At 43.9% G+C, this 72,089-nt stretch overlaps 1 protein-coding gene across 1 annotated transcript; it reads left to right on the forward strand.

The window, feature by feature from the left end:
• The first annotated feature begins 1,442 nt into the window (after positions 1-1,442).
• LOC147419335 (uncharacterized) lies at positions 1,443-39,612 on the forward strand. The gene is made up of 3 exons (XM_086506055.1): positions 1,443-1,829; positions 38,574-38,803; positions 38,996-39,612. Exons 1-3 carry the CDS (start codon positions 1,451-1,453, stop codon positions 39,272-39,274), a joined length of 888 nt encoding a protein of 295 aa, XP_086362181.1. The 5' UTR covers positions 1,443-1,450; the 3' UTR covers positions 39,275-39,612.
• Positions 39,613-72,089: the final 32,477 nt, after the last annotated feature.

Genomic DNA, 72,089 nt, shown 5'->3' on the forward strand with positions numbered 1-72,089 from the left:
TATGTGTGTGTGCGTTTTTTGTTTATGCTTGTGCTCTCTCTCTCTCTCTCTCTCTCTCTCTCTCTCTCTCAAAAACACAATGTGTGTGTGTTTGTGTGAGAGAGAGAGAGGGAGAGAGAAAGAGGGGAAGGGAACATGAGAGTGAGGAGAGGGAAGGAGCATACCTGGCTCTCCTTCCTCTCCTCGTGTGTGTGTGTGTGTGTGTGTGTGTGTGTGTGTGTGTGTGGAGAAGAAAGAGAGAGAGAGAGGGAGAGCGCGCGTTACCTTGCTTGCTTGAGCGTGCGTCGAAAACTCAGATCTCAGCGCCGAAAACTCAGATCTCAGATCTGAGATTTGAGTTTCGGACGCTCTCAGTTATTTTTTAAAGCCCTAACGGCGTCGCTATATGCGTCGCTATAGGCGTTGCTATGAGCGTCGTTATGTTACAAGTAACATAGCGACGCCTATAGCAACGCCGTGGTTTTTCATGTTTGAGCGTCGCACTACGAGCGTCGCTACTATTAAGTACCTCTTGTAATGTATGATGGATGGATACTACCATGATAGGGCCTCTATGAACTGTGTTAGCCATGCCTCCTCTACCATCTAGGAAAATGCTACCATTAGTGAGATGACAGGGGAGGAAGAGTCCAAAGCTTCCCACATCAAAAGTCACACCCCATCCACCACTACTGACAAGCACTCTACTCCAAAAGTTGAGGAGTCATTGGCACAAATGGCAGACACTGGCCAAGCTTTGCTTGACCACCTAAAAGATAACTCCACGCGACAAGAGGTTCTTGAAAAGAAGCACTTTGAATGCCCAGAGGACACAACTTGCTTTGATACCAATTGTTGGAATTAGGGCTGTAGGGATGCATACACAACTTGGAAGAAGATGAAAAAGCTCAAAACACATAACAGAAAGTGTATTGCTTAGTGCGCAAATAGAAAGATAAGTTAGCCCTAGAGTGATGGGTGTATATACAATGCACACGAAAAAAGATCTCCTAGGGAGGGAAAAAGTGCCATGGCGGTCCTAAGTGTGTTCACACACATCACTACCACATATATGGTGACATTTACTTCTGAATTGGTGTCCCTTCTTTTAAGATTCCCTTGAGCTATAGGTTCCACTACTCTTGCGAGTTTCACATTTATTTTCAATCGGAGGAATTGTATAAGCTCCTCCGTAATACATGTAATGCTGGTAAAACAGACATATTTTTTTCAACTAGTTTTCAAGATAGCACCCATGCACCCACACCCGCATGCTACATGGTTGAATCATAGTGGACACTCTTAGAGCTCCTTGCCTTAACCACTAGACCAACTCCGTAATACATGTAATACTGGTAAAAAAGGCAGTATTAACATCGCTACTAAAGTTAGTTCGTGTGCTAATCAGCGATTCTACTTTTGATTTCTGCATTGAAGGCTGGTTTTCAAACTGCTATTTTTAATTAGCTGGATGATGAAGCCGACACTAACTAACTATTGTATAGGGCGAACAGTTCAAATACCGTCCAGGATGACGACGAGGGCAGCTGATGAAGAGCTGCAGGACCTGCAGCATAAGGTGGTTCTCGTAACGGGGGCATCATCTGGGCTAGGGCGGGATTTTTGTCTTGCGCTAGCTCAACGTGGCTGTCGCGTAATTGCGTCTGCGCGGAGAACCGATCGCCTTCATGCCCTTCTTGACGACATCACCCCCCTCCAACCTCCTCTTCAACATGTCCTTCTCCCGCTTGATGTCAGTGCCAGTGAACCGGAAATTGATGCAGCTGCGGAGAAAGCATGGCAAGCCTTTGGAAGAATCGACGTTCTTATCAACAATGCTGGCTTTAGAGGTATCAAGATAACGTTAGCAATGGAGTTTTTCGATATGTGCCAGAAGTTTCCATCACCCATATTTATGTATGGTATAAGGCAAGAGGGCGTGTTTCTGCATATTTCAAGATTGTCTATATATCATCCATTGCCCAACTTTTTTCATAGGAAAAAGTGCAGGCTGTATATTCATGGCAATCATCCACAACCAATCTCATATGGCTAACTTAAGTATACATGCATAAAAAGGTCTTTGTGCTAGGACTTTGCCATGGCCACATCAGCAAGCCATCCATACATAGGACTGCCACGTTGGCGGTTGGTCTCATACTTCCTGTTAAAGAAGAGTAATCGTCCTGATTACATACCTCAATATCGAACTCAAGGAAGCATATGAGTAGACATTGACTTCATGCAATCCTGATCAGGTGTTTCAGGTGAGTGGAAGGGTTTAAGGGTTTTAACTCAGATCTAGTACTTCACACAAACACAAGTCTACTTTACTTCCCTCGAAAGAGAAATTGAATTGAACACAATGAGAGAGAGAGGCAGAGAGAGGAGAGATGACACCGCATGTTGGGTCCCAACCACCCTCAAGGGCCCCCTTGCTCTGTTGCCAAAGCAAGTACTCCCTTTGATTACTTGCGCAACTGCTGATACAATGGATGAATGCTGATGCTTCATGTGGATGAACTGTAAAACTCTAGAGCTGATTCGATGCAAAATGCTATGCTGATCTGGTGCAAAAACGCTGGGCTGATCTAATGCAAAACGCTCGGTTGAACTGATGCAAAAACACTGGGCTGATCTGATGCAAAACACTGGGCTGAACTGATGCAAAAACGTGTGTAGGCAATGGAAACACTAGGTCTTGAGGTGGCGTGGGCATTGGATGCCCGTGTGGGTACTGGGTTCTGATCTGATGTTGGAATGGTGAGCCAAGGGCTGTCTTATATAGGATCTAATGCAAAACGCTGGTTTGAATTGATGCAAAAACGCTGGGCTGATCTGATGCAAAACACTAGGCTGAACTGATGCAAAAACCTGTGTAGGCAATGGAAACACTAGGTCTTGAGGTGGTGTGGGCACTAGATGATGCCCGTGTGGGTACCGAGTTCTGATATGATGTTGGAATGGTGAGCCAAGGGCTGTCTTATATAGGATTTTAGCCATTTGCCCTACCTGTTGCTATTTTAGCTTTATTTGAAAGAAATATAATTCTGAATGAATTATTGGATTTATAAGTGAGAGGGTTTTCTCGATGGAGACATCGGAGTTAAGATGCTTCTAGTGCGTCATTCATACGAATGACGGGAGCACTGTGAACGGGAATATGTGTAGGCCACCAAGAACGGATACTTCTGATGTGTCACATTGGGTGGGTGACAGAGAGCATTGAGAAGGAATAATTCGACCATCCAAAACGAACATCTCTGATGCGTCATGGGATGGGTGACATAGAGCATGGCAAAGAAGTTGTTTCATAAGTCTGGTGAGAAAGGACTAAGCGATGGGTATTTCTGATCTGTCACATGGTGGGTAACGGGAGCATTGGAAAGGGAATATCCCATTGTCAGAAGGGATTCCAAACTCAGTAGAGTTGTGCACAAGAGATGAGACAAGCACTTGAATAAAGATGTGTTCAGAGTAAGCAGAGGAAATGCAGTTGCTTTTGAAAAAGCGAGTTGCTTTTCGAGAATGTAGATGCTTTCCTATAAAGGAGTCTATGTTAGCATTACATCTGCGAAGAGGCTGCATCGATAGACGCCTGGGTTGTGATTGTGTAAGAGGTTCTATTGAGTTTTGAGTAGGTTTAGATCATTTTTAAAAGTGCCCGGCCGCCCACTTAATAAATGGGCAGCCATTGATAAAAAAGGGCAGCAAAAATAGGGCGCGGTTTTTCCTCTTTGCAAGAAGTCAACATGACATGGGATTCTTTGAGAAGGTGGCATGAGCGATATGCTCAGGAACCTAGAGAATCCGAGAAGCGGAATGCTCGAGATCCTTCAGAACGCAGAAGTGAGCCAAATTCTTTTGTTTCCATTCAACGAGGTCTAAGAAAACTTTCCCTATCATCCATAGTTCCACCTCACTCCTCTTTCAGAATACCCATGAACATCCAGTCGAGACCCATAGCCAAGAAATCCCGCCATTTCGCGAAGGATATAAAGTTCTCTAGACTTGAGAACACTCGAGTCAAGTTTGATACTTTTGATGAAAGTGGAGATGTCCCAAAAGCTACCTCTTTCATTCAACAGTTTGAAGTTTCCTTTTGTCACAAACTGCTAACGTATCAAGCCATTGAAGACCTAGAGGGCCAGGACTCCCAGAGTCTACAACTTGCAGACATTTGCCGAGGGGCCTAAACCCTAGCAGAAGCAACAAAAGCAGAAGGGTTTACCAACTTACAGATTCTTGCCGAGTGTCCCAAATTTAAAGATGGGTTAGTAGTAAAAATCCTAACCCTCAATAACTTGTAGAAACTTTGCCAAGGGGCCTAAAATTATTGAAATAAAGTAGGTCACACACACACGAACTCAATAACTTGCATAAAAATTGATGACGTGGCATGCTGAATGTTCTTCGAGATCTAGGGAGAGGGTCGACTTCACAGAGTCTCAATAGAGGCTCAACAGGTTGCAAAGTGCTGTTTTTAGAGGATACGAGTAGTTGGCATCTTGGGAGGACCCGAGTCACAGATCCTTACCCAGCAGACCTTGAGGCAGGTCACTGGAGGCTTTGGGCTTGGGAGAGCTACCCTTTGACACAAGTGTAGTGGGACCCTGGAGAGTGGTTTTTGAGAGACCCCTTCTCTTAAACCGACCACCCTGGGATCCCTTTCTTTCAGTACACTGTTCGACTGGGGCGACACATACTGGCAGCACGGAGAGAGGCTCGTTCCGCGTCAGCACTTCATTGGTAGGAGGAGGGTCTCACAGCTGAGTTCTTGTCAGGATTTTGGGAGAGTCACTTTGTTCCAGTGGCTAGTTGCACAGAGCTACAACAATGGGGAACTGCCTGGTACATAGTGGCCTCTCGACAGCCTGTGCAGCTTGCGACCATCCTTTGGAGAGTCAGCGTCACTGTCTGTGGGACTGCCTCATGGCACAAAAAGTTTGGTTTCAGGTTCTTCGACTGATGCTAGCTCTTTCCATAGTGCGACATTACACTTGGGGTGCTGCTGCTTAGTCCACCCTCACGGGCCTGGCACTATAGTTTGAGCTATCATCCACCAGCAGGATGATAGTGTCAAGGGGGTCGACCTACACTCCAGCTTGCTACAGAGCTTACCTCCCAGGAGTGGTGCAGAGAGAGAGGGGTGTTGGGAGCTCGTCTGTGGCCTGACACTTTGGTTCATTTGGCGGGCCCGTTGCTTCCGCATCTTCGAGGCTCGCTCTGTCCCACTGGCGGAGACTGTTTGTGACTTTTGGTTGGAGTTGATCCATACTCTCAGGGGTCAGTTCGAGAGACTTCAGGGAAGCTCCGATCGCATGCAGGAGCACAGAGAGGCTTTCCTGCGACTCTGGCGCCCAGGGCCCTTCTTCACCATGGTCCAGGGTGCACCCAGATGGCACTACCATCCATTTGTGTGGCTCTTCCCTCCTCCCATCTTGTGATTTAGGCCCCATTGTACATATTTTGTTTTCTTAATGGGAGAGTCTCCCCTTGTTTTGATGTAGCCCTCTCTAGTAGAGGTGGTTGTAGTCCTATGGGCAGTTTTAGTAACTAATGGAAGGATCTCTCTCTCTCTCGAAAAAAAAATGTAATCAGGGGTCTCTCTCTGGCATGATTCTAGCACGTGGAGAAGCAGAGAAGAGCCCCTCAATTTGTACCTTTGTGAATTAATAATAAAGAAATATCGAAAGGGGCGTCAGTCTTTGGGGGCGGATCTCCACCACTACATGCCGGAAGTGATTACAGTGTCAATGCTCGAATCTGGTCTTTCATAGTCCTCAAGAGTACACCATCAGTCATCAGACACATTTGATTGATGAAGGACGGGAAGTTGATTTGGGGTAGGCTTTCTTCACTATATAATCGAGTTTCTCCAATGAAGCAGATAGCCTTAGAGGTGTAGTTGAGGACCGTGGATGTGAAGAACTCATCCATGAGGGATCATATCAACAAGATGCAGGAGCTTCAATAGGAGATACTTCATATGGGAAAGCATATAAGTTTAGAGGACATTGTCACAAACTGCTGACTTGTCAAGCCACTGAAGACCTGAGCCAACTTGTAGATCCCGGCCGAGTGGCCTAAACCCTAGAAACAGAAGAAGAAGAAGTTATTACTAACTTACTGATCCTAGCCGAGTGGCCGAAGTAGAAAAAGTCTTCCCAACTTATAGGACCCCGTCCGATGGGGCCTAAAATAATAAAATAAGATAGCGCGCGCGTACACACACACACACAAGTTCTCTTGCGCATATAAATGATGACGCGACTGTTGTACGGATGATTGCAAATTGTGCTAATTGGCTGATGGCGTGGCAGCTGTAAGGACTCTCGCGTTTTGCGCTGGTGGGTGACGTGGCAGGCTGCACATGATTCTTGAATTTATGTTGCAGCTTTTGGGAGACCAGATGCTTTTAGGATCAGATGTTGTATTGCTTTTCATGGGCAAGGGCCGTTAATTACTCTGGCATGCTCCCGTGTGGAGATGCAGAGCAAAGAATACCGACGTTGTATTGAGTTGAAGCAATACAAAGAAATACCGAAAGGGGCACCATGGTTTGGGGCCAGTGCTCTTTGGGGATGGAACTCCGTCACTTTGTGTCTCGTGTGTCGTGCATCTCTTTTAGTTTAGTTCTTTTGAAGTGCTTTAAGTTTGTTCTGCCTGTTCATTTCCACTGGCACGTGGTGCCACTCCCGTTATAGGGGTATCAGAGCTCTAGTTGTGTGCTAGTCTGAAAGCATACTGATCCTTCCAAAAAGCAGACAAAGCAAGATGGCGATTTCAGATTTCACAAGAAATTTTTCTTGCTTTTTTGGGAGAGAAAGATCCAAGGAAAGCTTTACAATTTCTGCAGCAGTTTGACAACATCTATGCCATGAGGAATTACTTAGAAGAATCAAAGATTTACCGAGCCACCAATTTTCTTAGAGGTAGTGCCATGCAGTGGTGGATGTCTTTAGCTACCAAGCTGCACACTTCAAGGACTTGCAAGCTTTTAAGAAATTTTTTTGCCTGAAGTTACATGCCATTGATATCTTCCTTTGGAGTGCAACTTCTGGCAGAGTGGGGCAAGATGGAACTAAACGTAAAATACTGTACGCATTCGGTACGTAAGGTACGCAGTCCTATATGGATTGAGGTTTAAGGTACGTAAAAATACGCACTATTGGTAAAAAACCCGAAAAAAATAGGAATTTTAGAAGAGAAGCCTACAAATATGTAAACTATCACTCTATATGGCTAAATGAAAAGGCCTACCTGCATTAAACATCAATCAAGTGACCTACCCTGGTCCATGTGTCACAAACTACTGACGTGTCAAGCCACTGAAGAACAAAGCCAACTTGCAGATCCCGATCGAGGTGTAACAAACTGCTGACATGTCAAAGCCCTGAAGAAGGGGGCCAACTTGCAGATGTCGATCGAGGTGCCTAAACCCTAAGAAGAACAAGTAACAGAAGAAGAAGTCCTACCTACTTATGGAGACCCCGTCCGATGGGGCCCCAAGTGACATAAAGATTAAAATAAGGCAGGACTTGCAACTGATGACGTGGCAGTTTTCGAAAATTGCGCTGACATGATGACGTGGCGGTTGTACGGATTTCTGTAAATTACGCTGGCAGCCTTTGGCATTGCTTTTTGGACCATAAGCTTTTGAGTTTGAAGGCTTTTCATGTAAACTGCTTTTCAGGCCAAGGGCCTTTAAATATGAGGTTAGGGCTCATTCTCTAGCATGCTTCGTGGAGAAGGTGCAGAGTCTGGAGTACCGGCTTGTACTGTGTTGATGCAATATAAAGAAATACCGAAAGGGGCGCCAAGGTTTGGGGCCAATACTCTCTGGGGTGGAATTCCGTCACTCCGTGTCGCGTGTCGTCTCTCTCTCTCTCTCTCTCTCTCTCTCTCTCTCTCTCTCAATTCAGTTGTTATTGAAATGCTAAAAGTCTGTTCAGTCTGTTCTTTTCTATTGGCACGTGGTGCTCATCTTGTGACAGTGGTATCAGAGCATCAGGCGTGTGCTTTTCTGAAAGCATACCGGTCCTAAAAAAGAGCAGACACAGCTATTGGAATTTTATTTGAGGTATCTCCGGCCTCCGACCCCAGACTTATTAGCCTCTCCCACCCTTACTTCATCGCGCATCGGACGCGCTCGCGTCTTCACCGCTCATGTCTTACAGGGCATATGCCATTAAGGTCACTTGCAAGAGAAGGATCCAAGATTTGTTTCGAGCTGTTGTTTTTCTTAGAGACAGTGCCATGCAGATGTTGATGTCTACAGCTACCAAGCTGCACACTTCCAAGGACTTGGCAAGCTTTCAAGAAAACTTTTGCCCGAAGTTATATGGTTTCTGACATCTTCCTTCGGAGTGCAACTTCTGGCAGAGGGGTATATCCTGAAATGCTTGCCATGGAGACCCTAGCAGATTATATCTTGAAATTTCTCGACATCTCTCAGTAGATGTCTCTTCTTGAATTGATAACCTTGGAGGTTCGGTGCGATGGCTATGTCTTGGAACTACCATCGCCGCCAGAGGAACACTGTCTGTCAAGAGCTGATGGACCATGCTGTGGTTGTCTACAACCTTATGGAAGGAACCTAACCCTAATTCTTGATGATGGAAAGTCAGTCGACTTTTCGAGCTCGATTGATGTCGAGATTGCTTTTTAAGTTTGAAATCTGTTTGAGAACTTGTTTGGTGATCGATCACTGTTTGGAATTTGTTTGAAATGGATGGTATCTGTTTTCAACGTGTCTTGGTGTGTATTGTTTGAACCTCGGAACGACGCAGGCCGATGCCTGGGGAGCGTTTCGTTGTATGTTTGAAAACCTACGAACGACGCAAGCCGATGCCTGGGGAGCGTTTGGTTGTATGCTTGAACCTCCAAGCGACGCAGACTGCGGTCTGGGGAGCGTTTGGTTGTACAGTCCTTTGAGCTCATGGCCCGGACCTTTTTAGGTTATTTGCGGGGGGAGTGACGAGGTAGTCGTTGAGTAGCTTCATACCGCAGACCGTTTGTCTCAGGGGAGTGCTCAGTGTTACCATATACATGTGGTAGTGATGTGTGTGAACACACTAGCACCGCCGGGGCATTTTTTCCCTCTTTAGGAGGTTTTTTCCCCCGAGCATTGTATATACATCCATCACTCTAGGGCTATCTATCTTTCCATTGCATACTAAGCAACACACTCTCTATTGTGTGCTTTGAGCTTCCTTCGTCTTCTCCAAGCTGTGTGCGTTTCTCTGCAACCCTAATTCCAACAATTGGTATCAGAGCAGGTTGCGTCCTCCCGGGCTTAGTCGCCAGTTGCTCCAGCACACGCCTGCTCACGTTCTCCAATTTCAGTGAGCTTTGGCAAGCGTTCGCAGGTCAGCTCAGATTTTTGATTCGGGCTCATTTCGGCCTCCGTTTCCACTACCGGCAGGTCTGCACAGGCAATTTCGTCATTTTGTGCAAAATTTCTGTCAGTGCCGTTTTCTGCATAACAGGTGTCTTACAGTCTTCTACGGTTCGTGCTATATAACACGTGTTGTTCCCGCTCCGTTTCTCCTATTTTCGGGCAGTTTTCACATCAGGTGCATCATTTACCATGGCTTACAACAACAACACAAACGTGTTCAAGATGTTTGCTGCTGAGGACAGGTTGGATGGGGACAATTACCCCATGTGGGCTTATATGATGCAACACGTTCTTGTGTCAAAGGGCGTTTGGAATATTGTGCAGGTCCTGGTTCTGAGGATGTAGGCGATGTTGAGGATGTTGCAGGTCTTGCTGCAAGGATTGCTGCTATTAGAGTTGTTTTGCCTATGGCAAAACAAGCTCGTTGGGATGTAAAGGATGCGCAGGCTCATGCATTGATTGCGTTGCCTATGAAGCGCACCATTGTTCCTCACATCCGTTCAGCAAAATCTGCAAAACAGGCTTGGGATATTTTGGCTGGTCTTTATGCAAGTCGCAATGAGGCTAAAATTGCTTTGCTGCGTAAAGAGTTGGTTGAAGATTATGCATGAGGAAGATGATATGGACACTTTTCTTGCTAGTGTCAAGGATATCAATGAGCAACTTATTTCTGCAGGTGAAGTCATTTCAGACAGTTCCCTTGTACAGACTGTTCTTGATGCCTTACCAGATTCCTACCAGACTTTTGCTAGTACTTGGAGTCTTATGACCGAAGGAAATCCAAAAGTTGTCAAGTTTGATGCATTATGCACATTGCTGTTGCAAGAGTCACTTTCCAGAAAAAACAGAACTAGACAGCGTGCAGTTGAACAGGCTTTTATTGCTTCTCAAAGAAAGGGTGGTAACAGCAATGCAACCACTTCTTATGGTTCTGCTGCGAGTGGCAAAACTTCTATTCCTAATGCTTCTGCTGGCAGCACTTCGTCCGGCAATTCTGGTGATAAGGGCAAAAAGAAGAAGCGTTGCCTTTATTGTAAAGCTAATGATCACTTGATCAAGTCGTGTCCTAAGTTGAAGGCCAAAGAGGCTAAGAAGAAAGAGGGTGGTTCCACTGCAAATGCTGGTTCCACTACAAATGCAGCCATTGTTGAGTCTTCTGTGAAAGGAGACTGTGATGCTGATGTTGATGCAGAATGGGGCTTTTAACGCAGAGTGCACTTACAATCCTGCTTTCCATGATGCATGCTTGTCAGTTGTTGCAGATTCACATGTGTGGTATTTCGACAGTGGTACTACAAAGCACATTACCTCACATCGTGAATTGTTTACCTCTCTCGAGTCTGTCGCTCATGGGAATTCAGTCACTTGTGCCAACAATGCCTCTTATTCGGTTCAGGGAGTTGGAAAGATTGTGCTTACTGCTGCAAATGGTAGTTCTTTCACGCTTGTTGATGCACTTTATGTACCTGGGATCAAGAAGAATCTCTTGTCTGTATCCGCACTTGCTAGACTTGGACTTGTAGTCAAATTTGTGGATGACAGATGTACAGTTCATGATCTCAGTTTTGGTGATGAAAGTGTTGCATCTGGCCTTTTGTGCCGTGGGCTGTATAAGCTCACTTTGTATGACAAGTGTGGACAAAATTTTGCAAATGCTGTTGCAGATTCAAGGGCTATTTCAGATGAAAAACTTTGGCATGCACGTTTTGGTCATCTGAATTTTGCCAGTTTGCTGCGTTTGCAGAAATCTGTTATGGTTGCTTCTTTGCCGCCCCTTGAAGCACCTGTCAAACATGTTGTGAAGGCTGTATTTTGGGTAAGATGCAGCGTTCTAAGTTTCCAAAGGATGGTTCGGTTCGGGCCCACATGCAGGTTGCAGCTTGTGCATAGTGATGTTTGTGGGCCCATGCAAACTCCGTCCTTGGGCAATTACCTTTACTTCGTGACTTTCATTGATGATTACTCCAGTCATGCATGGGTATTTCTGCTTAAAGCGAAGTCCGAAGTTTTATGTGCTTCAAACAATTTCTGGCTATGGCTGAAAATGTCTCAAAATGTACTATGGGCACCCTCCGTTCCGATCGAGGGGGGGAGTATATGTCTCATGAATTTAATGCATTTCTGGCTAGTCGTGGGATGAAACACCAATGTACAGTGCCTTATACACCTCAGCAAAATGGTGTTGCTGAGAGGAAAAACAGGTCACTGACGGAAATGGCACGATGTATGGTCAAAAGTCAAGCTTTGCCGCATTCTTTTTGGCTTGAGGCCATCATCTGTGCCACTTATGTACTTAACAGGTGTCCTACGAAAGCTTTGCAGTCTATTACTCCATATGAAGCATGGCATGATAGAAAGCCTTCTATTGAGCACATGCGTGTTTTTGGCTGTTTGGCATATGCTTTGGTGCCACAAACACAGCGCAGAAAATTGGATGATAAGGCTGTCAAATGTATTTTTGTTGGTTATAGTGCTGAAAGCAAAGGTTATAGGTTATATCATCCGCAAACAAAGCGTATTTTGGTTTCACGGGATGTTGTGTTTGTGGAAGATTCTGTTAAGCCCTTGTTGTCATGTACTAGAGACAGTAATTGTAACAGACTTGGACACTCCAAGTCAAGAATCAACCGTGACAGCACCAAATAACCACTTCAAAACAAGTCACAGATCACAATAGATGTACACTGGCCCGGTGGAGTTCCGTGCCTAGAGATATTGGCCCCAAAGACTGGCGCCCCTTTTGGTATTTCTTTTTATATTAATCAGATCAAAGTACATGAGAGTGGCTAGGGTTTCACTCTCAGACTCTGCGTCCAGATGCTCTGAGAAGTGAGGCCCTCACCACTAATTTAAAGGTTACAAGGGATGCCCAAAAGCAGAGCCCCAAAAGCTTCAAATAAAAAGCAACTGCTCTCTCTCTCTCTCTCCCTCTCTCTCTCTCTCTCTCTCAGAGTCAAAACTTGAAAGCAAAAGCATTCTCTCTCTCTCTCTCTCTCTCTTTCTCATTGCGTAGAGAAAAAGCAAGATTCGCGTCGCTCAAAAAAAAAAAAAAAAAGCCTCCACGATTTTCGGAAATTAGGGTTTGCAGGAATTTTAGTGTTTTTGGTAGAAGTTAGGGTTTTTGCTGTCCGTAGCCATGTCATCACGTTGTGACAAACCCCCCTCTTGAAAGCATTGTAATCGACCACGATTACGTCTGCAAAACCGACAAAAGCCATAAACCGTCTTAGCAGACACTGACTGTTAGTACCTACGTACTAGGAACACACTTCTAGCACATGTACGAAATCGACAGTCACATCACAGGACATCACAGGACATCACCAGATATCACAGGACATCACACGACATTCAAGATTCATTCGGATCTTAGACCATGATTTATCGGCAATGTAGCTACCCTTCATTTATCAAAGTCGCTTTCTCGGCCCGGTAGTCAACCACGGCGTAGTTCTTGTGGTAGCAAGGGATCCTGAGTAGAACGTCACTCGCGTGCCCTGAGCACCCCTGTCATTGCAAACGAAGTTTGCCAATGCTCTGTGTAATGGCAACATCCCATCCGGGTGCCAGTCGAACTACCTCCGCCTGTGGCACAGGCGGAATCGAGCCGCCAATTCCAAGTGAAAAGAAGTTGGCCTTAGCTCCTTCAAAAGAGCTTCCTGATCCTTCACTTTGCCCAAAAAGCGGCAAAGTTTGTACTTTCATTCATTAGATTTGGTGCAGGTCCCACGCCATGTGGTACCAGTTCTGCTTTTCTATCTGCCTTTTCTGCCACGTTTCTCAGTTGCTCTCGAACTCTCAGGCCTGTCGTCGTCTTATCATTCTGTTCTTTCTGTGCCTTTTTAGGGCACTTCGCGGAGATATGTCCATGTTCCCCGCATCCAAAGCACTTCCCCTCTCTAATGAAGCGAGCTCTCTCCTCAGGAGTAAGCTTGGGCCGTGCATCCTTTTTCTCTTGGTTGCTCTTTTTTCTTTCTACTTTCATTCCCAGAAGTCTGTTCGGCTCGTTGTGTCATGGCCTCATCTGTGGGGTAGGTCAGACTGCCAGAGTGAATGGCAAAGCCCCGCTTCGCATGACTCATCAACTCTTGAATAGAAGCTGACTTCTGTTCCAAGCAGTGATCTCGGATCTCTGTAGGTAGACCCAAGGTAAACCGTTCAATCTGTTCTCTGAATGAGATCTTCTTGAATGAAGAGGCGGGTAGAAAAGAGCTCCAGAATCTTTCACAATAAGAATTCACTGTATCGCTCTTGGTCATCCGAAGATGGTTCCAAGCAGCTTGTATATCTCGCTCAAACTCTTGAGTCAACCAAGAAGAAATAAAAAGCCTCTTGAATTTCAGCCATGTAACCGGCACATTCTTGCTTAATAGAAGCGTGGACCACCAAGTACGAGCATTCCCCTTAAAATAAGAGGCAGCTCTCCGAATCTTGGAGTGCTTTGAATAGCGTCCTCCCGCGAAAGCGATGTCAAACTGCTGTATAAAAGACAAAGCCTTCGAAGCATCGGAGTATCCCGAAAAAGTATCAAACTTAAGTGCTTGGCCACCTTTCTTAAACTCTCGGACTTTCTTGCTTTTATCTTCGAGAAAGTCATACTGGTTGGCTTTGTAAAAATTCTTCTTGTTCGCATAAAATTTTCCGTTGTCAGAGTCTGAACTGTCCGTAGACGAGTCCTCTGTAGAAGTGTCACCATTGGGCAGACTTAGACTCCCTTGCCTTTTTCTTGCCCTTTCCGAAGCGTTGTTTCTTGCTTCACTTTTGGCTTTTCCTGTCTTCTTCGCTCTAGTCTGAAGAGCTAGAAGAACTGTCAGAAGAAGAAGAAGAAGAAGAAGAAGAACTGGGTAGGCCTTCAAACTTGACGCGCTCCTTCAGTTTCTTTGCCTTGTCGAATGTCGACCGACGACACAAATATCCCGGGAAGTCAATGCCTTTCTTCTGCTTTTTGCCTTTGTTTTGCACGTCGAAAAGCTGAGCAATCCGTGCATCAATCACGTTCTCCAGTTCCTTCTCTGTATATTTCTTGGAGGCAGAAGGTTTCTTGAGAGCGGGTTTCGGGAGTGGTGTTGTGGTTCTCTGCCGCTCCATCTGTACCTCTTCCAAAGAGGTCTGGTTCATATATTTTGCCATCTTCGGGTCCTTGGCAAAATTGAGCATCATCTTTGTTGCATCATTAATCAATTTCCGACGTTCCATCCCTCGCTGCTCCGCTGGAGTAGGCCTAGGCGGGCCATACTTCGTGCCGGAATCTTCGTTGTGATTCCTGTCCGCATCTCCAGATGCAGAGGGAGTCGATTGATCATTGCTTGAAGCCATAGGTGCCGCGGAAAAAAATTTCGGGGATCGGATTTCCCGTAGAAGAGAAATCGGCCGTTCTCTGATACCACTGTAACAGACTTGGACACTCCAAGTCAAGAATCAACAGCGACAACACCAAATAACCACTTCAAAACAAGTTATAGATCACAATAGATGTACACTGGCCTGGCGGATTCTGTGCCTAGAGATATTGGCCCCAAAGACTGGCGCCCCTTTCGGTATTTCTTTTTATATTAATCAGATCAAAGTACAAGAGAGTGGCTAGGGTTTCACTCTCAGACTCTGCGTCCAGATGCTCTGAGAAGTGAGGCCCTCACCACTAATTTAAAGGTTACAAGGGATGCCCAAAAGCAGAGCTCCAAAAGCTTCAAATAAAAAGCAACTGCTCTCTCTCTCTCTCTCGCGCTCTCTCTCAGAGAGTCAAAACTTGAAAGCAAAAGCATTCTCTCTCTCTTTCTCATTGCGTAGAGAAAAATCAAGATTCGCGTCCCTCATCATTTATTTAAAAAAAAAAAAAAAAAGCCTCCGCGATTTTCGGAAATTAGGGTTTTTTGGGCAAAAATTAGGGGTTGCAGGAATTTTAGGGTTTCTGCTGTCCGTAGCCACGTCATCACTTTGTGACAGTAATGTAAGCTCACAGGACATTTGACACTTTGTTGCCTCTTTTCAGTGGTGGAAATAAGAATGTAATTTCCAATGAGACAAATGTACAGCCTATGGTGGTTTTTGAAAATGTTACAGATCAGCTTGTTACTGATGCAGATGTACATGATGTACTTGATGAGGAAGGGCTGAATTGTGTAGGCTAGAGGTATGCCAAAATGGCTGGTGCACACTTTGCGTGACAGTAAATTGGATGCACCTTTGTCTAGTTGTACTCGTTCAGGCTCTTGCCATGCATCTTATGCATCAGATTGTTATGCTTTGGCTGTGTCTAGTTTACATGATGTTGAGGAGCCTCTGTCTTTTGATGAAGCACAGAATTCAGATAATTGGATGGCTGCCATGCAATCAGAATATGATGCACTTATAGAAAATGACACATGGACTTTATGTGATTTGCCTCTTGGCAAAAAGGCCATTGGTACGAAGTGGGTTTACAAGTTGAAACGCAAGCCGGATGGTGAGATCGATCGCCATAAGGCTCGCCTTATTGCAAATGGTTATGCACAACAAAAAGACATAGATTATGAAGAGACTTTTGCTCCCACTTGTCGTATGACTACTGTGTGTTTTCTATGTGCATTGGCAGCTTATGATAGTACATTGTTACTGCTTTCTTGAATGGTGACATATTTGAGGAAGTTTATGTAACGCAGCCTCGCGGTTTTGTCATAAAAAGACAAGAGGACAAAGTGTGCAGATGTAAGAAGGCTTTGTATGGGTTGAAGCAATCTCCTCGTGCTTGGTATGAGAAAGCTGACACTCATTTGGTCAAACAAGGCTTTCGTTAACAAGCCAACAGAAAGCACATTGTATGTAAAGCGTGAGGATGATGTATTTCTCATTGTGGTTCTTTATGTCGATGATTTGCTGATCACTGGACCAAATGAGAGACATATTGCTGAATTTAAGGCTGATTTGAATGCTACTTTCAAGATGAAAGATTTGGGGCTGTTGCATCATTACTTGGGTATACAATTTAAGCAGTGTGATGGTGGTATTGCCTTGTGTCAGAAAAGTTACATAGAGACATTACTATGTAAGTTTGGACTTGAGGATTGCAAACCTATTGCCACTCCCATGGAAACAGGTTTGAAGTTGAGTCTACATGATGCTGGCGATTCTGTTGATGTCACTCTTTACCAAATTGCTGTTGGCTGCCTCATTTATGTGTGCAACACGAGGCCAGATATTCAGTTTGCAGTCTCACAGGTCAGCAGATTTATGCATAGCCCAGGGTTTAAGCATTAGCAGGATATCAAGAGGATTTTCCGCTACCTTAGTGACACTTTACATCTTGGCTTGTTTTATCCCAAGGGGGGATCATTGCCGCCAGACTTACATGCTTTTTCGGACTCAGATTGGGCTGGTTGTTTTGACACGGGAGTGTCCACAAGTGGTTTTTGTTTCATGCTTGGCAGTTCATGTATATCATGGTTGAGCAAGAAGCAACCTACTGTGGCCACTTCGAGTTGTGAGGCTGAGTATAGGGCAATCTTCACAGCTACGGTTGAGTGTGTATGGCTGAGACGCCTTATGGCTGATTTGGGTGGTGGAAAGGACGCTGCCAACACTATCTACACTGACAGTTAGAGCGCATTGGCAGTTGCGAGGAACCCAGTTTTTCATGCTCGCACAAAGCACATTGAGGTGCATTACCACTATGTCAGGGAGAGGCTTTCAGCAGGAGAGATCAACTTGGCTTATGTGCCAACACAGGACAACCTTGCAGATCTTTTCACAAAGGCATTGTCTCGTGAGAAGCTTGAAGCTTTCCGCAAAGCTTTGAGCTTACTCCCCTTTGTTGACTGATCATGTCCTCAAGGCATGGCACTTCCCTTTACTCATGTGCCAGCTCTCGTTCACCTCATCACTCCAGAGGGGATTTGTTACCATATACATGTGGTAGTGATGTGTGTGAACACACTACAACCACCGGGGCATTTTTTCCCTCTTTAGGAGTTCTTTTCCCCCGAGCATTGTATATACGCCCATCACTCTAGGGCTATCTATCTTTCCATTGCATACTAAGCAACACACTCTCTATTGTGTGCTTTGAGCTTCCTTCGTCTTCTCCAAGCTGTGTGCGTTTCTTTGCAACCCTAATTCCAACACTCAGCGGCGCTGTTTGTTGTGTCTTGTAACATGCATATGTAAGCATTTGTGTTGCATTGTGATGTGCCAACTTCTGAATATTCCTAATTGGATGAGATTGCCTGGGTATGTAATGTTAGTGCATCAAGACACCCGTGGAAGTTCAGTACGGTGTGGGTGTGATGGCTAATTTTACTACGTCGGAATATCAAGAGTTCCGATCTGGACGAAAGGAGAAGCTAACTCCTTGATCAAAAGGGCAGAAAGGAGAGGCTAACTCGTTGATCAAAACAACCGAAAGGAGAAGCTAACTCCTTGATCAAAAGAGCAGAAAGGAGAAGCTAACTCCTTAATAAAAAGAGCAAACCGATTGTCCCTCGAAAATTTTTGAGCTAACTTGAGTTGTTTTGCAGATATGCTGTAATCGGGGACGATTACTCTCTTTTAAGAAGGGGAGATGTAACAAACTATTGACGTGTCAAAGCCTTGAAGAAGGGGGCCAACTTGTAGATGTCGGTTGAGGGGTCTAAACCCTAAGAATAACAAGTAGAAGAAGTCCTACCAACTTATGGGGACCCCGTCCGATGGGGCCCTAAGTGACATAAAGATTAAAATAAAGCAGGACCCGCAACTGATGATGTGGCAGTTTCCAAAAATTGCGTTGACATGATGATGTGGCAGGCTGTACAGATTTCTGTAAATTACGTTGATAGCTTTTGGCATTGCTTTTTGGACTAGAAGCTTTTGAGTTTGAAGGCTTTTCATGTAAACTGCTTTTCTGGCCAAGGGCCTTTAAATATGAGGTTAGGGCTCATTCTCTGGCATGCTTCTTGGAGAAGGTGCAGAGTCTGGAGTACCGGCTTGTATAGTGTTGATGCAATATAAAGAAATATCGAAAGGGAAGTGAAAAGCTCGCTATTGCTAACACCCCCCTTGCCCCCCCCCCCCCCCTCTCGCTGCCCTCTCGCTGCCCCCCCCCCCCGCTGCGCGTTGCACTACCCGCCTGCTGTCCTCGTGCGCCGCCACCCCCCCGCCCACTGCCCTCTCGCGCCGCCACCCCCTCGCCTGCTGTCTCTCGAGCTGCCGCCCCCCTGCCCGCCTTATCCACTTCTCCCCCCCCCGCCTTCCTCTTTCCCGAAGTTGCCCTGCAATTGGCTCTAGCAGCATTGTTCTTGGACAGTGCTCGGCGCGCTCGGTAGTAGAGTTTTTTCATCGTCCGCTTCTTCGCCGCAGCAGTAGACATAGATGGAGGCTCTAGTTCCGCCACAGAGGGACTCGTCCGAAGCCCCCTCGCCCGACCCCGCTGAGCCCACCATTTGACGTGCTCTTTCACCGACAGAGCAAGCGAGCCTAGCCGCAGAGGTAGAGCGCTTGCAGGCGGCTTCTATCATCTACAAGATTCTCGGCACCCGACCTAGCAGAGAGCTACGGACCTTCTCTAGGCCCGCCTTCTCGCAGAGGTGGGCAAGATCTTGGATGTACAGATACTCGGACGAGGTTACTATCAGATCGAGTTTGAGACCTCCGAGATGGCGTCCAAGGTCATCTCCATGAGTCCATTGACAATCCGAGCAGCACGAGCCCACTTTCGACAGTGGAGACATGGTTTCGACCCTACTTCGGATGTTCTGGTAGAGGAGGCAGACATCCCCATCTCCGTCTGCTTTCCGGGTTGGCGGAGGGAGTATTTACCACTTTTGTCCAGGATAGGCTCAGCCATTGGGGCTGTCCTGGAGACACCTCGCATGGCAGCCTCAGTAGCTGCCAAGGCGACTGGCATTCCCTCAATTCGCGTTTTGGTTAGAAACACTCACACGCTCCCGAAGGTCATTCTTCTGCCTCGGGTGAGTGGGGGTTGGTTTAGACAGTGTGGAGTATTCGGGCCTCCCCAACCAGTGCTTCATTTGTCGACAGATGGGCCATCTTGCGAAGGCCTGTCCACGGAGGAGGCCTCGACCTACACCATAGACTCAGCCCCAGCCTGCAAGGGCTGGCCAATAGCCACAGACAGAGACACAGTGCTCACATGCAAAGCCACCCTCTAAGCGTGGGGCTCTAGCGGAGGAGGGATGGCAACAGGTCCGTGGTTGACGACGGCAGGGGCCACAGCGACAGCCTGGCACTCAGAGTGGTCCTCAGGCGCCTACCCAGCAGCAGTGGGTTCCCACGGGGAACCGGTTCGGTCCTCTTGAGCAGGATGAGGTCCCTGCTCCCTGCTCCAGCCCCCACCCCAGCTTCACCCTCGACAGCCCCTCCCCCCCAAGAGTTCCCCCCCTCCTCATCATTCTTCCCCCCGCCTCTTGCTCCCGCCACCTCTTCCCCCCGTCCCTCTACCTCTGCCGCTCCCCCCGCCCCTCTTCTTCACCTCTCCCTCCTACTCCTACTCCCCCCCCTCCCGCTTCAGTTCTATAGTCGACCCAGGGGGCAGGGCCTTCTCCGCCTGCTAGGAGATCTCTTGGCAGCGCCTTTGCCACGAGTTGCTTGTCCAGAGAGGGACAGCCTTTCTTGCGACCCCCTCTACAGGTACATACGTCTCCCCTTGCAGCTATCCCTCGTGGTCTGACGAGCATCGACATCCGGCGTCGATGGGACTTCTTCGATTACGACTTTACTCGTTTTCTCGGCGACCCCTCAGCAGACCATGAGGCAGCCTGCTTCAGGGTCCATGTTCTGTTCCTTGCAGCTAGGGGGACAGAGGCCTTGGGCTCAGCTGTTGGCTTCTTCTTTCCCCTTTGCGGCAGGGACCAGACTGAGTGGACTCTCGACTCAGTGTTGGGATGGTTGCCACACAGGTCCTAGAGTTCTCTCACCACATGGGAGAACTAGGAGTTACAGACATGCTTCAGACTTTGTGGCCATTGGCCAAGTTTGCGGTGACACCTCTAGATACAGCTGGATGTAGACACATTGTGGTTTACTTCTTTGCCGATACACAGTGCTTGCCATGCTATGTACACATTCATGAGGACTCCTGGACAGAGGAGGTTGCTTTACGTACGGCTCGCTTTGCTTGGGCTTGGTCCAGGCACTCGTTGCAGTCACGCCTATCTAGAGGACGCTCGGATGCGGATTACTCCCCATCCAAGCCAGCCTCGAAGATAGCCCGCTTAGCTGCTGCGACAGCATCTGTTCTCTCTCGCTCCCCATGAGGATCGTCTCATGGAACGTGCAGGGACTTGGTGGGCCCTAGTTTCAGCTCAGCGGGGCCGACTGCGTCAGGAGCTTCAGCGTTGCCTTGTGGGAGGAGAGATTGATCTCATACTACTTCAGGAGCACCATCTGTGTGAGAGCCGCATTAGACGTGGTCAGCTCTTGCGTGGACGATATGATACTTTTTGGTCAGCTGCTTTTGGACATGGAGGCATCCAGGGTGGGGTATGTATGACTATTGCAGACTCTTTGCAATAGGCCATTGTGGGCAGAGGGATTATTGTGCCAGGCAGGGCTCAGTGGATTACTATGCAGGTTCAGGGTTGCCTTGTGGGCTTCCTGAACATCTATGCGCCCAATGTGGCGAGTGCTCGAGCAGAGTTTTGGTCACAGATAGTTGAGTCTCTGCCGTAGGCAGAACACTGGTGCATAGGGGGGGACTTCAACATGTTGGAGGACCCTTCTGACAGGATTGGTGGTAGCCATGCTACTGTGCATGGAGTTGAGCTGGCAGCTTGGGAGAGGTTTTGTATGACTCTGAGGGTCTCGGATGTTTGGCAGCACTCTAGTTTTGTGAGGCCCCCAGACAGCCTTGCCTGTTCGGACCGTAGAGTGGGAGGAGTGAATCTATCGCGGATAGATCGCTTCTACACTAGTGACCATTTTAGTGACTTGGGAGGGACAATTGGCATTCTGGCAGGGACTTCCTTCTCGACCATGCACCAGTGATCCTCACAGTGGCATGCTTTGCATCCCAGAGAGGGTCTTGCTGGACTTTGCACTCAAAGAGCGAGTAGAGGCTCTTTGGACAGAGAGCTTGGACAGGCAGGATTCTGACAAAGTGGCCTCGGGACTAGCTCAGATTAGTCGTTTCTTTCTCTAGGAGTCTTTGGCTCGCCGGGCTGCAGCGAGGGATGAGGAGCAGCGTCTTAGACGAGGCATTGCTTCGTTACAAAGGATGCAGGAGCAGCATCCAGACAGTCCCTGGTTGGAGGAGCAGCTACAACAGGCTTGCCAGGAGCTTGTTAGCACAGAGGAGAGGCGACATGAGTTTGCTTTCCACCGATAGGCATCTCAGTGGACACAGGTGGGCGATAGAGTGACTGGTGCTTTCTTTGAGGCAGTGGGACCTCGGCATTTGCATGCCAAGGTCAGTCAGTTGCGGAGGCCCGACGGGTCAGTTGCTTCTGAGCCGGAGGATATGCGTGCAGTTGCTACTGACTTTTATCGTGAGTTACTGTCTGCAGAGCCTCAGTCAGAGCGTCAGGATGCATGCAAGGAGCAGGTTTGGGCACAGATGCCTTGTCTTGTGACTGAGGAGATGCGTCAGAGGCTTGAGCTGCCACTTCAGCTTGAGGAGCTGCACACGGCTCTTAGGGCCCTCCCCCGTGGTAGCTGTCCAGGTGAGGACGGGTTGACTCCCAGTTTTTTCTTGGAGTACTGGGACCTGCTTGGCCCAGATCTTTGTGGTGCTTTTCAGTTCATTTTGCACACAGGAGTGATGCCTGACAGCATGAGTGAGGACTTGATCTACCTCATTCCCAAGGAGGGTGGCTCTTGGATGAGATTCGACAGTGGCGCCCCATCACCATCCTCAACTCAGCCTACAAAATTCTTGCGAAGGCTCTGAGTTTGAGGATTCAGCCACTTCTAGAGAGCCTTATACATGGGACTCAGACAGTTTTTGTCAAGGAACGAAGTATCCTTGACAACATCTTTACTTTTTGGGAGGCTTCTGCCCTGGCACGGCTCCGTGGTGAGGACCTAGTGATTCTTCTTCTCGATTTTGAGAAGGCATACGACAGAGTTGACTGGGACTTTCTAGAGGGCACTCTACGCAGGATGGGCTTCTTAGATGCTTGGATCAGAGGGGTGTCAACTTTGTACAGACAGGCTCACAGTCAGGTACTTTTGGCAGGAGGTAGAGGTGATCGCTTCATGCTCACACGTTCGGTCAGACAGGGCTGTCCTCTTGCCCCCTTCCTCTTTCTGTTCTATGCGGAGGCGATGAGCAGGTTTTTGGTGTCGCAGCAGGTTGGTCTACAGGGCTTAGCACTCCCTATTCGGGGAGATGAGCTACTGGACGCTGAGTTTGCCAATGACTCAGCCTTGTACTTAGATGGCCAAGAGGCCAACCTTCACAGGTGTTGAGCAGACTCTGGAGACCTTCTGTTGTGCATCGTGCGCACTGATCAACTGGAGAAAGACAGTGGCTTTCTCGGTTGGTAGTGCTCATGTGCCCGATTGGATGCCAGGAGAGGGTTTTAGGTGGATTCCCCCAGGGAGTGCAGTTCGGTACTTGGGCTGTTAGGTTGGTTTGGACTTGTCTCCCGAGTAGCAGATTGCTCCCCTCCTCCTGTCTATTAGGAGGAAGTTGTTACATTGGAGCTCAACACGACTTTCTTTGGCTGGCAGAGTAGTAGTGGCCAACCAGGTGTTGTTGGCGACTATGTGGTACATCACTTCTTGTTGGATCTTCTTGAGTTCTTGTATCAGCCAGGTAGAGAGGCTGATCAGGAACTTCCTTTGGTCAGGACGTGACACTCAGATAGCACGAGCCAAAGTGGCTTGGCAGGTCATCACTCTTCCTTGTTCACAGGGAGGGCTTGGGATCATTGACCCAGCACAGCAGAGCAGAGCCCTTCTTGGGAAGTTCATAGTCAAAGGACTTCTTCCAGGTGAGGAGCCATGGAAGGAGTTCTTGCTACAGCGGCTTCGTGCCTGAGGCACCTTGGCGACCTTCGACCAGATGGATCTTCACAAAGATGCGCAGAGTTGGTTTGAGCAGGAGACTGGAGAACCGCTTCGCTGTGAGTTTGCTTCGATCTTGGGAGCTCTGACGGCGAGGCCTGGAGCAGCGATAGCCTACTTGCACGGAGGAGCGCCTATGGCAGCCCCTTGTCTGGAACCCCATGGTTAGCACTCAAAGAGGCCACTTGGTTGGTAGTCGGCCTCATGTTTCCTAGGGTCCCATGGAAGCGGGTCCAGCGCGCTCTTTAGGTGACTGGTTAGAGTTCACAAGCTTGTCAGAGGAGGTGTAGGGTTTCCAGCTACTACAGGGCATCAGAGGGGTGCAGAGCATGTGCCAGGACATCTCAGAGGCAGTTCCAGCTGAGTGGCTCACGCCTCTCGAGCCAGTAGCACCCAGGTGGATGGGAGCCTTCACACGACTGGAGGTTCCCATCCCAGTCAGGGCCTGCTCAGAGACTGTTCTATCCCTTTTGTTCGAGCTTAAGGGTGGGGGACGCTTACAACGAGTTGCAATAGAGGCCCCGCAGGTGGCAAAGTGCTTTTTTCAGAGGAGCCGAGTAGTGGGCATCTGTGGGAGGACTTGTGTCATCGATCCTGACCCAGTAGCTCTTGAGACTGGACACTGGAGGCTGTGGGCTTGGGAGTGTTGTCCACTGGCACGAGTACAGTGGGATCCTGGTAAGTGGCTCTGGAGGGACCCTTTCTCTTCTGCAGACCACGCAGGTGTCCCGTTCTTCCAGTACACTGTTCGAATGGGACGTCGTATACTAGCAACACAGAGAGAGGCCCGCCCCGCTGTAGCACCTCATTGGCAGGAGGAGGATCTCACAGCTGAGTTCTTGGCAGCCTTTTGGGAGAGGTTGTGGGACTCCAGACAGCCGAGGCGAGTCACCTTGTTTCAGTGGCTGGTCGCACATAGAGATACAGCAGTTGGGAGCTGGCTAGTGCATAGTGGTCTCTTGCCCGCATGTGCAGCTTGTGACCATCTTGTGGAGAGTCAGCGTCACTGTCTTTGGGACTGTCCTTCGGCACAACAGGTGTGGCTTTGAGTTCTTCGGCTGATGCCTGCTCTCTCGATGGCTCGACAGTACACTTGGGGAGCAGTGGCTTGGTCCACCCTCACGGGCCCGACACTTCAGTTTGAGCTATCTTCCACCAGCAGAATGATAGTGATGCAGGAGGGGCGACCTACACTCCAGCCTGCCACACGGAGCTTACTCCACAGGAGTGGTGCAGTGAGAGAGAGGAGTGTTGGGAGCTCATCAGTGGCCTGACACTCTGGTTCATCCGGCGGGCCCGTTGCTTCCGCATCTTTGAGGCTTGCCCTGTGCCACCAGCAGAGACTGTTCGCGATTTTTGGCTAGAGCTGATCCACACTCTCAGAGGATAGCTCGAGAGACTACATGGCAGCTCCGACCGCATGCGGTAGCGCAGAGAGGCTTTCCTTCGTCTCTGGCGTCCCGGGCCTTTCTACACCATGGTCTAGGGTGTACTCCGATGGCACTACCGACCACCTGTGTGGCTTTTCCCTCCCCCCATTTCTTGATTTAGCCCCATTGTACATATGCTGGTTTTTTCATTGGGAGAGTCTCCCCACCATGGTTGTTGTAGCCCTCTCTTGAAGAGGTGGTTGTAGCCCTATGGGCAGTTTCAGTAACTAATAGAAGGATCTTTTTCTCGGAAAAAAAAAAGAAATACCGAAAGGGGTGCCAAGGTTTGGGGCCAATATTCTCTGGGGTGGAATTCCGCCACTCTGTGTCGCATGTCATCTCTCTCTCTCTCTCTCAATTCAGTTGTTATTGAAGTGCTAAAAGTCTGTTCAGTCTGTTCTTTTCTATTGGCACGTGGTTTCCGTCTTGTGACACTAGACGAAGTTGAAACATCAAAGGAGCCATAGAAAACTTTGAGTCGCTTTCGGCGCGGGCCAAAGAAGCAAGCGTTGCAGACCTTTATGAAGTTCAAGTACCGTTCGACCCACACAGCAGAGTGGGCCGACGAAGAGTCCCTTCCAGGATTCCGGATGCTATTGGCGATCTCCCTCGACGCCATACAGTTCGGTATCACTTTGAAAAGGAGGGGATGTCACGTGACACATCCCAACCCTATGTGTTCGTGGACAAGCTATACCACAACAGGGTTCAGTCAGTCCAGTCAGTTTAGATTAGCAGTGATCTGGCACTTATGTGAGTCTATTCGTAGACCGTGCATGCCCAGTCACATAGCATAGATGCATATCCTCCGGTTGCACATAGCATGATCATCGGAATTCCGATCAGAATCCATTAGCATCAGTTAGGGGAATTTTCCAGTGCATTTAGCCTATTTTTCCTATTTTTGGTTATTTTCACTTATTATTTTTAAGTTACTTTCTAACAAAAGTAGGTAGGGCAATTTTGCTAAGTTAATATATAAGCAAACCCAAGTTAGCACTTTCTGGCAGAAGAGGCAACAGGAGCTTCCCGCTCAACAGGCAACTTCTCAGCAGTTCCCCCCCAACACCCCCAGCGTTTTTGGACCTCCATCATCGCGGGCAATTTCCAGACCTTGGCGTTTCCTTCCACAACAGGCCAGCGACATCAGACTCTCATGATCACCATCAGATGTCCAGCATTGCTAGCGTTTTCTCACATCAGCCCATCAGCGTTTTTGAGTTGCAGATTCAGATCAGCCTAGCGTTTTTGGCTAGCAGCAGGATGCAATCAGCGTTTTTGTTTTCAGCCCTAATCTGCATCAGTTCACAGCGTTTTCAGCCTAGGACATAGTAGCAGATCAGTCCCCAAGTTGGTTGCAGAAGTTCCTCCATCATTAGCCAAAGAAACGCAGCCAAAACAGTCATTTTCAGCCACCGAAACAGTCCCGAAAATCAGCAGTTAGAAGACCACAGATTTCAGCCATTAAGTCGTCGTCGTCATCACCGTCGTCGTCATCGGCATAGTCCAAGTTGCATCAGTCCATCGCATACGCATTGTACACCTTTGTGCAATCAAAGTAGACCACTCTCGCCGACGAGAGTGGGACCTTCAGAGGAGGGTTTTACAACCTCTCGGTGTTGTATCTCTTCTCTCTCCTTCTCTCAGTCTCATTCACTTGCACGCACAATATCCACTCACTTTGTTCGTGATCATAGCACTCTCCACAAGACGGAAGGCGCTCTCCTTCCCTAAGAACTAAAAGGAACCTTGAGCAATAAAGATCACTAATCTTGAGAAAATACAACATTCATTCCGCTGCACATTATAGCAGACAGAGCAAACTGGCGCTTCCAAATTTTGCCCTAAAGAATCTTTGTGTCCCGACCTCGGACTTATTAGCCACTCCCACCCTTACTCCATCGCGCATTGGGCATGCTCCCGTCTTCACCACTCTGTCTTACAGGGCATAATCCATAAGAACCCAATACATTGCGTTCATGGATTCGGTATACTTGTAGTTTCTCCTTGATGAGCTTCGCGACATTCTTTCGCGGCATCCGCAACAAAATCTCCCGATGTTGCAAAGTTTTCAACCGTTCAGAGGATCAAGACTATTCTAGCACGGCATGGGAGACGTCCAGTACAACTATTTATAGAGGCGGACATTGACGGAGCTCTTCAGTGATGATGCAGTACATCCTTGGACATTGATGTTCATTTTAGCTTTATTTTACTTATACATTGTATTATTTCCACCAAGATTGTATCCTGTTTGGTCTCATAGGTCATTTTGGACTTTAGAAGACGTTTAATATAACATTTCATTTTCCTTTGCAGTTTCAGTTCAGTTGTGTGCAGTTTTTTCTCGTGTGCTGTAGTAGATCTTTGCTTTGGAGTGTCCAACGCTATTACAATATCTTCCAGGGGCAGTTTAGGGATTGAGGACTGTTTTGTGGCTGTGCGTGGCCGTATTTGAGATAGATGTACCTTTTTCAGGGGTACGAGCCATGTATGTGTTAGAGTTATGGCATCTCTCAGGATTCGTCTAGTTGGTCCCGGTATCTCCGAGCGACGGGTGTAGGAAGTGAGGGTTGTTTTGTGGTTGTGCCTGCTCAGAGTTAGGTAGTTTTCTCATGTCAAGATTTTCCAGCCATGAGTAGCTTTTGGGTTGTGGCCCATTCCATGGCCATATAGGCTCTTGGAGATGGGGAGTAGATTTCCCCATCCATGCCATATTTTCCCCCCTAGCCCTATGGGCCTTGTCGTGCTTTCTCTCCTCTTTCCATGTTTTTCATCTATTTATTAGGTCGTGGGACTGGAGGAGTGGGTCAGACTGTTTAGTATTGATCCTACATAGGGAGCAGGGAGGGTACCACTCTTGGACACAATAGTAGTGTTCGAGTTTAGATTCCGGTGGTGGCTCGAGCATCTCCCGGGCTATTTTGTGGTTGTGCCCAGCCGTATTTGAGGTAGACGTACCTTTCCCTGGCGATGCACTCCACGGTGTTGCCCACCCGGTAGGCTGGTATGAGCCGGGATCCCTGTTCCTAGAGTTTCCGGGGTCGGAGTCTCCAGTGTTCTGCACTTGTGCTACTAAATGCGTGTTGTAGGTCACTTTCAATGAGTTCACACATTTATTAGCATTTATTAGCCATTTTCAGGATCGAGGGGTTTTTTATGCATGGTAGGGCACTTTTATAGTTTCCCTATATATGCAGACCTCCCCTTGTATTTATGGCATGTTTAATGTTATGATCAGTGACCAGAGTTTATAGCGTTTGGGCCATACTCTCTCTAGCGTTTTCTCTTCTAGCTAAGTCTGGCGTTTTCTCTCTCCTCTCTCTAACATTTTCATGTGTCTTCTCTCTCTCTCTCTCTCTCTCTCTCTCTCTCTCTAGCATTTTCTGCCAGCGATTCCTCTCCCTTTCTCTAGCGCTCCCTTTTCCTTGCAAATTTCTACATGTGCCCGTTCAGTGGGTGGTACGTGATGGGAGCTCGTTTCTGAGGATATCTGAAACCGGCCCGTAGGGCGGTAGGCGTTGGCTTTCACCCGAAATTCTTTACCTTAGACACACACACACACAGAGCACTTGCAAAGGAGACCTGTAACGGGAATTAACACTTAATCACACACACGGCTCGGAAGCTAGAATGCTCCGAGCAGACATCGACAACCTGTAGGCCCCAAAATTGGTGCCCCTTTTGGTATTTCTTTATTCTTTAGGAGGGTAAATTACAAGGTAAGGTCCTGGGAATCCTTCACGTGTATCCACCTAGATACCATTTGATTTGGCCAAATTTCGGCAGCATAACAGCCCCAAAACTTGCGCGGAACCAATTCCCCTGCTAGAACTCACTTGCACTGGCGTATATCCTCTGATTCCTGTCCAAAAACAGTAAATTCAGCACGCTGTATTTACTGGTTTTTGCCCTGTTTTCAGCCCCAAACAGTCCCCTAACTGTCCTCTGCCAATGGGGCACGATTCCCAATGGTCCTGGCGTCCGTATGGCTGGAAAACAGTAAAATTACAGCGCATACACAGCGCTAATTTTGCACCTGTATGGTGAGGTTATGACCCTCACCAGTGCCTGCTTTGGAGCAGCAGCTAGCTACCCCTGTTCCTGCTCAAGGAGGCTCTTGCCTCAACACAAAATCATGAACCCACACAACTGTACATTAATCAAATGAATAGCCCTCTTGTGGGGCATCACATAACTGCACGTAAGGGAGAGAGAGAGCAGTGTGTAGTGTGTAGGGCATCACTCCTAGCACCACACTGTACATGAGAGGGAAAGGAAGCACTCCATAGCTCTTAACCTGTGACAAAAGCTGAAATGAAGCCTCTCCCAGTATAAAAATCAGCGCCCATTTTTCTGCATGAGGCAAGTTCATGAGTTTTTGCCACTTGGCGCATTTACAAGCATTTGCCCGTTTCGGGTTTGCCGCTTAAAAATATCCTGACCGGTTGCCCAGTTGACTTCGCGGCAGAGTTGTAAAATGTTCCCCTAGTCATACCGGAGGTAATGACGTGAACACATTTCACGGCCCAAAATAGCAGTTCCCTAAATTTTAGGAGATGCTTCCGTTGGGCTCCCACTGGTCTTCTGACCACCTATCCTCATTGGGACCGCATCCAAAAGTGCAATGTGGCCCAACTGTCGGATACTTTTTGTTGGTAGTCCCACCTTGACTTTACGCCTTAATTGAGTTCACTTCTTAGTATCCACCAACTTGCTAAGTGCGACGGGGGGACCTATATGATCTTGCTCTGAGCCTAGACATCCTCTTACCATACGAATTCCAGTGCCGACCACTTCCCGTCTGCGGGTAAATCTACCGTTCACATTGGCCATACAATGTCCGACCGTTTGCTACTTCAAAAAGAGGGTCTTAAAACAAATAAAATAAACCCCATTGGAAAGAAACCAACAACCAAGGTTAGCAGTAGCCACATCCTTGTGACATGGTTAATAACTGCCACGTCCTCGTGACATACCCCCCTCTTGAAATCGCAAACGTCCTCGATTGCATACCATAAATACACGCCATTGATGATCTTGTGCTATCAACACTCTTTTATCATCGCATGTATCCGCAAGAAAGGTCGTAACATACATAGATACAAATGACTTAATGAGGCCTTCATACTTTTGCCATTTCCATCTATGGCACCGAATTCATATGTACATTTGATGTACTAGCTCTATCATTACCCCTCCTTTGCACACGTTGGGTTGGGGCATAAGTAGGCTGTAACCCAAAGGCTTCAAGGTAAAGCTGCAATACATTTGGTGACTCTGACAGTTCATGCTCTTCCATCCACTTTGCATCCATAGGCAGATAGTTCTTGAACTTCACCAAATAGCGTCTTGCAACTTGTCCTTTAACTTTTCTGTCCTTATGTGCCAAAACTTGCTCAGGTAACAGGATCTCATCAAGTTCCTGAACTTTTGGCTGATCCTCAACTGGCATATCTTCTGGCACATCACCCACGAAGGGTCTTAGAAGACTCACGTGAAACGCATTATGAATCTTCCATGCATCAGGCAGTTTCAGCCTGTAAGCCACATCGCTGGCCTTGTCAAGCACTTGAAAAGGCCCATAGTAACGCATGCTGAGCTTAGGAAACAGCTGTTCCTTGCCCTTTATCTTCATTAACCTTGCCTTTTCGAACCTTAACAAAACCCAATCACCAGGTGATAGTAGCAATTCACGACGGTGACGATGAGCAACCTTTTTCTGCTTTGCCTGAGTCTTCTCCAAGGCAACTTTAATTTTCTTATACATCTCATTCATGTTCTCAACATATTGATCTGCCTCAAAGATCTTGTCCTTTGTATGCAGAATGGGGGCCGCCTTCAACAATCTCAAAAGGTGCCTTGCCAGTAGATGAATGCACCGTATTATTGTACGCATACTCAAGCATAGGCAAATACTGTTCCCACTTGCCTTTATTATCTGACACATAACATTTCAGCAGATCTAAGACAGTAGAATTAGCCTCTTCTGACTGTCCATCAGTTTGTGGATGAAACGAAGACGAAAACTTGAGCGTAGTGCCCATGTTCTCAAACAATCCTCTCCAGAACAAACTGGTCATGCGAGGATCACGATCACTGATAATCGATTGTGGCATACCATGGTACTTAAACACATTGTACATGAACAAGCGTGCCATCTGATCAGATTTTATCTTCTTCCTGACAGGGATAAAATGGGCCTGTTTGCTGAACCTGCAGATAATGGTCCATATACCATCATTCCCTGTTGGCGTCCTTGGAAGATCAAAGATAAAGTCCATAGCAATGCTTTCCCATGGCTTATCCGGAATCGGCAGTGGTTGTAACAACCCTGGTGCCTTTTGCCTGTCAAACTTGACCTTTTGGCAAACTATGCATGCTCGCACAAAGGCATCCACATCTCTCCTCAAGGTAGGCCAATAGAAGAACGTCTCTACCGCTTTAACTGTTGCATCAATGCCACGATGCCCTGCATATGGTGGGACATGACTCTCTTCCATGACCTTATGTCGCAGTGGCCTAGTGACACAAAGTCTGCCATGCATCATCATAAAACCATCTCTGAGGAGGTAGTGCTCGTGATGTTGCCCCTCTTGTAACTGCTCAAAGATCCTTGCAAAATCTTCATCAGCAGTATACTGTTCCTTCATGTCATCTAACTCATGATGATAAGGAATTGACACAGCTGAAATTTGTGGCTTTCTTGATAACGCATCAGCCACAACATTCTTCTTGCCTTCCACATGCATAATCTGGAAGTGGAACATGGAAAGAATGTTTGCCCATCGCATATGCTTTTCGGATAACTTTGACTGTGTCAAGAAGTATCGCAAGGTCTGGTGATCTGTTTTGACAACAAAATCAGCACCTAAGAGGTAGTGCTTCCAGCTAGAAAGCGCATGAATCACGGCCAAGAGCTCTTTCTCATAGACTTGCATAGTCCTCTCTGGCCCTTGCAAAATTCGGCTTTCATAAGCTACTACCCGTCCATCTTGCATTAGCACTGCTCCGATGCTACGGCCACACGCGTCACACTGGACCACAAATGACTTCCTGAGATCTGGCCAAACAATAACTGGATCTGAAGTCAACTTTTCCTTTAAGAGACTAAAAGCTGAAATCTCTTTTTGGGTCCATCTGAAAGTGACTTCTTTCTTTTGCAATGTGTGAAGAGGCGATGCTATCTCTGCAAAATTTCTGATAAACCTTCTATAGTAGGAACACAATCCCAAGAAGCTTCTGACATCGTGCACAGTCTTCAAGTCTGGCCATGTCTTGATAGCTTCGACCTTTGCGAGATCCATTCTAACACCATCCTTTGAGACTATGTGGCCCAGAAAGTGGATCTCTTCGAGGAAGAATTCACTTTTCTTAGGATTGACAAGTAACCTCTGACTGCGCAGCTCTTCGAACACAATGGTCAAGTGACGCCTATGCTCCTCTTCATTCTTCGAATACACTATCATGTCATCGAAGAATGTTCCAACAAACTGTTCATGCGAGCGGAAGATCCGGTCCATCATTCTGTTGAACGTGGCAGGAGCATTTGTTAGCCCAAACGGCATCACTAGAAACTCATGAAGACCAAATGTCGTTCTAAACGCAGTCTTGTGCACATCCTCTGGCCTTATACGAATCTGATGGTACCCACTCTTAAGGTCTATCGTGCTGAAAATTGCAGCACCCTCTAAACGATCGAGAATATCATCAATGCGAGGAATAGGAAACCTATTCTTGATGGTATTCTTATTCAACGCATGGTATTCAATACACATGCACCATGAGCCATCCTTCTTCTGCACTAGGAGCATTGGGGAGCAAAAGGGTGAAGAACTAGGCTGAATCAGCCCCTTCTCTAATAACTCCTCAACCTGGCCCATAATCTCTTTTTGTTGCGCCGCACTAACCCTGTAGGGAGGTCTATTTGGTGGGCTACACCCTGGCACCAAATCTATCCGATGGTCCTCAGGTCTCTCTGGCGGCAATTGCGACGGTAATGAATCAAAAAAACAGTCACTAAACTTTTGCAAAAATGCTGACCTTTCTTTATCTAACACAGATAAATTTGACTGATCACTACCTGAGACATCACGTGCAAAAATCATGTACACAGAAAGATGATTCTTTATTACAGAAGTGATAGCAGAAGCAGATACAATAGGGACTGACTCTCCTTTAAGCTTTACATCCAAGATGTGAGTTTTGCCCCTATGCTGTACAGTGATCTTTTTGTTGTAGGCATCCAAGAATCCATGTACTCGGAACATCCACGGGATCCCCAACAAAGGCGTCACAACCTTCCAGCGGCATAATGTAAAACTCTTCAGTGTCCACATACGACTGAATATGCAGACGCAGTTTTCCAATGATGGGAGTAACACACTCTGAGTGGCCAGGACATGCCAACCCTGCCTCTGCTGTGTACCCCATCTCTTCAGCTCTGATGCCCAGCTTCATAGCTAACTCTGGTGAGATAAAGTTGGCTTTGGCACCTGGATCAAAAAAGATGAGTGCCGTCTGATCCCTAACTTTACCCCATGTCTGCATAACTCATTGGCATCTGTGCTGGGCCTGTCACCCACCATGTCTGGCACTAAACCTGTCGTGGGTTTTGGCTTCTTGCCTTTCTGGTCTTCTTTATCCTCTGAGTCAGCTGGTCTTTTCCTTTGTGGACAATTGATAGAAAAGTGACCAGGCTGCTCGCATATAAAGCATTTGTTCTCAGCCATTAGGACCTTCTTTTCCTCGAGCGACTTGCGCACAAAAGGCTTCCTTTTCTGTTTCTTTGCCTGCGCTCCAGAAGTCCCGGCTGAATCCTTGTCTTTGGTGGCCTTTTCTGACCCCTGTGATGCATCAGGAGTCGTTTTCACAAAGGGCTTCTTCGCTGAATTTTTCTTTTGCTGCCCTCCTTTATCACTGCTCGGAAATCCACTGTCCTCTCCTTTCAACAAGGCAAGACCAATATTCGCAACTTCCATAAGCTGAGTAAGGGTAGCCACTTTGTTCTTTGTACAGTAATCGCGAAGCCCTTTAGGCAGCCCACAACAGTACTTCTCTATCTGCTCTGTCAATGGCACAAATCTGTAAGAGGTCACTGAGAGTAATGCTTTACAAAACCTCCTATTGTACTCCAACAAGCTCTTGCACGAAGCTGCCGTAAGTTGGTGCCAATCTGTCAGGACATCGGCTTCAAATTCATTTGATAGCCAAGCGGATGCAAACATTTGCTTGAAGTAAACCCAAGTGGCGGATGCCTGTCCTTGCATTAACAATGTCATCCACCATGTAAGCGCATTGTCCTTTAAGAAAGTGGCAGCTTTCCTGACCTTCGAGGCCTCTGTAAAATTCCCTCCCGCATAAGCTGTATCAAACTGCTGGAGGAAAGTGAGTGCCTTTGTCTTGTCCTCGAAACCACTGAAGGTACTGAACTTTACTGCTGCACCACCTTTTTTGTAAGCCTTCGGCTTCTCTAGTGCCCCCAAGTTGTCATATGGAATGGTCTGCAACATGGGCACTGTACTAGGCATCATCGGCACGTGTTGGCCATTCACATTTTGCGTCAGAGGTGCGATATCTGGCTGCTGTCCAGAAAAACCAGCCATGCCAAAATGACCCTGTGGCATCCCAAACTGGCCGTGGTTGCTCTGAAAACCCTGCTGCATGCCGATACTACCATACATGGGGTTAGGCATGATGCCTTGCATACCCCCGAACACTGTTCCTGGCATGTACGGCTGACTTCCAGACGCATAACCAGCCATACTTTGGAACACTGATCCACCCCCGAAATACCCAGGATGTACCGTGGGTGGTGGAAAAAATGAGTGCATAGCCTGGTATCCAGCTCCTTGTCCATTCAAGACAGCATGCTGGCTCTGAAAGGTGGCGGGCTGAACTGGCATAACCTGTGGAATAGGCGTTCTAGCCACCTGTTCAAGCACGGGAGGAACCTGCTTTGGAGCCCCCGACTCCGCAACATGCGAGTGTTCACTTTCCTCCTGCGTCACATGAAGTACCTGGGCTTGAGTATCAACAAGCTCCGTACGCGGCGTAGGTTGCCTATTTTGCTGTTGCACTGGTGGCACTTGCAAGAATTCCATAAACCTTGGATTCTGCACCAGCTGCGAAAAGACATTCACCGCGGCAACTAACTGAGTCTTGAACGCATCATCCTCAAGTTGCCCTGTCATAAAGCCCTGTACTAGTGGAGGGACATTCACGTTGACAGGAGGTACAGACTGACGTGGCCGTGAGCTCTCGCCAATCTCAAAAACCATAGGAATCTCTTGCCTGTCCTTTGAAGAGGAACCCTCTTCCATAATTCCCTTCCCCTTGTCGGCCATAGTGTAATCCCCGTGTTCCTGCACTGTGTGTCTTTACCCTGAACAATCCAGGCTCACTCTTTGAGGAAAAAGTGATTGATATCCCGGCAATGGAACCATGAAACCGGCCCGTAGGGCGGTAGGTGTTGGCTTTCACCCGAAATTCTTTACCTTAGACACACACACACACACAGAGCACTTGCAAAGGAGACCTGTAACGGGAATTAACACTTAATCACACACACGGCTCGGAAGCTAGAATGCTCTGAGCAGACACCGACAACGTGTAGGCCCCAAAATTGGCGCCCCTTTCGGTATTTCTTTATTCTTTTAGGAGGGTAAATTACAAGGTAAGGTCCTGGGAATCCTTCACGTGTATCCACCTAGATACCATTTGATTTGGCCAAATTTCGGCAGCATAACAGCCCCAAAACTTGCGCGGAACCAATTCCCCTGGTAGAACTTACTTGCACTGGCGTATACCCTCTGATTCCTGTCCAAAAACAGTAAATTCAGCACGCTGTATTTACTGGTTTTTGCCCTGTTTTCAGCCCCAAATAGTCCCCTAACTGTCCTCTGCCAATGGGGCACGATTCCCAATGGTCCTGGCGTCCGTATGGTTGGAAAACAGTAAAATTACAGCGCATACACAGCGCTGATTTTGCACCTGTATGGTGAGGTTATGACCCTCACCAGTGCCTGCTTTGGAGCAGCAGCTAGCTACCCCTGTTCCTGCTCAAGGAGGCTCTTGCCTCAACACAAAATCATGAACCCACACAACTGTACATTAATCAAATGAATAGCCCTCTTGTGGGGCATCACATAACTGCACGTAAGGGAGAGAGAGAGCAGTGTGTAGTGTGCAGGGCATCACTCCTAGCACCACACTGTACATGAGAGGGAAAGGAAGCACTCCATAGCTCTTAACCTGTGACAAAAGCTGAAATGAAGCCTCTCCCAGCATGAAAATCAGCGCCCATTTTTCTGCATGAGGCAAGTTCATGAGTTTTTGCCACTTGGCGCATTTACAAGCATTTGCCCGTTTCGGGTTTGCCGCTTAAAAATATCCTGACCGATTGCCCAGTTGACTTCGCGGCAGAGTTGTAAAATGTTCCCCTGGTCATACCGGAGGTAATGACGCGAACACATTTCACGGCCCAAAATAGCAGTTCCCTAAATTTTAGGAGATGCTTCCGTTGGGCTCCCACTGGTCTTCTGACCACCTATCCTCATTGGGACCGCATCCAAAAGTGCAATGTGGCCCAACTGTCGGATACTTTTTGTTGGTAGTCCCACCTTGACTTTACGCCTTAATTGAGTTCACTTCCTAGTATCCACCAACTTGCTAAGTGCGACGGGGGGACCTATATGATCTTGCTCTGAGCCTAGACATCCTCTTACCATACGAATTCCAGTGCCGACCACTTCCCGTCTGCGGGTGAATCTACCGTTCACATTGGCCATACAATGTCCGACCGTTTGCTACTTCAAAAAGAGGGTCTCAAAACAAATAAAATAAACCCCATTGGAAAGAAACCAACAACCAAGGTTAGTAGTAGCCACATCCTTGTGACATGGTTAATAACTGCCACGTCCTCGTGACAATATCTGTCGTGATAGATCCGAGATCCATTGGCTGCCGAGTCCTGAGAGGAGGTTTGCTCGCGGCTGCAGATGCGATTATCATCCAATTCACCCTTTTCCGCTGCACCTTTGACAAGTAGAGCCCAACAAGAGAGCGTCTCTATTGGGGCAGTCCCTAGGGGTGCAGATTGGCTAGTGTCGACAAGTAGACGGAGCACTTCTCCTAATGTTTTTGCTCTATCTTGGTGGTGTTTTCGAGATCTGCCCAGCGTTTTTTCTGGGTAGTAGGAGCAATGTTGGGTGATTCTCTTGGGTGTAGTTCCCTCCTCAGGGTAGCCTTACATAGGCTTTGCAATCATGAGTGGTATGTGTGGTTAATGCGAGGTCAAAGCAATGCGTTTTTCTTGGATATGATGAGTCTGGCAAGATGGAATAGTGTATATGGGACCCAAAGGCTACAGCATTTTTAACGGGCAGTTAGTGCTGGATAGAGTGCATAATGCATCAGGTGTTGGCCAACAAGAGGTCAAAATCCTATGGTTATGCATGACGTTAAGCATGGTGATAATATTGAGCCAGTGTTGAGGAAGTCCACAAGTTGGTATTTGCTAAGGGAAAAATCTGTGCTGTTGTTTGCATGAATAGAGTGTGTGTATCGTTATACTCTGATCATTTTCAGTTTTAAACAAGGGAAAACTACCAAAATAGCCCTGAAATTTGTAAAAATTTTCAAAATGCTTTTCAAATTTCAAAAATTCCCAAAATACCTGCCAAGAAAATGCTCTTGAATTTTTCCAAGATTTCCAAATGACCTTTAATCTTACAAACATCTCCTAAGGTTTTGTTTGCAACTCTTCAACAGATACTCTCAACAGTTGATGATAGAACTAGGATTTTAGATGGTGTTATTGGTTCTCGGGTTCCTTATTTCTAGACAAAAATGCCTCTATTTGTGAGCTCATTGGTGATTTTTTTTTTCTATGACACTTCATAGATAAATCTCTATGGTCAAAAGAATAAACCATGCAAAAATTTGTCCGAAATTGGTACAATCTATTTGGGGAATCTCCATAAATTTCAGGGGTTGTAATTTTCCCTTTAAGTAACAAAAAATCTTGGCGTATTGTACGAACTTGTCCTTGTTGAGGGTATTGTACTCACCCTGTATTGTACATACTGTACAGAAATCTTGTTACAAGAGCTTTATCTTCGGAGTGCTCCATAGCTACTCCGTTCAAGTGGGAGGGTTGCACATTGGCCTTTAACTGGGAGAGTTATGGGGTGAAGGCAATGTGCTTCATATGACTAATCTTCTAAACCTTATACCAACTCTCTACTTTATCTGAATAAGATTCAGGTGCTATTGCTGACTGCACATTGCAGGAGCTCCACCAACACTAGTGCACTGCTCTTCTGACTCCTCTTTGTAATGTCTAGTGTGCACACTGCTGCCAAGGGTACAATGTTTACCTTGTGCTGGATTGGTGGGATGGGGGACGAGGCTTAGAGGAGAACTTTGTTACCACAAGAAAGAAAGAAAGGTCTTTTTACATCTATTAAAGGCCGAAGTCGGCCTATGAGACATATCAAATATACATGTGTGTCCTCCATTGATTGGTAGGGGGAAGGGTGATTCACGCGAAACAAGGGAGACGGCTCGGGACGGTGAACGGGGGGTAGTTGGACAGGAAGCCCAAAAATGGGCGTCCCATGTTACTATGGATTGGAAGTTGTGTATAAAGGATTTATGTCTCAATCATTAGAATTTAAACATTTCTTTTTGTTTTCATGGCTGCAGATGTTCTTGAAGTTGTTTCGTATAAATGTTTGGTTGAAATTTGGGACATCGGTCATAAGAGCTCATTTTATCTGCAGGCGAGGTCAGTATGTCGCTTGATGTGGATAGCAATGAGTGGAGCAAAGTGATGGCCACAAATCTGCAAGGATTGTGGTTGATGAGTAAGGCTGTTGGGAAGAGAATGCAAGCAGCAAAGATAGCTGGGTCCATAATGAACATATCATCCACAGCAAGTTTGGAACGGGGACTTTTGGTTGGGAATGCCGCCTATGCTGCATCAAAAGCAGCTGTAAATCAGCTCACAAAGGTTTGAGTATATGCTGCTGCAGTTTTGTTGGTCCTATGGGATGGTGGGGTTGTTTGTTTGTGTGTGTGTTTGGAAGAGGGGGGGGGGGGGTTTGTTGTTTGTGTGTGTCATGGAAGAGCACCGCTCTTGAATTAAACAATTGCGACTATTGTAAACTTTTTTTTAAAAATGCTAATAATATTGCAATTGCAGGTGATGGCTCTAGAACTTGGGAAATTCAGAATTCGTGTGAATGCTGTTGCAGTTGGACTTTTCAAGTCGGAGATCACCGAGGGGCTCTTTAGTAAGCCATGGATATATGCAGCAGCAGCAAAGGCTGTGCCCTTGCAAAGATGGGGTCTTGTAGATCCAGATATAACTTCTTTGATACTGCTGCTTGCAAGTGATTCTTCATCGTACATTTCAGGTAACATATTCATTGTAGATGGTGGATACTCAATTGCAGGAGTGTCGTTGCGGTCTTCCTTGTAAAGCTACAAGATGGCCATGATTCATTTGTCAGAATCACATTTTTCCTCACAAGTAACCCCTTGTACATCTTGTGTAGACTGTAGTGCCATTTGTCATCATAGTTGTGGCTTCCCAATTGGGTTTGTAGCCATGCTTATAGCAACACATTTTGTCATTAGATAATTTGAGACTTTCTGAATTCAGTCCTAACTTAATCTATGTGCTCAAACTTCCATGGCTGTCATAACACCAAGATGTGTGTAGGGATTCACTATTGTTGGCATTCCCTTTGGGCTGAAAGGGATGCTGTTATGTCGAGGAAATTTTAGCCCACATACAATATAGAACCTTTGTGATGATCTTATGTTTTTTTTTTCCCCCTCTCTAGTCTATACTGGTCTTTCTCTTTCTCTCTCTCTCTCTCCCCCCCGCCCCGCCCCGCCCCCCCCCCCCCCCCCCGCCGAGCTTTACCGATGCAAAGACTACAGGAGATGGGAGTAGCCACTGGGCTTTATACAGGACAATTCTGGGGCAGGTTTGTACTCCCAAAGGGTTATCTGAGCATATTTACTCCATTGTTGGAGTGAAACAGGGATGCCCACTCTCCCCTACATTGTTTGGTTTGTATGTAGATGAGGCTTCAGGTTACATTGAGAGGGAAGGCGACAAAGGAGCACAGCTAGCAGGGACATGGATCTCATTACTACTTTATGCAGATGATATTGTGTTGATTTCAGATTCACCAAGGACACTTGGATGCACTGCACACTTTTGCTAGTGATAGCGGCTTGTTGGTGAACCTTGGCAAGACCAAAGCTATGGTGTTCAACACCATAGCACAACGGGTTACGCGATCTGCACCGACCTTCACGTATGGTCAACAGACGGTTGAGTATAAAGACGCATATACTTACCTGGGAGTGGTCTTCAATGGTCCAAAGTTCTTCTTGAGGAGAGCAACAGAGACCAGACTGAGGAGAGCATATGCAGATTTGAGGAGCACGGAGAGGATGTGTTCGCAGATTCAGTTTCAGGAACCTCGAACAAAGATCTTGCTATTTGACACATTGGTTACTTCAGCTATGCTCTATGGGGTGCAAATATGGGGACCATCAGTAGACCATCATAGCCGAGATGGCAGTACAGATGGAGAGGCCTCTGTCTCTATGATTTCTTGGATGATTAGGGCCTAGGCCTTTGTACTGCACCAGATTATTTGTGCAGAGCTTGCTGCTCCCTCGCTGCAACAGAGACCAGACTGAGGAGAGCATATGCAGCTTTGGGGAGCATGGAGAGGATGTGTTCGCAGATTCAGTTTCAAGACCCTCGAACAAAGCTCTTGCTATTTGACACATTGGTTACTTCAGCTATGCTTTATGGGGTGCAGATATGGGGAGCATCAGTAGACCATCATAGCCGAGATGGCACTACTGATGGATGGAGATGTATGGAGAGGCCTTTGGTCTCTATGATTTCCTAGATGATTAGGGCCAGGGCCTTTGTGCAGTGTGTGTTGCTCCCCTGCTGGTCATAGAGGCCTTTGGTCTCTATGATTTCCTAGATGATTATTCGTGCAGCGGGTATTGCTCCCCTGCTGGTCATAGAGGCAATTATTAGATCCGTTTCTTTTATAGAGAGTGTTTAGGATCTCCCCAAAGATAGATATGCTTGCCTAAAGTTTGGAGTCTTCTTGATGGCTTGCCTCACAAGGAGACACATCTTGTTGGTATGCACAAATGACATCATGGTTTCAGCTACATGGATTTATTATGGACAGACTACCCCCTTTCTAGTACTCGCTAGATGCACCCTCCTTGTCCCTCACACGGACCGAGATCACCCCCCTCATCAGACAGGATTTGATTCAGCTAGACACGAGGAGGACATGGACATAGCCGACACAAGAGCTTGGCACGAAGATGGCTTTCTACAAAGCATCTTCTCCAGCTCATAGAGGATGGAGATGTGATCAGACTTGCTTATATGGACACTCATTTATCCCATGGGATATGATGTGCTATTGGTCAAATGCGCACATCATCGCATCAGCTAGAGATTGAGACTGGCAGATTTAGGAGAGTACCAACAAAGGCCATGATTTTCCAGTTGTCATATAGAGCCAAAGGCAGAGTTACATCACATATATCATTGTCAGAGATATGAGGCCGCTTTCACTGTCTATTCAGAGAGGGCTTTGGACCACTCGCTAGAGTCATGAGATATCAGGATCAGAGATGCCTCGGGTTGTTTTTGCTAGAGCTGCGTAGACATAGGGAAAGTCTCTTGAGGAGATTAGACAGTGGGAGACATTCTCAGAGGCAGATCACTAACTTCTTTAGAGCAGAGACTTGGCAGTCAGATGAGCAAGCTTCACAGTAGACTTCGGAGTGCATGTATACAAGAGGTATATTGATTGACAAAGCCATTGACTTGGGAGAGCTAGACACCCACGTCTATGAGGGCCACCACGACATCGACAGAGGCTTCATCAAAGAATCAGGACTATTCTAGCATGACATGGGAGATGTCCAGTATGACTATTTACAAAGGTGGACATTGCTGATGCTCTTCAGTGACTGATATAGTACATCCTCTGACAACGCCTGATGCCGGACATCCTCGAACATTGATGTTCATTTTAGCTTTTATTTTACTTCATTTGATTTTGTACACAGACATTGTATTGTTTGGTCTCATAGGTCATTTTGGCGTTTGGAATGTGTTTAATATAACATTTCATTTTATTTCATCTCTCTCTCTCTCTCTCTCTCTCTCTCTCTCTCTATCTATATATATATATATATATATATATATATATATATATATATATATATATATATATATATATATATATATATTGGCGAGACGCCTTGTGCAAACAGTGGAGGACATCGACACGATCATGCAACAACCGATGCGAGCCATCTCCTGATTCTGATACACATATCCACCATTTTGTATCTGTTCTCTGAGATACACACCCACTTTTTATTTATGTACCTCTCAGGCTCTTGATACCAACCTTTTATAGTAGTGTTTCTGTTTAGTTAGTTTCTTTCTTTCTTTTTATCGAGACCTTGTATCAGATTCACCATGATGTAACTCTCTCTCTCTCTCTCTCTCTCTCTCTCTCTCTCTCTCTCTCTCTCCGACGAGGAGAGTTGAACTCAAGACTGTTATTCAAGAGGGAAATGGCATAACCAATCTACCACACTTGGGATAGTTTCCTACGACGTTAAAACAATCTTCTTCTTCTTCTGTGTGTGTGTGTGTGTGTGTGTGTGTATGCTTTTTGTATCCAGACCTGGTATTAGATTCACCACATGTAACCTTTTGGTGTCATAGGTCATTTTGGCTTTTGAAGACGTTAATATTACATTTCATTTCATTTCTCTCGTGACCAAGGTGTTGAGATTCGTAATTTAAGACCACAACACAATGTCAAGCAAGTCTATGATAAGATTACTGATGATTGGCGGCCACCCAATGCTTTCATCCTAAACGCATGTGTTATTAGGCAAGAAGTTGACATGGGCAAACTCATTCATGATGAGATTGTTAGGTAGGGGGTCTACTGTCTTAGACATGCTTGGCAGCTTTGGTCGACGTAAAGTGAGGAACTCTCTCCAAATGCGAGCACCTATGCTTGCATCTGGAAGGCATGTGACATTATGCAAGATGCTCATTGTTGACATGGGGAAACACACGTGAGATGGTTAATCAGGGGCTGCTGAAAGGTGCTTGGAAAGGTTTGATCAAAGAGCAATATGCCCAGCAAGGGCTATCCAAGGAAGCTCGGGATAGTTTTTGATGGATGCAACAAGAGGGCATGTGTTTCTTCATGTGCTCAATTAAATGTAGTCACTCTGGTCTGGTGGATAAGAGCCAAGTGTCGTTTTATAACATGACCAAATACGATGACATTTGAGCAGGCAAAGAACAGCTCACTTGCATAGTCGATCCCTTTTAACTTCAAATGCTTTTGGAAAAAGTTGCAGCCTCCTCGTTGGTGGAGCTTTGTCAACATGTATGCCGAATGTTGTGTACTCATCAATGTGCAAAAGTTTATCGATGCGTTGTTTGTGCACAATGTGGTCCCTCGGCTGGTTTCAATAAATGCCGAGGGAGGGCTTCCCCCTTCACATGCAGTCTTTTGGGGTGCACTTGAGGAGGATATGTTTGGCAAAGGCTAGCCAAGAGAAAAAGTACTGCATTAAGACGAACAAAGAACCACAATTGCATGGTTGATTTCTTTGGATGTGCAAGGCTTTTTGACAAAGCAATGAGAGTAATCAGGATGATGCCCAATAGGGCCAAAGTGAGAACTCTTTGTTTTTTCAGCAGAGCATTGGGACCAACAACACTTAACTTGCATGGTTGATCTCTCTTGATGTGCAATTAATATGAGGAAACATATCGCATTGCACCAAAAAAATAGCATGAAATTTGCATTATTGATCTCTTTGGGTATGTAGATGTGCGTGCCAAATGCGGCCAAGTGCTTTTTGGACCTTGATCAGTCACATGATTCTCCTCTCAGCCTATCTAACAAAATGTCATACATCATTCAAAAAATGGGATGCATTGTTAAGTGGCTTTGTAGCATCTTGCCCGTGTTGTCTAAGACCATTGTACAGAACGTGAATAGGTTTATTCGAGATACAAGAGCATCCATCTCATCCATTGAAGATCCCAACTCTCGCTTTCCCGTTGCCTCAGACCAATATGTTTCATCATGGCTCTTGCTATTGTATAAATTTCCTCTCAGCAATGCTGTTTTGTTGTGGTGCATATCTACACGTAATTTGACTAAGTTTTTGCTGTTTTCACACGTTTGATCCTTTTGAATTGGACATTTGCAAAGCTTTGTTCCATAACTTTCTCCAACCAATGCTAATTTATTTTCATAGATGGTGTTGGGTAAACATGGATGTCCAACATCCAAAAGAGAATAGTCAGTCTTTCATATGTCCATGTTTTTTTTTGTAAAAAAAAACTTCAAAATAGGCCTTTGAGGCCAAAAAGTGATTGATTTTACATAAAAGTGTGAATTTATAAATTTTTGGGATGTCTATATCGAGCTTAAATTTATCCGGAGATACTGTAACTCAAGCCAAAAAGAACACCAACACCAACTTCTCTAGCTTGCTCTCATAGTAATTTAATTTCTTGATTCGTCATTTGACGAGTTAATATCATATATTTTGGGTACTTGTTGGTACATATAAGATATCACACAAGGTATAATATGGTTCATCTTCCTCTAGTAATGATACAATATTCAACATGCATGATGTAACGCAAATGGCCGATGAACTTTGAGAATTGCAAAATTAAGAGAGTCAGAGTGAACATTTTTGTGAGATTACTTTGAGAACGTAGAGGGTGAACTTAATTGATGGTAGCAACATAAACATAGTACTTAATTAACATGGCATGAACAATACTTTTGCAAGCGAGAGTATTAGAGAACATGAAAATAGTTGAGGACTTGATTTACTTGGAGCCGACTCTCCCTCCAAAAGGCGTTTGTATTATAGATTCTCCCATCAAGAGAGACTTGGTACAATACAATCTTTGTGTTCCTTGTGACCTTGGTGATGCTATGAAGATGAAAAGCTTCATGCATCACGAGCATAACATAAACCTTGTAAAAGCATTAACCATCCCCGGCCTCAGTCCCAAGTCCCAAGGCTTCAAACACCTTCGAAGGTGGAGAGAGCTAGCGGGGAATGAAGGTAGGGAAGAGGAAGAAGAATCATTCAAAGGAGAAAGAAATAGTTCCTTACTTATCATCACTCTTCTTGCTTAGCATAGCATAATAGCATAGTAATGAAGATGAAGAAGATGGCAAGCTTAAGCATTGAAACATGGCTCTTGGTTGGATTTGCATTCTATAGCCAAGATTGTTGGTGTAGGCTCTCAACTTCTCAACAAGCTTGGAGAAGGAGATAGAGCTCTTGCACTTTGCATTTTACACAATGAGTGTGTGTGTGTGTGTGTGTGTGTGTGTGGTGGGGGGGGGGGGGGGGGGGGAGTATACCCCTTCTCATGTTTGGTCCACCCCTCTCCCTCTCTCTCTCTCTCTCTCTCTCTCTCTCTCTCTCTCTTGTTTTATTTAATTATATCATTTGGACATGTGTCCTCTTTTTCCTCTTTGAGAGAAAGAATTTAATTATTTATTTTTATGCATTTAAATTCTCATTGGACTCCTTTAAAGCCTATTCAATAGGATTCAAGCACATCATGAGGGCAAGATTTTGACATGTGTCTTTTATGCTTCTTAAGGTATCATGTTTGAATTGAACACTTCATGCAATTAGTCATTTAAGCATGGAAACCATTTATGTCTCTTGAGAGTTTACATTTGAATTGAACACTTCAAGAACCTTAAGCATTTAACCATGAGAAGCACCTCAAGCTTGGGAAAGGTTCCCACAAACACTTTAAGCACTTTAGTTAGCAAGCACGACAAGCACCTCATGCTTGGGTAGGATTCCCACCTCAAGGTCACCTCTACCTTGCATAAGGTCAAATGACTTTTTAACACTAACTTTTGGAGGTCTTTAATGAAGCTAACCCTAAGGTCTTTTAAGCTCCATTAGATGCACGTTGCTCTTTCATAGACTACCTCCTTTTGGACCCCTATTGAGATGTAACCATCTCTCCTCTTGGTCCCTTGTTGAGGTAAATCTAGAAGCACTTATTGCACATTGCTCTTTGTTGGTAGACCGTCTCTTTTTGGACCCCTATTGAGATGCAACCATTTCTCCTTTTGGTCCCTTGTTGCGATAGGTGAAGAAGCACATATCTATATCCTAACTCTTGTTCCACTTTTATCTTCCCATATTAAGTGATCAATTTAATATGAGAAAATTATTTGGTAAAGTTAGATATTATATTTTATGACACATGATTTTAGGCATTATGTTATTACTTGTTGCTACAATTTCATTGCAATGTATCTCTTCCTTTCTATCAAGCCATTCACCTCAATAACACAGATGGTTATTGTCTCCACTATCCAAATACCAATCATTTGTACTGGGTGACTCTACCATAACAACGTGGGTTGTAGGAAACAGATGCCTACTTGACCTATTGTTGTATATATATCAAGATTATACCCGGCATACTTTCCACCATTTCTAACCATGGTCTCTTCCGTGACCATAGCCTTGATTTGGTTGAGCATAGTCCTATTTCAAAATGACCATCAATATTGCACAAATTACAATATCTAGGTGTCCAAATCCACCTAGGGGTGAGCTCTTTTCTACCTCTTTGATTGCAATCATGATTTGGTGGATCTCAAATACCTCTTACACACACTAGTATCTCTTTTATTGCCAAGTCCTTTGGTAGAATATCTTATCTCTTTGTATTACTGCATGACAAAGAAGTGCAAACATAGCTCCACTAGGTCTTCAAATTTAGGTATGTATAGACCACAAAAATGGAAGTACTCAATGAATCTTATTGTGTTCCTAAACCATTGGGTATGATTGAAACTAACATCATTTTACATGTTGATTAAGGGGTCAACTGCATAACCTTGAAGCTTTAACTCCTCATGAAGGGAGTGGAGCTTGGCTAGGTCATACAAATTTCTCACATAAAATTAGAAGAACTCTTCAATGGAGGATAAAAAGGTGTCTCTTGGTGATAAGAATTCAATGGAGATGAGACAAGGATATGCAACCTTCGTTTTCCTCTCAACATCTCACAAAGACTCTAGGTAAGATTAGCTTGCTCGGCATGGCAAGGAATGCATACACTTTCTTGGAATATGAAATTCCATACATGCATAAACAAGAAATAAGCATGCTCATACACACATGCTATGCAAGCAAGACACACAAACACAATTAGTACTGATGGAGAGTTACATGGAATACGAGGATCAAAGAAACCAAGAAATAAGCATGCTCATACACACATACTATGCAAGCAAGACACACATACACAATTAGTACTAATGGAGAGTTACATGGAATATGAGGATCAAAGAAACCATAGTCAAGATCTCAAGATTTGGTTAGATCCTCCAGTGCTCCAAAAAAACTAAGTTCATACTTTACAAAGCATCTTTTATACTTTAGATTTCTTATTGTAATTTTTTGGTGTCCACCATGAGCTAGAGAGCACCTTATTACAACTAATCACCTAGGCTTAATGTCTAGTAACACTTAGTATAATTTGGATGTCCTAGTGAGCTTGTTTATATAATGTGACACCACATTGTGGTAATATCACACTGGAATACTAATACATACCAACTTTCTGAACTATTTTTGCACCTCTTATTTGCAATAAAATCTTCAATCTCATCTTGTAGCTCGTAAATGTGAAGTACTCTCAGAGTATTACACAAGGCCACTCCAAGAGACTCTCACTCAAACAAGCACCTACTAGAAATCATATAGCAATTCGGCTCTAGAAGTCAAACAATAACTTTATAACCCATTTCTTTGTAGTAGGTGGATGATCACACCAATTCTAGATTAAAGACATCCTTGATAAAATTTTCTTGCAAGTTAAGAAGAAAAAAAATTCATCATATAAACAAGGATTTGGGGCAAATTTAGTTTCATTCAAAATAGTTGTATGTTGTGAGTGCTTTAGTTCACAAATTTGTCTTTGTCAAAAATATATGTGTGTGTTGTTGTATTAAGATACTACGTATATACAAAAGACCAATTTCTTCAAAAGCCACTGGCTTTAGACAAAAGGAACGTGGTTTTCACAAAAACAATTCTGCATTTGATTCATTTTTGTACAATATGATCAGAATGACATAATATTCTAAGTATCCTATACATCAAGAATAAACCATTTTATTAAGATGAAATACGCCTTCATCTTACTGCAACAAAGCTAAACCGTTTAAAACAAAGATAGAATTCTCACCTGCATCCATATAGTCAAGATAACAAGTTCTCTTAGACTTAGCTACGTATAATAGGTGTCAAAGAACCTATCAGTTGTTATCCATGTCATACTTTAAAATTATTAGATTAGACACAATCTTATATATCCAAAATTTTAAAAGAAAAAAAAGTGAACCCATTCTTGAGCTTAAGGACATCATCCTTTCTTTTGAAGCTGCCTGCTCAGCTTGAAAATAGTACTACTAATGTTCTTCAAAGAAGCAATAAGACTCCTCATGAAACTTCTATTCACCATAGAAGCCAAGTAACCAGACCACTCATATGAGATACACTCCTATTTAGCAATTAGAATCTAATCTTTTTAGATATAAATTTCCTCAGCTAGAGAAAACACCATGTTAGGTAGTGTAGAAAGCACCATGTTAGGTAGTGTAGAAAACACAAGTTAGAGCAACCCACCTTATCAAAAAGTGAGCATCCAGTTTTTATTTTGAGTGACTATGAAGGTCCATTTGCAAAAGGACATGCTAGCAGGAAGAATGGTTATTCAAGAACCATAACCTAGTAACCTCAATGTTGTACACCCCAAAACAAACCAGTTTGTAAACCACCACTTTGTACACTAGAGTAATCATCCTTGATTTTTAGAACAAACTAGCTTAGATAAGTAGTATTTTCATAAAAAAATGTTTTCTACAGAGATCAACATGTTTAGGTTAGTAGGGAAAAAATACATAGCCAATCCAAATAGCCAGGCACTGAAAAGAGTGAGAACATCAATAGAGTTAATAGTGCTCTAGGTTAGGAGCAAAAGCCCATAAAAATCTAAGTAAAGCACTCTTTAGACAAAACCAAAGCCATCTTTAAACAAAAAAATAAAAGCTTGATAGTAAAGTCAATTAAGAGAATCTAGAGTATAGTTCTCATTATATAAACCAAATTAGAGAAGGCAGCATAAAGGACTATCTTCCAAATGCAATTTGCTACCATCAAAATAGACTCATCTTATTACAAGAGTCAGTATCACCTTGCAAGAAAGTTCCAACTTTCAGTAGGACAAGAGGATGGGAGGGACATGCTTCTCTTCTCAAAGCCATGCCGACCATCCTTGCTAAAAACTACCTTAGGCAAACCATATCCCAACAGATACACAAGCAGTGCCAGAGTAAGATACCGATAGAACATGCAGATTATGTCAACAAAAAGTCATTAAGAGGCATAGTATCATAAACTTTTAAGTCAATAAAGCAGATCAAATCTAGATAAATACATAACCAGGTCATTATTCCAGCAAGTAGAAAAATAATATGTTTGAGGTATCAAGGACAAATGGCAACATTACCCATCATAGCATTACAAACCATTTGTAGGTCCAAAAGATCCTTAAAAACATTCATTTCAAAAAGTATTTAATCCAATATGAAGCAAGCTAATGTTAAGATCCAACCGGGTTTGATAAAATCCCTTGCTCAAGAACCTAATCCCAGTGATTTACTCTCACCAAACCAGAGCCTCATGGTGAGTAAGCAACCAATGGCTAATCATTAGCTATGAATAGAATTAATCGAGCCAATCATTCAAAAAGTACTACTCGAGAGAACTTACTTTCCAAGAAATCATCTCAGAAAATTAGTGGTAAGATTGAAATCATTGCTCTAGATGAGTAGTATATTAATGCCAAAAAGATCAAATAGAGTAGTAAACCAAATCAGGTAGGGAAGCGCCTTCCTCAAGAAAATACTAGTGCTCTGATACTAATAAACTCACCCTTCAATTGATTAGTACCCCCCCCACAAATAAATAAATTTAAACCAATCAAAAAATGTAATTGGGTAATATAATCCGATATTCAGAAGCTCAGCTCCCAATAGAAAACAATCAAATCACCAAGCCAAGCAATGGTGAGAACCAACATTCAGACCAAGTGATTGTCTAATTTTATAATATCAGAGCCATAACTATGTTTCAAATAATGATTTGTAAAATTAGTCCAGCCAGAAAGACCTAGGTAAAAAAGAAGGCCTATTGCATTTGGTAGACAGAAATAGGTAGCATCTCGTACTAGAATTCCAAAACCATTTTCATAAGTAGCATCTCATTCCAAAAACACATCATCATAAAAACTATTCACAATGTTTATCCCAAATGTTAAATAGACCTTTAAGGTGCAAAAAAAAATTAGTCGAGGAAGTAAACAATTGTAAAAAGTAGCGTTCCTTCAAGTACCGATATGTCAAGAGGGGGGGACACAACAGGAGCCCATGGTACACATCAAATTTTTTTTGTACCACCTTATATTCTCAAGTTATGGTCAATTAAACCACTCCTTAGTATGCTAGAGCAAGTAAAGAAATCGGGACCAGATAAGAAATTCAAGCACATATAAAGAAGGATAGAGTTGAAAGGTAGAAAAGTATGTTGTAACAATGCCACTCCTTCAAAAAATCGAAGTGATTCAGGCATTTTTTTTTGTTAGAGATAGCGGTAGTAGTATACATTTGACAAAAAGGGTGAACTACAAGTAGAATTTTATTGATGACATGTGAAGATGTTGCACCTTTAACAAACTCCATGAGTTGAAAGATGATTGAAGTCCACAAAATTTATTGACTAGCCACGAGTAACACCACCACAGATCAATTGCACTCACTCTCTCTCTTGCTCGAAACTAAAAGAACAATATCAAGTAGTCCAAGACTAAGTGAGGGCTAGAAATAATCCCTCACCTTTTAATAGAGTCTAGGAGGTCAAAGTCTTGTGGAGTCCAATAGGTCTACACCCTAAGCCTTGATAGAAAAAATAGGAAACAATTACCATAGCAAATATGAATGTGCCAATAGGGATATTCAAGTGGAAGCGTTTGAAATGCGCAACAGGGCTATGGCATGTAAAAAACTGAGTAAAACATTATTGAAGTGACTGGACAATCCATACACAGAGCAAAATTTCATACCTTTATGTGTGTTGGGGGGGCTCATTACTGACATGAGAGTAGGTGTAGTGCATCTCCTAGCTAGCTACTTGTCATGAGGGTGCACCAGGCAGAGGCGTGAAAGGTTGAAAGGACTACACCATTCGACAAAGTAGAGGGGAAAGTAAAGAGCGAGGGACGACATAGATACCCCATCAATGCACTATCGACAAAGAATGTGCGAGGGGAGCCCTGTGATGCAGAAGCATGGTATCTAGTTGGCAACATTCATGCAGGGAAAACCCGAGAGAGAGAGAGAGAGAGAGAGAGAGAGAGAGAGAGAGAGAGAGAGAGAGAGAGAGAGAGAGAGAGAGAGAGAGAGAGAGAGAGATTTTGTTATCTTCCTCAGAGGTCAAATAGGACCTATGGGACCAAAGTTACATGTGATGTAGTATGTGTATGGCTGATGAGTGACTCTCGATGCTCCAAATTTGTGGTGATAAGAGTCACAATGGAGAGCTGACATTGTGGTTGCGAGAGGAAAGTGTGTAGGTCTAAGTATTGGCTAAAAATGTGAGGGAAGCAAGTTTGGATGTGACCAAAAGCCGAGCACTCTAGTAGTGTGTGGTACTCAGACTCTTGAACTTGCAGTGAGCATATTGTGCAAAGTTTATTTGATTCTTCTCCATTGTCCCAACACCATGTCTCATATCAAAGGGAGTGGGAGTGATAGTGCATATCGATGACAAGGGGATATGCTCAAACATGTAAGTGTGAGTATGGTTTCCCCTTTCAACGAAGAACATGGTTTTGTAGTTGGGGGCATTATGGGTGGTGTAATGTATAAAACGTGACCCATCGGATTCCTCCCAAGGTGTAATACATTGACATTGTAAGAAAGCTTCATTCACTTGTGAGTCAATTGAGGCATCATGTAGCAAGTGTAATGCATCCCATCTCCCAAACCACTTCTTTATGTCTTGCATCCATCTCGTACTCAAGATCTTGATTTTATGCGTCTTTTGAACTTTTTTGGTTGCTTCCCGTGCAATTGTAGGAAGTCAATGTGAGGGGTTTTGATGCATCTTTATCATGTACTCAACAACCCTTTCCATGTCCATAACCTCAATTGGAAGAGATCTCGACTCAAGAAGTAGAAGCATATATGGTGTTTGTGGCTTAACTTGGAGAAAAAGAAAACCCTTTTGGACATTCTTAAACTCTTTCCAAGTAGACTTTGGGATGCTCCCACCCCACACTTCAACTCCATAAAGAAGAACCGGTGTCACCAGTATGTCAAAAAGGTACTTCTTGAGAACCCAACACATCTTTATCATGTAATCCACAATCCTTTCCATGCCCATAACCTCAATTGAAAGAGATCCCGACTCAAGAAGGGGGAGCATATATGGTGTTTGTGTCTTAACTTAGAAAAAGTTTGTAAGAAAACGCTTTTGGGCATTCTCAAACTCTTTCCAAGTAGACTTTGAGATGCTCCTGCCCCACACTTCACTCCATAAAGAAGAACCGGTGTCACCAATGAATCAAAAAGGTACTTCTTGAGAACTCAACACTTGATGTTTCCGGCATTACACATGTTCTCAAATGCATAATATGCTCTCTTTCTCACTTCCAAAGCACATTAGTGCCACTTGTGATTGGACGGAACCTCAAGGCCAAGGTACTTAAAGTTCTCAACAACTTCAAGTGTCTCATTGTTGTACACAATGCATGGCTTCTCCTTATGGTTGGCTTTCACAAGCATAACCTTTGTTTTGGATTCATTCACAATCAGCCCACTATGCAAGAAAAAATTCTCAAGGACAACCATAAGCTTTTGTGTATCTTCTAAAGTGTGTGCTAGAAGCACTACATCATCCGCATACAACAAAAGCATGCTTACCGCATTGCAAATAGTGACCTCTTGAATGCCTTCTTCTTGCATAAAATCAAGAATCATGTGTTCCAATTGATCTATGCATAGACCAAAGAGAGTTGGTGACAACAAACATCCTTGTTTAACCCCAATAGTGCTTACAATTTTTTTTGAAACTCCTATTTCCATGCACAATTGACACATCACCTTTTCATAGATTCGAGAAACCACAAGCATAAACTCACTTGGCACGAGTTATTCCATCCTTCTCCACAAATTGATACGTGGAATCATATCAAAGGCTTTCTTAAAGTCCACAAAACAACAATACAATAGTTTTCCTTTCAGCCAAATTTCCTCCATGAGAACACAAAGTGTGACAAGATGATCAATGGTGATACGGCATCGATAAAAACCCGCTTGTCCTTTTGCACTCTTGTCATTCTCTTCAGTCCAATAACTCAATTTCATCTCCATTATGCATTGAAACAACTCTGCCATAAGAGACCCAATCATTATAGTCCAGTAGTTGTATACATTCTTTACATCCTCTCCGTTATGCAAAGCCTTGACCCAATCATAAGGCATACCATGTTGAAGTGCAAGGTTGAACATATTACACATCCACTCATGTGTAAAATATCCCATCCATTTGATCATCTCCGGTTTGATACCTTGAAGATCTCTCGCTTTGCGAGTGGCCAACTTTTCAAGCCCATCGCATACATCCTCAATAGTAAAAAAAGAGTGCATACATAAAATGACATTTTTTTATTTTTTCAACATTTGGTTGCTCATATAGTTGCCTACAATGTATGTACATATTCATAAGACTCAAGTTACCAAAATTCTCAACTTGCTTGTCACTCAAGTTTCTCCAAAATCTTCCACATGCACGTGCCTTTTCTTGGACTTGAAAAAACTGTTGCTTTACTTCCCATCTTCTTCTCTTTTTTTGAATCAATGCCTTGTATGTATGCAAATGACTTTGATAGTTGTCTTTGTCCATAGTTGCATCAAGATCTATCAAGGACTTTTGAGCATCTTAGCATTCTTTACCAAACCACCTTTTGTGTGATCTATATTTGTTGATACCATAGACATGCTTTATGGCAAAAAATTCTTCGTCACAAGAACAAATAACTTTCTTGAAAGCTTCCCATTTAATTTCCAATGGTGGGTCATATTGAAGCTTTGTCATCCATAATGTTTGCTCAACCATTTCAATGTACATTGGTGCCCGTTTAAAATCCATACATAGTGATAACTTCTCTTCCCTTTGACTGAGATTATCATTCTTAGTTGCTTCTTTACATGATGCAAGGTCAATACATAAGGTCTGATGTTCTGATTCCGGGGCCCATTGTCCAAACATAAAACTCTTTATGCGATACATGATGGATTCGGAGAGTAGCATATAGTCAATCACACTATCCCCATTATGTTTTCTACATGTAAATCCATTGGTTCCACTCCACAAAGATGCACCATTGGCAATGAGCATACCCATACTATTACACATGTGTAAAAGTAACTTTCCATAGTGATCCGGCTCTTTCTCATCCATTGAAGTACGATCATACAAGTGAGCTTCCTCCAACTCCCTTGAAAAGTATGGCATATCAAATTGTTGAGTATCATGTTGCAATGTTTTTGTGTGAGGATTCATATCCTCAAAGACAATAACATCACCTTCGCCTTTGAAATAATTAATGTTCTCTTAATGGCTATTCTCTATCCATGCAAGCATAACAAGGGGAATCATGATGAAGAATGTAGAAACCGCCTACAAAAATGGGTGTTCTTTTTGGTATCATAATTTTCAGCCATACATAACGTTTGTAGTTGTCATCTTTCACAATTGATACAAAATCTTCCAAATCTTCTTAACCATACATGCTACCCCTCCTTGTACTCTTTGTTGCTTGAGATTCTTTGACCACTTCAATGAATGTACATTGTAATTCTCCAAGCCGTTAATTCTTTGTGTATCATGATCCCAAGTTTCAACAAGAAGTACAACATCGGCTTTGCTTATTAGTTCATCAATGCCAACCCCCTGCATTCCGTGGGTATCCATTGCAATTCCAATATAATATTTTCAATTGTAACTCAGTCTCATAGGTCGCGCATTCCTATTTGCTTGAGGGACTTGCCTCCTCCTTGGGCACATCTTCGTGAGAGATCTCTTTGTTTTTCATATTCCTTTCTCATATGCCTTGCGACACATATTTTGCCTTGCGACGCATATTTTGTTGCTTAATTGTGCAATCTTCACATACAAAACATTTTGTATCCCTCAAATAGATCCAACTATTATCAAGGATAATCTTTTGTTGGTCTCATCTGGCATGGTGCATACAATTGGCCATTCTCCCAAGCGAGGAGCTCCTTGTCTACCCACTCTATGTGCTCCATAGACCATAACTCCGGACATGCCAAAGTGGGTTTTGAAGAAATCTTCAATCACAATGGCAAGAGAAGGAGGAATCTCTAACTTCTCTTCGGGAATTCCACGAATAGCAATGTTCTTGGAACGTCGCTCCCATTCCTTCAACTCCTCCACATCCACATTCTCAACATTCTTTTTTTGAGTCATAGCTTGCATGAGGGAGGAATTAGGAACCACATACATCAGCCCAAGACTTATTTGTGCATACATTTTTTATGCCGTATACATCCCGGTCCATGATTTTCAAGGCTTAGCTCACTTATATATATATGTGAGGCATTCTTGCATGTTGGGAGGTTGGAAGAGAAGGATCCTATTTGTTTTTCCATTTAAAACTCATGTAAGCTTAATAATCAACTATTTTCCACAATTGCTTGTAGTTAGAGGCTTGGTGTGTTATTTGCAATAAAAGAGACATTGATCCAAAGATAACTCACACTCAGTGGTTTACTTAGGGTTGACACACCTATGTTGGCACATTCTAACAAGGTCCCACTATCAAGTATTGACATGAGTATGCTATTGCTTGGCTAGCTATGTTGCATCATTTGGCATGGCTTGATGAACCACTAGCATTTGCATCGTCTGTGAGGAATAAAATACAAGCTAGTGAGACCATTGCTACTAATCCCACAAATACCACTTACATTAGTAGTGATGTTGAGGAAAAAAACCTATGCTAGTGAGACCATTGCTAATGATCCCACAAATCCCACTAACAATGGCACTATTGTTAAAAAACCTTATGCTAGTGAGACCATTGCTACTATCCTACAGTGAGAGCATTGGTATTGATCCTAGAGATCCTCTAGATGCATCTAGGGCCATATCCATCCATTTCAAATTAAGGTAGGACTTTGGCAATGATTCTAGACTCTAAAAGTCATTTTGGATCCATCTTTGGATATTTGGATTGTATGGTCGTTGTTTTTGCCTAAGGAAGTAGAAAATGTTGGCAATGACAATTTAGACAGTCCTAAGTATCTGATTTTACCCATCATATAGTTTTTTTTAGTCTTCCCTTTATCTTTTCACCTAGGAGTAGGGTAAGTAGTCCATTTGATCTAGGTGAGTGCACAATTGAACTTATGGGCATTTTGATTGACATAGTGCAAAAGACTAAATTACCTTAAATTTGGCCATTAGAGTAGGGTCAAAAGAGAACTTACTCGTGTGTCTCCCTACGCTTTTCTAAGTTGTGCACACTATCAAATTGAGGGAAATCTTGAAAGGGACCACAAATCATGGTCACAAAAAACATAATTTATTAAAAAAATCGAAGAAGCAGTTACAAGAAGTGCTCAAATAACGTGTTTTTAAAAATACTTAAAGATTGTAGACGTGGGAAATTTTAGAGATAAATCGACTACATTTGAAGGTTTATCCACTACATTTCTCTGAAAATTGCAAGTTTTTTCACCTAATGGTGGTGGTGGCTCAATCCAATGAGCATATCCACAATTAGGCAAATCAAGGACTCAATTGATCTCTAACCTATATTAAGTGCACTCTCACTTAGTGTCCGCTACCACTATTGGAACAAGAAGATATGGAGAGTGCACTTGTGTAGCATTCATGGTATGACTAGGTGTGTCGACACAAGGTGAGAGAAAGAGAGAGTAAGATAGAGAGTGAGGTCTCGCCCAAAGTATGCAGAAAGCAATCAAAATCACCGGCCCCAGATTAAAGAAGTCTTGACAGGAGCGCTTGGTGCAACTTGGAGAGGAAGTGGAGCATCTAAAAGCAAAAAAGCTTGAAGGGACTACATCTAAAGCTGAGCACAATAGGTGGCTAGAAGTTAAAACTGACCTGGCCAACTATCAGATGAATGAAATCAAGACAGCCAGGTTGTTGTCTAAGAAAACATACCTCCAACCTGAGGCGACCATTCAAGGGCATTTTTCAGAGCCTTAAAAGTCAAGATAGGTCAAGGCCTAGTTCACTCTCTCTCAGATGGGGAGGGGAACAAAGTAAAGGACCAAGATGAAATGGCTAAGCTGATGCTCGATCACCTCTATCAAATCATAGGTCAGACTTAGGTCCATTCTATGGAGGTGGATGAAGCTAGGAGTAGTCCCTTGCAAGGGAACGGTTTCGCACTCCGAAGCCATTCTCCTAGAGAAAGACTTTACTGAGAAGGAACTCTTCCTTGCACTAAAGGCTCTAGGTAAAGAGAAGTCACATGGGTGGGACGGGATGCCTTTTTCATTGAATTTTGGGATGATCTCAAAGTCCCCATTACAAAAATGGTCAATCAAGCACTGTGTAATGGAACCCTGGATTCAAGTATCAAATGAGGACTCATTAAACCAATCCCTAAGAAAATATTTTGCTCTCAGTTGAAGCACTAGTGGCCTATAGCCATGATGACAGTGACTTACAAGATCATCGCCAAGACAATTGCCCTTAGGTTGTCTCCCATTCTTGATAGAGCCATTACTCCACATCAGCACGTGTTCATTAAAGGAAGATAAATTTATGATAACAACTTGGTGGCCATGGTTGGAATTGAATACGCTTCACTAACTAATCAAGACTGTATCCCGCTCAACTTGATCTTGATAAGGCCTACGATAGGATCACTTGGTCATTCATTGAGGAGGTCATGACATCTCTGGGTTTTAGGCCTCGACTGTGCCGGCTTGTTCACACTCAATGCTAGAAGCCACTCTGAGCTGCTCTTTAATGATAGGATTGTGGGTGCTTTTGAAGTCAAAAGATCAATCAAGCAGGGCTTCCCTCTTGCCTTGCTGTTGTTTGCTATAGGCTCGCATCCGTTGGTGACCATGCTGGAAGCTAGTGCCGCAAAAGGGGAGATCCAAGGGCTGGCCTTGCCGAACAAGGACCAGCTCTTGGCTAAGTTGTTCGCAAATAATTCCCTGATTTTCCTCAAAGCATGCCCACAAACTGTTCAAAGGGCTTTCTAGATCAAAATGCAATATTGAAAAATCTAGGTTGATCTTGCTATCTGAAAATGACTCTTTTGATCTTTCTATGTGGTATGGAGATATTATATCTAAAGGGAAGATATTTTGGCACCTAGGTGCACCACTAGGGGTAAATGTGACTCATGAGCAGAGATTCCAATGGGTGACGGACAAGATTAGAAACAAGATGAGAAGATGGTATTATGTGTTGCCCCCCTTCTCGGGTAGGGTTAAAGTGATCAACTCATTTTTGATCCCATACATAGCCTTCACCAACCTGCTTCTTAAATTAGCCAAAGGAAGGAATTCTTGAAACCGGTAAAAAAGATTTCTATGGAAAAATAATAGCAAGGCATGACACCTTGGAAATGGGTAATCTGGCAGATTTTTGCAAGGCAAGTGGAGCGAGGTGGTATCGAGATTCTCAACCCCTCTATCCATGCAGAGTCCCAGTGTGCCAAGCTATTCACGTCAATTATGATGTAGGACCAAGCATGAGCCGTCATGGTAGAGGACTTGGACAACAAGGCAAAAGTGAGTTCTAAGGGTGACTAGTGGAAAAATTTAGAGACCTACGACAAGATCCTCGCCCCTCATTGGTCCATATTAAGATTGTGGGGCACAACATGTGAGATAATTCAAAAGTGTAATAGAGCATCAGAGGTGCTGGAATGGGGAGAGGTGATAAGGTACTTCTACAACTCCATCTCTTATTGGTCCCCTTTGATTTCAAAGGTGGGTTGTATACAGCTCAACTCATTCTGGAGAGAGGTAGCTAGGAAGTTCAACAATAAAGGACTCATTCATCTTGGCCATATGTGGGATAACGAGAACAAGAGCTGGAAAGATGCCGACCTCCTAACCCCCCAATTTCTTCTAAACGAGACCAAATATTTTTGGTCATTAGAGTCTTGGCTGGGCTGGATAGGTATTGTTTGCCGATGTACAAGTCTGTTCGAATGGAAGGCCTGGCAGTGGCCCAAGAATATACCTCTAGGAAAACCGAAGACCAAAGATGTTTACCATTGTCTCTTGGCCTTGCCAGAATGGTTCTTTCCCCTTAATAGACTCTGGGTAAGCAATGGTCAAAATCAAGGTGGATGGTGGTTACTAACAACATTTGGAGCCCACATTGGCCTATGTCAATGAAGATCTTTCTTTGGAAAGTGCTATGGGGGTTATACTAAGAGGAGTGAAGATTTCAGCTAGAGGGATTGTATGCAATAGGTGTTTTGGTTGCAAATTGGCGAGTGAGGACCTTGTGCACCTTTTTAAGGAGTGCCCGGCTATATGTGGGTTGGAAAGAAAGATGTGCAAATGGATTCAAAAGACCTAGAAGATTGGGTTCTACAAGAATGCCCTAATCCTTGGTAGTAGGGTGATGAAAAGCCAAGTGTTGTTGATTTGTACACAAATTGTCAAATTTTGCTATTTCAAGCAAATTTGGAAGACCAGGAATGGTTGGGTCTTTGAGGACGATCTCTCTTGTGCCTGCTCCTTGGAGATTATGCAAGAAAGTAAAGAACTGGTTGCTTTATTTGGTAAAATCAAGGACCCCGGTGAATGGAATTGGGCCGCCAATGCGATGTCGGTAAGCTAGGGATAGCCTAGTCATTTGTGTGCACTTTGAACCCCCTCTTATATCCTCTTGATCCTATGGATTCCCTAGCTCGGATTGTGAGCTAGGTCATTCTTGGGTCATTTGTGTGCACTTTGAACCCCCTCTTATATCCTCATGATCCTATGGATGCCCTAGATCGGATTGTAATTGTTTGATTTTCTTAATATAACATCACTAACTCATGTGAGTTTTGCAAAAAAAAGAAAAGACAGAGAGTGAGGCAATGTAAATGCATACTTTCTATTAGAGAGTCATCAATGCTTATCATCTCTTTGACCTCCCTACTTAGATCATCTAGCTTTTTCTCTCCGTTAGCACAAGTTTCCATGCTCTAATATTCTCAAGTCTTTCTCACCTCTCTCTCTCTCTCTCTCTCTCTCTCTCTCTCATATATATAAAATAGGGGAGGGAGCAAGAAATGGAAACATTCATCATCGTCTCCTAATGAGTAAAAAATCCCAACCTCCCACACCAAAAGGCTCAACACCCACTTGGTGATAGATGTTGTTCACCACGAATTAAGTGCAAAGGCTGAAACCAATTAAAAGGGCTTTATGGAAAAATAACACCAAAGCCTCGATGCCTTGGCAGTGGAAAAAATGGGACACAATCACTAGACCCGTGGAACAAGGTGGTTTAGGGATCCTCAACTAGACAACCTTGTTCCACTAGACCAGTGGAATAAGGTAGTTTAGGGATCCTCAACCCTGTCATTCATGCAAAGGCCCTCTGTGCTAAGTTTGTGGTCTCGATTGCGCAACAAGACTAGGCAGGGGCTACTATGACTTATGATATGATGGACTAGGCGAAGCTCTACATGGAAGGGGAGCGGTGGAAAGGGGTTGAGGTCTGTGACAAATTGCTAGCCCCTTTGTGGACTAGCTTGAGACTAGGCGGCACAATGGTGAGCTAGTGTGCAAGTGCACAGGGCAAAGAAGGCTTTGGAGTGGGGGGAGTTAACCGAATACTTCCAAAACTCCATCACATTCTGGTCCCCTTGGCTCTTCAAAGTTGCTAACATACTTTTGAACCCTTACTAGAGAGAGATTGCTAGAAAGGTAAATTAAAAAGGACTCCATTGTTTGACCTACCTGTGGGACATTATCAGCCTGAACTCAAAAGCGACAAACCTTGTGGCTGCCCAGTTTCACCTTAATGACACAGAGAGCTTGATGATTAACAAAATTTTGGAAAGGTAGGGCAATCTCTTCATGCCCCTATGCATGCTCAATTTCAAGTGGAAAGCCTGGTAATGGCCAGTAGAGTAGCACTTTTTCAAACCACACATCAAGGGCATATAGTTCTTATGCACAAGGCGGATTGGTTTGTCTCCCTCAACAAACAATGAGGGAAGCAATGGCCGGAGGCTTGATGGATGGCATCTACAAAGAACGTATGGAACCCTCGGTTACCCTTGTCAATGAATTTTTTTCTATGGAAGGTGCTATGGGGGGGCCTACCAACAGGTGCCAAGATCTTAGCCTGAGGTATCGGCTTCAATAGGTGCTTGGGCTACAAAACAACTAGGGAGGACCTACCCCACTTACTCATGGAGTGCACACGGGTTAGAGGCCTAGCAAGTAGGGTGTGCAAATGGATCCAAAAGACTTGGAAGATAGGGTTTTTCAAGAATGATTTTCTCCTTGGATGGAAAGGATGAAAAGCCAAGCGTTTTTGATAGGTACTCAAGTTGTGAGATTCTAGTTCTTCCACCACATCTGGAAGGCTAGGGACAATCGAGTGTTTGTCTAGGATCCCTTGATAGCTAGCTACTTAGAGATTTCCCAATAAAGTTGGGAAACTATTATTGGGTTGGGAAAAGCAGGATCTTAGACAAATGGAATAGGGTGACTCTCACCATCAGGTTTGTGAAAATTTGGTGTATGCGAGGTTGGGGCTCCTTGTGAAAAGCTTGATCGATCTCCTCTGGAATGTATGTGACCATGGCTCGGATTGAGCATGGTGCTGATGTAATGGTTTTCTCTTATTAATATAATCTCTTACATATTGTGAGATTTGAAAAAAAAAAAGCTTTCTTTGAATCCAAGTTAATTAAAAATTGAAATGTCTTGGCTTCTATGTGACTAATTATACAAAAAATTATTCACGTGCAAAGCAAATAGCCGCCCCCCCCCCCCCCCCCCCCCCCGCCCCCCCCAAACCACACACACATACAAATTCTCTCTCAAATATTCCAAGCCACATGAAAAACACACGGGAGACCTCATGGAAATGAGAGAGTATTAATTGCTAATGAGTTTTAAAAATTAACATAAATCCCAAACAAACAAATTATGCAAAGAAGTAGTGCATTGTATGGAATTAAAACAAGGTGAGGACTCACGATGGCCTGTTGAAGGTAAGGGGGGAGGGCCGATTTATCAAAAGTAGGTCTTAATCAATGTTGGAGTTGTATTGTTTCAATATAAAATTGTATTGTCCATATACACACACAATTACAAACTAGCGGTTCTAGAACGGCTTACTGATCGATTTGACCCCACCATTGTCTTCAACGACGGATTATGTTATAAACGCCCTGCTTAATGTCTTGTTATTTAAGGACTTGTTTTTTTATGACTTTATAAAAAAAGGTAGGTTGTAGGTTTAATAAACATAAGTACATAAATATATATCTGTGTGTATATATTTATGTATGTATATGTGTATATATATATATATGTATGTATATAATTTACTATAATTATGAAAGGTGAAGCTTCACTTTCGCATTCTAAAAGAATAAAATGCAAGAGAAGTCAAGCAGTGTGAGGATGTGAAATAAAAAGATTCATTAAATATTATAAAATTTTATATAAGACTCAATCAGGTCATTTTTTTATTTTTTTCTAATCGGTACCTGCTACTATATTATGAAGGGGCCCCAATAATAAGGTAAATGGTGCACATTGCACATTAGTATTTTGAAACAAAATAAAACAAAAAAGAAGTAAAATAAAAAGACACTTAAAAATCAAAACAAAATAATATTTTAATGCTTTTAAATAAGCATAGAAAATAATTAAATAATTTAGCAAAGTGATTTTTTTTTAAATCCTCAAATGAGACAATCGTTTATCAATACCTCGAAAGGTGTGTTTGAGCTTGGGCTTAAGCCGATTGAAAATTGAGATTAGCTGGTTGCAAAGGATGGTAAAGGGGGAAAAACCCAATAGAATATACTAGAAAATAGTTCGAATATTTTGTAAATTTAAAAATTTCTTCGAGTATTTTCAATTTGTATTTGTATAAGGAGAAAACTTATCGCTTAGACAAAAAGACTTTCTCGAAGACTACATCATAAGATCAAACTCCTATCGATATTTTGTTTAATGTTTTGATCTCTATAGTCATTTTCAAACATGCACACAAAGTAAATGTCTTGGAGAATAGCTTTCTATTCCAAAATTTTAGCTTTCTATTCACAAGACTTTTGAATCCCTTAGAGACAAGGTGTAAGGAAACAATTGAAGGGACAACAAAGTTATTTTACGAAGACACTTGCCATGTGGCGCTCATCCAACCAAAGAATCCAACGACCTCGGTGTTGCAATAACTTTGCACGATGAACCTTATGGCCTTCCACAGGCCAAAAAATCTTAACATGTACATAAATGCAATGGAAGAGAACAGGCTTCCATCATGACTATTCAAAATAATCTTAAAAGAAATCCGAAGAGAAATCCCATCTTGCTTCTTTGTACAGAGAAGATATAACTCACATGAAATTGATGATGATTCTTTCAACTTGCATAAAAATTGCATCATCATTGTTGGCACTTTGTCGTGCCAAAATGGCTGAAAAGTAAGAAATGGTTTGAGGTTATGTATCTTCATACGTGACCTTAAGCAACAGTTAATTAGGTGTAACAAACCTTTGCACATCTAGTAAAGGTAATCAAAGCTATCCAATATTTTGTCCACAATCTTTCCCAAATTCATTGAATTGCCGTTGGGTGTGTGGTAGAGAACACTTGCTCTAGGCCCATACTTTCTCAATGTTGAATTAAAAAATCTAAGGTGCTCACAATGTTCAAGATAACAAAAAGGGAAAAGGCGGGTCACATGTCAAGGCTTTCCATCTGGAATGTAGGTCAAATCACCGCGACATTGAGCACATATAGACAGGCAAACTTTGGAGGTATTCTCAAATATATTCTCTTTGTCTCTATCTTCTCAAAAAGTGTGCCTTTTTATCCCCACAATGATTCTACAGAAAAGCAATAGTGGCCTTGCTCTTCTGGCACTTGTTTTGGTGAGGTGTTGATTATTGAATTTCTCTCAAATGTGTTGCCAGTTTGTGATCAAGAGTCATGCTTGAAGGGTGACCCAAATCATTCATAGAGAGAGCCAACTTTAACCATCCCCTCTGCATATTTAGAATGGAACTAGAAGAGTTACTTAGAATTTTGAAACAGGCACCAAAGGCTTCAAAGAGTTAGTCTTGTCAATGGTGGACCGGAATGTTGCCATGTTTTTGCTTTGGCCTCCAAAGTAGGAAACAGTGTGGAAGGTGTCATAAAAGTAGATGATGCTTGGCTTACTACATTCAAAAGTTGTGCTTCTAATTTTGAGAGAGAGAGAGAGAGAGAGAGAGAGAGAGAGAGTACACTACAATATGATACAAGATGTATGGCAATCGGTGACTGACCCGCCGAACACCCAAAAACAGGCAGTATAAAATTTGTCGGTTGCATTTATAAAAAAAAAAACAAGTCCCTAACCACAAATGATGTAAATAATGTGCATCTAAAAGCCCCCCAACAAATGTTTTTTTTATTAAAAAATGCATTTCAAAGCTCTGCCAAGTTTGCTAGTGTTGAGTAACTTCTTTGCTCCATTGATGACGGTCAAGAGTTCAAAGGATGCTCACATCATGTGTACAAGCTCTAACACTTTGGAGCTTCAGGGAATAATCACATCATATGTCACATGTTTAACTTTAGAAGGAGGTCCATTCACAAAACTTTAATATGTACAAGTGAGACATCAATAATTAAGCATGACATTGTTCTTCAAGAGACCAAAGAATAAAGTTAAAGGGGCATTGCAAAAGTGTAACGTTTTTTTTTTTTTTTTTTTGTTGTTCTCGGAAAGCTGTAGGAAAAACAACCGCTTACTTTTCGAAAATAATTTTGCCATTTTTTTTTCAATTCTTACATTATGTAAGAGTATTATATTACTAAAACACAAGAAATACACCATAACCTCATGTCAAATCAGCCACGAGGAACAACACATCGTAAGAAGAGACCGTACTAGATTCGGCTAACAAGGGAGCAACCCTGGCACAAGATAAGATACAATAGACACTCACTTTTTGCTTTTCTTTTCCTTTTTGACCACATAGCTTCTGAACGATTCAACGGCAAGTGGCTAAGGAGGTCAATCTTATGTCCAAGGGGATCGTCACTTGCAATAGTTGGTTCTTGGGTTTCATTGATCGACTTGGCTTCATACGAGGACACACATATATTGCTTTTCGGCCTTAGTAAACCATGAAACCCTTGGAATACCTAAGGCCTTAGTAAAGCATAAAACTCTTAGGAGCAATTGTGGACCATTGGATCCAACTTGTTGATGATTAGCAATTAATGCCACACGGCAAGCTAAGGATAATTTAAAAAAAAATAAATAATAGTAAAACTCACAATTCGTGAGTGAATCGTATTAAGCATGGCATAAAATGACAAAACCAGGCTCAAGCTCAGATCAAGCCTTGAGGTGCTTAAGATTACAAGTTGGACGCTAGCCATCTTTTAACGAGGCCTATCACCACAGAATGTGATCAAAAGTTCTAAGCTTTACTTAATGCCTTTTGAAATCACAGCATGGGTAGCCCTAGACCAATCATCCAAGTTTTGCTTGCACTCGAGCGTCCATATCAGCAGTTTGCTTTCTTGTATAATCTCTGCGAAGTTTGCCACATCAAGATCTCCTTCATACACACATTGGTTCCTTGTCTGCCATACATTATGAAAGAAAAGGAACCTTACAGTTTGAGTGCATATGAGAATGGTAGGACTTCTCAACTTCTAACATTTAATGCACTAGTAAATTGTGTGTAGCCGAAATTGATAACATAGTGAGCATTTCATTAAGAAAAAGTTCCTAATGAGCATAGAGAGAGTACTTAATTGAGAAAGCAACATATCAGCTTACGCCTAGCTAATTTGGCAGTGACAATACTTGAAAAGAGAGAGAAATAGAACAATTGACAACAATTGAGGACCGGATTTACATGGAGTAGGTCCCCCCTCCATAAAGGCTTTGTATTATAGCTTCTCCCATCAAAGGAGACTATTGTACAATACAATCTTTGTGTTCCTTGATCAAACTAGTTGGTGTAAGGAAGATGGAAGCTTCATACACCAAATTATGCTTGAAAAACACACCTAGTTTCCCTAGCCTCAGTCCCAAGACCTCAAAAACCTTCTGTGAGGTCCCCACCCCGCCGTATCAAACGGCGGATCTGATGGTGAACTTCGTGGCCACTAGATCTATAGCGAAAGCAAACAAAGTGGTTCAGGGTTCAGCTAGCGGACGATCTCTCATCACAAAGTGAGTCGAGCTCGAGCCTACTAGCAGTGAGATCTAGCTCCACCTCGCAGGGGAAGCGTACTTAAACCTTCTAGAGATCCTAAGACCCACTTTCCAAGAGGAGAGAATCCTCGAGTGCCTTTTTCCCCATGTTTCAGAGGCACGTACACTTGAGACTTCACCACTCTAGGGGCAATGAGTATTACTAGTATCGATATAAACACTATGGGGACAGAGAGTTCCCGACCAATCGGGACCACCCTTCTCATAGGCATCGGCAACCTGAGCCAAGCCCCCACTTTCCACCCCCACACTCACACTTCCTTGAGTGTCCTAATTACTACCACAATAATTGTTCAACATAAACATTCCTTAATTAGATTCCGAATCACAATGTTCGTTAAGACAGCCCTTCAATCAGCATTGCAAGCGGCACCAAGACAGTATTCTAGTAAAAATTCTACTCTAACTTATTCATTAAAATTCCAATGTTCTGGAGGTACAACATCCCCCCTCCAGCGAGAGTTTACTCCTCCCGTTGTCGCCTAGCTACCCATACAACTAGGTATGTCCACCGCATAGAAAGCACGACATGGACATTCCCACCACTTAACCAGCAGACGTGGGTTCCCACCGCTTAACCAGCAGTCGTGGGTATCCACCGCTTAACCGGCAGTCGTGGATTCAAGAGCCCTTAACCAGGAACTCTGCCCCTTGTGATCAGTAGGGGGGTCAGGACTAATTCAACATTGGAAATAGAATGAACATGTCGAGCTAAATTTTCCCTAGCAGACATTCTTTCCTATTGCAAACAGTAAATCCATCAATCATTTCTTTCCTACCTTAGACTTAAATGTACAATGAATTCAAATACCGAGGTTTCCGTCGGATTTCTCCAACATGTTTGGGGGTATGTTCTTTCCTAGCTTATCGTATGCGATGTTAAATTAAACAACTTGAATAAAATTGTGACTACCTCTTCCATTTCTTCGTCAATGTCCCGTGAGATGGGCGGTATTTATTCGTCCATGGGAGCTTTTTCTTTTCCATTTGTATTGCTCGTTCCCGCCTCGTGGTCGTAGGCACCACCGAAGCGAGTTCTCTTAACCGGGGCCATTTTACTCACTACTTTAAACGATAAACTTGAAGAAAAGAGCTAAAGTCCGAGAGCATCATAACAACCAAATGGCAGATTAGAATTATTAAAGAATCCTCCTTATGCAAGAGGGATTAGATTCCTCCTTCGAGACCTAGCAATTTTATGGTTAATACTTTTCTTACCCTATGGGAACTGACTCTAAAGTTAATCACTTGGCTAAGATAATTAAGAATTCAGAATTTTACTAATTGACTGGCAATAGAGATGAAGTAAGCAAGCTCGATCACTTTCTTAGTGCAATTTGAAGATGCAGAATTACCGCATGCATATGTAATAGAAAATTCTCCTCTTATTGGCCTAATGAAGGATTAATTTTACCTTAATCACATCTTAATGTGAGAGAATTCTTTTGAATCTAATTAATTACATTACTATCGAATGGTAAAAGGGTGAATTTCATCAAATCTACATTATTACCTGTTGACAATTTATTAACTATGCTGCCTAGAGAGAGAATCTTTCCTAATCATGTATTAATCCTTGATTAAGGATGATGAATGGCTGCATAATTTAGCTAATTGAATGATGATTATGTAATGGAGTATAGCTAGGTAAACTGAGAGATCAACTATAGGGAATTATAGGTGAAAGTAGGCATAGTAGACAAAGAATTTGGGAGAATAATGATGAGAATTAAGAAGAACCGAAATTAAACCATAATTACCGTGATTAGGGGCTGAGAATCCTCTGATTTTTCTGATCCAATGAATCCTCAAGATAAGAATTTCGGCAGCACCTCCCTCGTTGCTTCTCCTCCAAAAACTGTGTGTGTGCCGGCAACACCTCCCCAAGGTGTGTGTAGGTGTGTGTGTGTGTGTGTACTGGGTGTGTGTGTGAGCATATGTGTGTGTGTGTATGAGCACACCTTTAAATAGGCCTCCTCAAGCTGAAAATCGATCTGGGTTGCTATTTGCATCCGGGAGGTACTTCAGTTAAGCATGGCAAGTCCAGTTGCCTACCCACCAAGTGTCCAGTTGGCTTGGTTAACTGACTCTCACACTTAGTAGCAAGCTTAGAAACACTCCCAAGACTCCCACAAGGCAAGAGGGAGCCCCCTAGCTGCTAAAGCTGAGCTGGAGTGGGCTGGAACCAGTTCCCACATAGCCTCGGGCCCCCAATGCCTCCCCGGACAATTTTGGAAAAAATTGCTTCTGGGCTAAAACGGGTCATACGAGTCGGATTTTGATGTCGAAAATTGCTATAGCAAGCTCTAACTAAGGTGTACCGGCCCGAGTACCTGCCATATTTAGCAGCCCTCGAGGTCTGAAAATGTATTTTTTGAAATTCGGGGTACAGGTGCAGTTTTTCGAGAAGGTCAAAACTGAACGGGTCGGGTGACCAAAAACTTTCTATTTTTGGAATTTTTTTACAAAAATTATTTTAATTCACATTTCGAAGCTTTAAAACATTCTAAACATCATGGCACTGACAGAATTCAGAAAATTGCTAAAAATAGTAACTTTTTCCCATTATGATCATTACATGGTACACGATGCTCTTTTTGGTCGGGGTCAGAGACCTTACAACCTCCCCAACGAGAAAAATTTGAGATTTCCTCATCTCAAGAATGCATCTAGATAAATTCTATGCTAACTACTTAGGTACATATATCCTTTGTCTAAAGTAAAGACATCCTTTGACAATAGAACAGTCTTTAGCTTTATGCGTCTTATTATGCTGAACTTTGATGAGATCCTGGTGCTTGAATTATTGCTCACTAGGATTAGCAGTTGCAGCATACAGAGCTGCTCTCTCATCAGCTTCATCACCCACAGTTGGTTGTCTCACTGCGGCATTAGCGAAAGCTCCGCTTCCTTGTCCTATGTATCCTCTTCCTCGGCCTCCTCTTCCGTTTGGTTGACCTCGCCCATTGACGTTCAAAGGTACATTATTAGCACCGGATGTTTGGGAAATCCTTTTTGGACATCGACTTTTCTAATGTCCATACTCCTGGCACTCAAAGAATCTTATACTGGGAAACTTGGTAGCTGCCGTAGTAGCTACTACCGGACGATGGTCATATGCAGGGTTGATTGGTCTGTTACTCCAGTTGTCTGTCCTGGCCCTCTTTGACAAATAGTATTGACTATCTTGGGTAGCCCTTTGAATCTCTTTAGCTAACGGCTTGGCCCTTAACAAGGCATCCTGTAGTGTCGTTGGCCTGAGAGCTTCCAATCGAGTATTCTAGGGATCGATTAGTCCTTGGCAGAACCTCGCCACATGTTGTTCCAAGGTCATCTTAGGAGCATATCTCCGAAGAGTGACAAACTTTGCATAATATTCTTCGACAGATGAATTCAGCTGCCGAAGTGAAAAGAATTCATTCATCCTCAAGGTTCTATAGGCAGGCGGTAAATAACGTCCCATTATTGCAGCTTTGATGTCTTCCCAAGATTGGGAAGATCCCTTAATATCCAAATCCCTGCAATGTTGCTTCCACCATATCTTGGCATCGCCAAACAAGCGGAACATTGCAAGCATGGTCTGATTCACGGGTTGGGTTCCCGCAGCTTCGAAGTAATCGTCCATTGCTTCCATCCACACTTCCGCATCTCTCTCCACATTTGCCCCCTCGCCCTTAAAGAGTGGAGGTTGAGCTTGCTTAAGGAGGAGCTTCTTCTCTTGCGCTGCCGAGTAGAGAGCAGCAGGCGGTTCCTATCCAATGGTATAAAACTCATTACTATAGCACTCTTCTCAAATGAATCTAGGCTTTTCCATACTGAAGACAAAATTTAACTTTTGGGCTTAACCAGCCTACTTAATCTGTACATCTATCACAAAGGATTTAACCATTCCCGCATTAGTTTAAATTCCATTGAATACATCCAAAATTGTCCGATAAATAATGGTAAAAACTTTACTCAAGAGCTTTGATCTATACTTATAACTTTATGTACATCTATCACAAAGGATTTAACCATTCCAACATTAGTTTAAATTCCATTGAATACATCCAAAATTTTCCAATAAATAATGGTAAAAACTTTACTCAAGAGCTTTGATCTATACTTATAACTTTATGTACATCAATAGGCTACCTGCCCGCAGCACTAGTCGCACCAACGACTTCTCAAAAAAACATCATGTGGAACCCACTGAATCCCGACAAGCTCAACGAGTAAAACTCTTTAACATCACTCAGGAGACAATCCACTAGACAAATCCAATGTCATTATTCTGGGAAACGTCATGCTCAAGCTTTGAGTATGAGCTATCCTACTATCCCTTATTTTTATAAAATTTCAAACAACATCCTTTTCCGGTTCGTAAACCTATAGCTCTGATACCAGGTGTGAGGTCCCCACCCCGCCGTATCAAATGGCGGATCTGATGGTGAACTTCGTGGCCACTAGATCTATAGCGAAAGCAAACAAAGTGGTTCAGGGTTCAGCTAGCGGACGATCTCTCATCACAAAGTGAGTCGAGCTCGAGCCTACTAGCAGTGAGATCTAGCTCCACCTCGCAGGGGAAGCGTACTTAAACCTTCTAGAGATCCTAAGACCCACTTTCCAAGAGGAGAGAATCCTCGAGTGCCTTTTTCCCCATGTTTCAGAGGCACGTACACTTGAGACTTCACCACTCTAGGGGCAATGAGTATTACTAGTATCGATTTAAACACTATGGGGACAGAGAGTTCCCGACCAATCGGGACCACCCTTCTCATAGGCATCGGCAACCTGAGCCAAGCCCCCACTTTCCACCCCCACACTCACACTTCCTTGAGTGTCCTAATTACTACCACAATAATTGTTCAACATAAACATTCCTTAATTAGATTCCGAATCACAATGTTCATTAAGACAGCCCTTCAATCAGCATTGCAAGCGGCACCAAGACAGTATTCTAGTAAAAATTCTACTCTAACTTATTCATTAAAATTCCAATGTTTTGAAGGTACAACATCCCCCCTCTAGCGAGAGTTTACTCCTCCCGTTGTCGCCTAGCTGCCCATACAACTAGGTATATCCACCGCATAGAAAGCACGACATGGACATTCCCACCGCTTAACCAGCAGACGTGGGTTCCCACCGCTTAAGCAGCACTCGTGGGTATCCACCGCTTAACCGGCAGTCGTGGATTCAAGAGCCCTTAACTAGGAACTCTGCCCCCTGTGATCAGTAGGGGGGTCAGGACTAATTCAACATTGGAAATAGAATGAACATGTCGAGCTAAATTTTCCCTAGCAGACATTCTTTCCTATTGCAAACAGTAAATCCATCAATCATTTCTTTCCTACCTTAGACTTAAATGTACAATGAATTCAAATACCGAGGTTTCCGTCGGATTTCTCCAACATGTTTGGGGGTATGTTCTTTCCTAGCTTATCGTATGCGATGTTAAATTAGACAACTTGAATAAAATTGTGACTACCTCTTCCATTTCTTCGTCAATGTCCCGTGAGATGGGCGGTATTTATTCGTCCATGAGAGCTTTTCCTTTTCCATTTGTATTGCTCGTT

This window comes from Adiantum capillus-veneris, chromosome 29 (assembly GCF_014529385.1).
Source record: "Adiantum capillus-veneris isolate H3 chromosome 29, ASM1452938v2, whole genome shotgun sequence".
Classification (NCBI taxonomy): domain Eukaryota; kingdom Viridiplantae; phylum Streptophyta; class Polypodiopsida; order Polypodiales; family Pteridaceae; genus Adiantum; species Adiantum capillus-veneris.

What these genes read in the sequence shown, in the direction of transcription:
- LOC147419335 (XM_086506055.1), top strand. Translation starts at nt 1,451, where the DNA reads ATGATGAAGCCGACACTAACTAACTATTGTATAGGGCGAACAGTTCAA. An exon ending in CAACAATGCTGGCTTTAGAG is followed by an intron (nt 1,830 to 38,573) that starts GTATCAAGATAA and finishes TTTTATCTGCAG; the next exon opens with GCGAGGTCAGTATGTCGCTT. An exon ending in CTGTAAATCAGCTCACAAAG is followed by an intron (nt 38,804 to 38,995) that starts GTTTGAGTATAT and finishes TTGCAATTGCAG; the next exon opens with GTGATGGCTCTAGAACTTGG.